The following is a 51537-nucleotide window of genomic DNA, read 5'->3' on the forward strand; positions in this document are numbered from 1 at the left end:
ACAGCGTGACTAGTCAAGCAACTTCAAGTGGCATGTTATGTGCAGTCACACAAATGCTGGTCGGTGGCTAGGCAGTAGGAATGAATGATTGGGGTGGGCCAGAGGTAGTCTAGACTGCCGTTTTCTGAGTGCTGGACTGTATGGGAATATAGCGGAAGAATGGTGAGGAGGATCATTGTAAATAAGCTCAAGTGACTGCAGCGGAGGTATAGAAAAAACAGAGACATCACACTAATTATTTTACTGACCTTGTGTGCTTGACAAGTAGAACCTCTGTGTTAGATAACACAGGCCTGTGAGGAACTCCAAGGTACCTTATCATTATGCCTGAGATTCCTGCTTTGTTGTGAGAAAGAGCAGAGCACAGCCAAAGGCTGTGTCTGCTTGAAGCCTTGAAATACAGGTGAACACAGTAGGCCCAGTGATCTTCTACCAGGGTTGAATTCTGCAGCACCTGCATCTCTGCTTGTGTCACCTCTGCCCAGGAGCTTAGGTGCTGTTTCAGAGATCCCCTGGTAGCAACATAACTAAAATAAATTTGCTCTTTGCAATTGCATTAGTGGCCTCTGGTTGTTTCTTGCGATCTGCCTGCATTGGATCACACACGGACACTACAAATCCAACAGAAACCATGGCCTTAAAAAGGACAGAGTGACTATGCAATCCTTGCTTGAGTTCAGAGAGTTTTGACTCTTCGTTTGCCTGTGGTTATATATGTCCACCAGCAAAGAATATGTGTAATAAAAATAGGAAAGGGATATACTAACATGAAATATGAAATGAGAATGATTTGAGCTAATAGCAGTGCTCCTTAAATACAGCTCATTGGCTGAAGAGTTCATAAAATCAAAATGCAACATTCTTAAAAAAAAAAGGGTAAACAGAACCAGACTGTCTAGCAAATGGGTGGCTGTCAGTAGTAGGATATTCAGCTATCCATCTCAGACCTTGTATGCATATTTCCCTGGATGGTCTCTGTTACAGTGTTTTGCATGTGTGGGCGCAAGTACATGTGGAAATTTCAATTTGTATGCATTCAGCACAAGAAAGATAGAACAACAAAACAGTTGAAAGAATTAAAGTAATATTGACTCTTTTTCCACTTTGTCTCTGTTCCCAGAATTAAATCACATTTTGTCAGCACTGCTATCCCATGTAGAAGCAAAGATTGCTCAATATTATACAAATCTATCTTCAACAGGTTAATTAAACTAATTTGTTTAAGAGTTTTTGGATATTTTTCTCAAGTTGGACATATTTTGAGCTGAGACTCCTCATGCCTGGGCTCCCCTGGCTTTCACACTAGCAGGTTAACATCATTTCCTGCTTCTGAAGAGGTTTGACTTTGACTCAAAAATTTCAGTCCATATGGATTTGACCTTTTCTGGAATCTTTATGGTTATTTCTGCTGCACTGGACATTTCAATGACTACACTGGACAACAGGTTCCTGCCTAAGGCTGTGCTTTTCTAAACAGACCAAGAGATACGGGTGCATTTACAGGTGCATTTCTGCAGCCAATGGAGTGGATTCTTAGTGTGGTTCAAAGGACTGCCTTTTGGACTCCTCTGAAGTAGAGGCTGCTGCAAGATAGGAAAGAACAATGGTTATGGATTTCTCTGTCCATACAGTGGATCCGGAATGGTGGGGAATGAGCACCTTGTGAGATGAGATGATGACATTGAAACAATTGGACAAACCAGAGTCATAGCACTAATTTCTCTTTCTAGGGTATTTCAATCAAGATTTCATGTTTTCCCCTCCTAACTAATTCTACAACGTGATCCAGTGTGAGGTGCAAAGAAAATCAAACTATCCAAGCCAATACAGCACATTGGTTACTGCTCTTAGATTGGGCTGGGGGAGGGGGATAAGACAAACTAGTTAATACATGCTTTCTCCTTCACCAGGTTGAAAGAGCTGGTGCATAAAATCTAGCATAGCAGCTCTCCGGTCCAGTGAAGCACAGGACAATTGGCAACACAGCAGGAAGGTTATCACTGTCTGCATCAGATGACTCTCCTGTGTGAGGTCAAATTGGATTTGTAATGAGGAGGTGAAGGAGGCTGTAAAGTCATTCCCAAGATGGAGCAGTGAGGGCCTCAAGGCAAAAAGGAGCCACTGGAGGGAAGAAAGGAAATGGACCAAAAGATCATAATCAGTGAATTTCTGCATCCTACCCCAAGGCTGTGTTCCTTTGAGAACAAGACAGTGCCAGGCAACTAAAGGCACACCTACTGGTTGTTTTTGATGCTATTACCAGAAAAATGATACAGATGGAGAACTTGGGGATATTTCTAGTCCGTAATGGAGGACTCCAGAACACGACTGACAGCAGATCCCCTTGGGAGCACCCAGAACTACAAAAGCCAGGGAATAGCATAATGGGGAATGGCACAATCAGAACTGCATGACGATCTCAGAACAGAAAGAAGTGATGAGATGCAGTGCAGGACAGAGGGAACTGGCAAAGGATTTTGAGGACCATAGAGTGGGAATGATGGGGCATCTGCAAGACAGGAATGATGAGTGTTGGAAATCCTGGATTTGAGATGAATAATCTGCTGCAGCTCAGGCCACGGACAGTTGAGAGTGGAGGTCTGTGATGAAGTGACTGCAGACAGTTCTTGATTATGGCTCCTTGTTGCAGGGACTCAAAAAGTGCACTGCAAATTCTGAGAAACTAGTTGCCCTCTGACAGACAGGGTTTTTTATTTTTCTGTCATGCTTGTTTCCAGAATGGCAGCTAGTTTGGTGGAATCTGTTTTTCATGACTGTGATATACATGATGCAGTAAGGCATGCACTCTCCCTCTTTGCTTGCTCATGTAGAATTTACAGCTTCTAAGGTCACCAGTACATAGAAAACTTAGAAAGAGGGGTGGAAAAGAGCAGAAACCTGTCTGGGGTTTCAAAATGTGATCATTTTTACGACTAATATTGGATCCTGAAAATGAAAATGTCTTGCTACTTCTAACAACAGATACCAGCAGTCAGGTTGTATCATACCATGCAAGAGATGAAGACGACATCCTTACCCTAGAGGTTTAATCACCTCACCATGATACAGTAATAAGAAATGCAAAGCTCCTGAGCCGGGAGTGATGGTGACAATGGCTGATTAAAAAAAAACATTGCAAATTGGATTTCTACTGAAGCATGGGCTGTATTGCCACTTTCTCTTCTTATTCTCTCCTTGTACCATTTCTGTTTTCATCTACTCTTTTCTTGATTGCTAATAATTATTTAAAATAATAACAGTGTAAGCATATGCAAGATACAAAATGTGAATCAAACCTGTATTAAACCTGGTTTTTAACAGCAAGAGAAAGAGTCACCTCCAGGAGGCAATCCTTCCCAACCAGCTCAAACAGCCATAATAGAACGAATAAATTACTTCTTATACTAACTCAGACTTAATTAATTTTTAAATATCTAGATTAAGTGAAATAAACATCTCTGCTTGTAATTTTGAGAGAAAGCGAATTCAGATAAAAGAGGAAATTCACAGCTATGAACTTCTAAATCAGACTACTCCACTGCAGGCTGGGCCTCATCTTAGACACACATGAAGAACCTGATGCCTTCAATAGCAGCAGAGGAGTCAGCATAGCCTAGGGAGAAGAATCACAGAGTCACAGATTGTTAGGGATTGGAAGGGACCTCGAAAGATCATCTAGTCCAATCCCCCTGCCGGAGTAGGAACATCTAGATGAGGTTACACAGGAAGGCATCCAAGTGGGTTTTGCATGTTGCCAGACTAGGAGACTTTACAACCTCCCTGAGCAGCCTGTTCCAGTGTTCTGCCACCCTCACTGAGAAGTTTCATCTCATATTTAAGTGGAACCTCCTGTGTTCCAGTTTGAATCTGTTGCCCCTTGTCCTATCCTTGGTTGTCACCAAGAAGAACCTGTCTTCAAACCTCGTGACACCCACCCTTTACATATTTATAAACATTAGTGTGGTCACCCCTCAGTCTCCTCTTCTCCAAGCTAAAGAGACCCAGTTCCCTCAGATGTTCCTCTCCCTTAATCATTTTCATGGCTCTGCACTGGACTCAGCAGTTCCCTGTCCTTCTTGAACTGAGGGGCTCAGAACTGGACAAAATATTCCAGATGCGGTCTCACCAGGGCGGAGTAGAGGGGGAGGAAAACCTCTCTCAACCTACTAATCACTCCCCTTCTAATACACCCAAGGATACCATTGGCCTTCCTGATCACAAGGGCACAGTGCTGGTTTATGGTCATCCTGCTGTCCACCAGGACCCCCAGGTCCCTTTCCCCTACACTACTCTCTAATAGGTCATTCCCTAACTTATACGAAAGCCTGGGGTTGTCCCTACCCAGATGCAAGACTCTATCTACACTTGCTCTTGTTATATATCATTAAATTTTTCCCCACCCAACTCTCCAGTCTGTGTAGGTCTCGCTGGATGGCAGCACAGCCTTCTGGTGTGTCAGCCACTCCTCCCAGTTTGGTGTCATCAGCAAACTTGTTGATAGTGCACTCTATTCCCTCATCCAAGTCATTGATGAATATGTTGAATAATAGTGGGCCCAGTACTGACCCTTGAGTGACTCCACTAGATACAGGCCTCCAACTAGACTCTGCCCCATTGACCATGACTCTCTGGCTTCTTTCCTTCAGCCAGTTTCACAGTGCACCTCACTGCCACACTTCCCCACTTTAGCAGGCAGGATGCTGTGGGAGCATCCTTTACTGAAATCAAGGCAGACCACATCCACTGCTTTGCCATCATCTATCCACCTGGTTATGCCCTCATAAAAGCCTATGAGGTTGGTCAAGCAAGGGGAAGTCGTGTTGACTGCCTCTAATGGCATTCTTATCCTTGATATGACTTGAGATGGCACCAAGGATAAGCTGTTCCATCAGTTTCCCAGGGATGGAAGTGAGGCTGACCGGTCCATAGTTGCCCTTTTTAAAGACTGAATTGCAATTTGCTTTCCTCCAGTCCTCAGGCACCTCTTCCATTTCCCAAGACTTAGTAAAGATAATCGATAGTGGCCTAGCAATAAATTCAGCCAGCTCCCTCAGCACCCAAAGGTGCACCCCATCTGGAACCAGGGATCTATGGATGTCCAGAATGTTTAACTGGTCCTCAACCCAGTCCTCATCAACCAAGGCAGACTCCTCCATTGTCCTGCCTTCCTCTGGGGCCTCAGGGGTATGGGGTTCCTCAGGACAGCCTCTGACAGAGTAGACAAGAGACAAAGAAGGTATTCAGTAACTCTGCCTTCTCTGTATCTTCTGTCACCAGGGCACCCACTCCATTCATCAGTGGGCCTAGATTGCTTCTAGTGTTGATTTTATCTGCCATGTATTGGAAGAAGCTCTTTTTGTTGCCCTTGACCCCCTAGCAAGGTTTAATTCTAAGGAGGCCTTAGCTTTCCTAGTTGCCTCCCTATCACCTCTGACAACAGCCTTATCTTCTTCCCAAGAGGCCAGCCCCTCCTTCCATGATCTGTAAACTCTCCTCTTCCACTTGTGCTTGCCCAGCAGCTCCCTGTTTAACCAAGCAGGTCTCCTGGCTCCCTTCCTTGACTTCCTACGTGTTGGGATGCTCTGATCTTGAGCTTGGAAGAAGCAGTCCCTGAATGCTAACCAACTATCTTGGGCCCCTTTAACTTCAAGCAACCTTGCCCATGGGATTTCCCCTAGCAGTTGCTTGGTAAGGCCAAAGTTTGCTGAAGTTCAGCATCGCAATTCTGCTTGGTATTCTGTTCCTGCCACATGAGAACCTGAACTCCACCATTTCATGAACACTGCAACCAAGGCAGCCCTCAGCCTTTATCGTTTAAACCAGACCCTCCTTGTTAGTGAGGATGAGATCCAGAAGTGCATCTCTTCTAGTTGGGTCCTCCACCATTTGCATCAGAAAGTTATTGTCAATGCACTGGAGGAACCTCCTGGACTGTGGCTGGCTGCTAAGTAGTCCTTCCAGTGAACATCAGGGTAGCTAAAATCCTCCACAACAATCAGGGCTGTGAGGTTGCTCTCAGCTGTCTGTAGAAGGCGTCATCAATTTTCTCATTGTGATCTGGTGGTCTGTAATAGACACTTAGAGAAGCTTTATAGAAGCTTTAACTCTTGAAGTGTCTTTCTGTCTGGCTTCTCAAGCCTCACATCATTCATCCAAACATATTTATGGCATCATAACCACCTCTATATTAATTCAATAAATGTTGAAATGTCCATTATAATGGTATTATTCAGTTTGTTTTAAAGCATCCTTATATTTTTTATCTGATATACTTCAGGCTACCCTGGCCAAATATAGACACAACATATAACATAAATTACTCCAAAAGAGTTTCAGCATCTTATTATTTCAGAAAAACACAGTTCTTAAGAAAGTTCTTAAGAAAAACAATAAACTATCTCTGAGATTGTAGGAAACACAGTATGAGAAATTTTCTTTGCCTTCTGCTCTCTGAATATACTTGTTAAATATTTTCAGGGTTCCCTTTTTTAATAATGAAATCTGGAAAGTCACTTTTTAAAAAGCTGGCAAAATTCAGTGACTCAGTCCAACATGCACTATAGGCTTTGTGCAGAAGGCATTGTAGAATTTGTAAAATGCAAGTTATGTTCATTACCTATGGAATCTCTAGATATCCATCCTTCTGGTTTTTTATGCAGCTTTTATGATGTAGATATTAATGTTTTTCTTCATTTGTGAAGTGATCTGAAGTCTATGCAGGAAAATATGCAGTTTCATTATTATTTAATTAAACTAATAAATAAATATAATTAGTCATTATTGTTTAGTAAATGAATATATATCATTATGGCAACAAAATGAGACCTCCAAATGGGTAGAGGCTACATATGCCCAGGGTTCCTGAAAATTACAATGTGAGGAAACTCTCCATGCACCTGTCAAAAGTACAGAGAAATGCAATGGTATAGTTACCATGGGAATGCAAAAGTCATTAGGTGCATTGTAAGGGTCTTGAATACCTTTCTCCCCAAGCAAAACATCAGTGACATTGTTCTGACATGTTTTCTTTATGAATGGGCTATCATACAAGGTTTTGTCTTAATTTCTCTTGAACATTTCCCAGAGTTGACCACATGGTGCAACTATGCGTTAGATAAGGTACACAAATCACCACCACAGACTCCTTCCAGGCTGTAATTTTGTTTGGGGTAAATGAGGGCAGTACAATGACAAGATGGAGATCCAAGATAAACAGGTAGTTTGTAAGAAAGACTGTAATAGTTCACTGTTGCCAGCTGTTACTATGAACTGTTCCTGAAGCTGCACAATCTGTGTCATGCAATATATTTCAGTCACTCTGACTAGCAAGGAAGAATCCTTAATATTAAATAAACTAAATAAATAATTCTGTGTTTAAACAAATATGATTATTAAGAAAATGAGACTTATTTCAGTCTTTTTATTTTGTGTTTTCTAAATAGCCATGTAACACTGTATGTTAACCTCAGTCACTTTCACTTCTGAATTTCCAGTCTTACTGTTTCTTTCTCCAGTATTTTAAGCCTGGGTTTGTAATACTGACTTGCTGTAACAGAGTAGGTAGATGTAACAGCTTGCACTGTCCCTTTAAACATGACTGTATTCTGATTTAGAAAAGAAGTTAGTTGCAAAATAGCTCATTTGGAGCCAAGATTTTGCTTAAGTAGTCTCTGCATGTGTACTAGCTAATTGGGAGTGTTACAAGCAGTACAAGCAGTGCAGGTAATTCCACAATACTGTACTCTAGAAGTCTGAGAGTGCCCCTTTTTTTTTTTTTTTTTTACTTCCAGTTTGCTGAAACAAAACCAGTGAACCCAAAATTGACTGTTTTGATGCTATTTCTTGGTAAATTATTTAAACCATGTACACAGAGTTGTCTGGAGAGGCAGAAAGAAGGACTTGTGTCCCACCATGAAGCATTTAAACTAAGAGGGCTGTGTTGCAGGACAGACTGGAAAAATAATGGCTGCAGCTTCAAAGATATGATCTTAGATGCGGTGCATTATCTACATCTTCTATAATGTGCTTGACCTTTAACTATCGGCTAAAGCTGTTTTAAAGCTGAGGCTTTCTCTTTACATTTTTCCAAAATCAGAATACATTGATAGTGCCAACAAATGATGTGTCCTGTTTATAAGGCAAATTAAAAAGCTCTGAAAACATAGTTGTGGCAGTACTCTCTAATACCATAATAGTGTCATGCTTTCCCAGAACTGCAACAGAGGGCAGAAGTTGCTAGAATGTGCATTCTTCCCATAATAGTCTCACTAATGTGATGTCCAGCTTGTAATCTGATCTGTATGTTCTGCAATTAGAACCATGCCCACCAATGCAGTACCTGAGCTCAGCTATATATGTGTCTCTGGTAGTCTAGCCCTGGGAAACAAATAGCAGAAGTTCTTTTCACGATTTTTTTTGTTGTTGTTCCTCATTTTTTCCAGAGATAGCAGATTCACAACACTTTTTTTGTGAAGATGAACCACAAAGGTGGGGTGAAATAGCATAGTTAAAGTTATATTCGTTGGGTTTTCTCCCTATGACTTTCTAGTCATGACTTTGAATGTTTGCTTTTTCTACATAACATAATCAGCATGTTTTTAATATAAAAATATTTTATATAGTTTCATAGGAAAATATAATAGTACACAGAGCACAGACAATATTAAAGAACTAACACAGAAGTTAAAACGGTAGAAATGGTAGAAATTTCTTTACTTTCTGATAGTGAGAAGTTTTCTGAAAATTGCAAAATGATATTTTATTAGCCTTATAGTAACTTACTCCTGTTTTTTCAAGTAATTTGTTCATTTGGGTAAGGTTTCAACGTATACTGACATCTCCTAGGGTAGACAGCTGTGGAAAACCTCTGACAATTTAACTTATTTAGTGTTAAATTATCTTATAATTTATTGCCAGGTTATAATTTCTCTATTCATTATTTAAAATATATCTCCCACAGGTAATAAAAAAAAAAAGTAGCTGAATGATTGCCCTAATTCATAGAGTCATCACTAATATATCTTTATGAAATACACACTGTATGTCAGCATGTGAACTAAAAATGCAGGTAAGAGCTTGTGTTCATATCATGGCAAAGAAATCAGTATAGGTAGTTTCAGACATAGCTGCAATAGTTGAAGGAACTATCAGTTCATATAAGTTTAGTAAAACAGTTTAAATTTATATTGTTAGTATAGTCACTTCCATTTCTTTTTTAACTAATCAGTAACAATCAGTCCTCAACTTCTCCTTGACAATAATGTACCCTTTTCAAATGCACTTTTAACTAAAAAACGTTAGGGAGCTAAAAGCATCCATGAAATAGCTGCAGAGCACTGCAAATCAGCAGTATTTTGTGAACTGTTGAAATGAGTTGGTGAAATAATTTCTATAGGTTTTATAGGCATTAACGTATTGATTATATCTAAAAGTTTCCCATACTCCAAGTTCTGATTAACATTATTTCTGAAAAAGAAACAGGTGTGAGAGATTTGTTACTGGATAGTGGAAATGAAAATGTGTCAAATTGTTTGGAAAAGCAAGTTTCCAAACGATGGAAGATTAAAAACACTATGTAGCCTAAAGAAGAAAAGCAGAAGAGGTGACATTATACTTTTTAAAGACTGGAACCAAAACACTAATCTAATGATCTGGTCTGTAACAGAAGTAATCAGTTTTCAAATAAAGTTTGTATACGGCATCACGTGAGAATAGAGTGTGAGTTTGCAGTTGACTTCAGAAGGAATTTAGGAGGCAGAGAAGGCTTTAATACATAACAATTTTCCTTGGCAGTCCCACATACAGTAGGAGCCAAATGGAAGAGATGTATTTTGTTAACATTTCTTGCAAACTTGGTGACTCTAAAGGGCAAATTATGGAAAAATGCCGTGGGTGCACAGGGGATGTTCAGGTGGAAAAATACTTTGTGGTCTTTTCCCCAGGGTTTGTATGAAGGTCATGCAGATACAATGTTCTTACAATAGTTCTAGCAAAGTGACCTCTGATCTTACAGGCTTAAAATCAGAAATTGGGCAAATACTTGGGCCCTAATGCTAGTTACTCTGCCATGCTAAGGGGAAATCATGTACTTGGGAGCTTCAGCTGATCTGATATAGTGTTTGTGAAGGTCCCTCTCTAAGTGGGAGTTTACACTGGATGTCTCAAGAGGTCTTTTCCCCAAAAAATGATGCTGCCATTTTATTTTTTTGGAGACCAGTGACTTTGAACCTCCAGTAACTTGACTCTGAAATCACAAGGAACAGAGGAGAAGTTGTTTCTTCCTAAGTGCAATGATTATGCATTTTTCAAGAGATACCAGATTAAGAAGCAGAACAGTTCATAGGGGAATCTTGTGTGCAAAGAAAGCTAAAAGGGTCCTTGTTGAAGCAGATTTACCCAACAGTCTGTAATTGTGAGATTACCTGAGCTAGCTCTCAATTAGCTAGCTTGGCTGGTGGTAGCACTATTAGTTTACACTGAATTCTAAGCTGCTGTGGCTGCTAGGTGGCAGATTCTCATTCAACATCCTTTACCTAATACACAGAGATCCAACGGTGACTACAATGTTGTTGTGCCCTTGATATTCCAAACAGGTCAAGGTGAAAATTATTTGGTAGAGGGTACATCTTGGGAAGACAATTGTTTTCCAGGTGTTATAAATGGTGAATTATTCTTTTTTCCTTGCAAATTTGGATCTTGTAAATTTATTTAAGCAAAATAAAAACCCTCCAAACCTCATACATTGAAGTTCAGAAAATAATTTAAAAAATACTACAACAAAGTGAATTTTTTCTTGTTTCCTAAGGTCAACCTTTAAAAATTATTTTTCAGCAGAAATGAGAGATGCAGCTTTAGCTCTTTGCTACTTGTAAGTACAATTCGTTGATTTAGTTATAACAACTCATGACTGTATCACAAATTGAAGTGTGTTTCTAAGCAGTATTCAGGTCTCAGCGAGTGCTGAAAATACAAATAGAGCTGGTTCACACAGAAAACCCTGAAGGACAACAGAGTCACATTTACTGGACAGTTGTTCACCTCCAGTATCTTCTTTGGCTAATGCTTGAATAAGATGACAGTGATGTTAATTGTAGTGGCTGTACAGCTTTAGCATGTGCTGATATCAGTGAACAGGTAATGATCAGATACAGGAAGTTCATATGTTATTTAAAAAATGTAAATTTTAAAGAGTTGTCAACTTTTTAGTTTTTAAAAGCACTTCTACAGATTCATAGCCTTTAAAAAGGCTGTACTCTGTCCTTGCTCAAAGCAGTGCCAACATCAAAACTAGATCAGCTTGCTCAGAGTCTTGTTCAACCGAATTTTAAAAAGCTCAAAGGATGAAGATTTCACAGTCCTCTTGACAATCTATTCCAGTGCTGAACCATTCTCACTGCAGTGTTTGAAAGTCATTGCTTTTTGTCCCTGGTGCCTCTGAGAAGAGTCTGGTTCTATCTACTCTCTGACCTTGTTTAAGGTAGTTACTAGACACTGCAATTAGACCTGTACCTTCACCTGCCCACACCACCCCCAAGCCCCTGCCCTCTTTAGCTACCTCCATGATAAACAAAACCTACTCCCTCATTTTCTCCTCAAACAGTGTTGTCTGTCTTAGTGACCCTCTGTTTGACATGCTCCAGTTTGCCAATATCTCTCCTGCACTAGAGGGCCCAGCTGTGGATGCAGTCTCATATATGCAACGTAACCTCTCTGAAATGGAATAATAATTTTTCTTGACATACTGCTTATGGTAGTGCTAATGCAATCCAACATGTGGTTGACCTTCGTTGCTGCAAGGACACACTGCTGGCTTACATTCAACTTGCAGATTCTTTTCTTTAGAGATGCTCACCAACCAGTCTTTCCCTTGCCTCTACTGACATGTAGAGGTTTTTCTATCCAAGACCCAGGACTGGGCATTTGTCTTTGTTGAACTCCATGAGCTTCCTGTTGGCCTCTTGCTTCATTTTGTTGAGGAGTCGCTGAATGGCAGTCCTGCTCTCCTGCATAGCAACCACTCCTCACACTTTAGTGTCATCTGCAAACTTATCAAAGGCAGCCTTGGTACTTTGAATGTATTTGTGGTACCATTAATAATGTGAACAAACATTCTTCAAACCAGTAGAGGGCAGTCAGTCTCTGCTAATTAACACATAGGGCAAAGAGAAATGTGAAAAGATGCATACTGCCCCTACACTAGCTCTTTTTGTGTTTCTTAGATAAGGAGGTTAAAAACCAGGACACCTACTGAGATTGCTGGGAATAGCCAAAATAAAATATGCATTTATGCTTGTTATTCAATTGTTGGTCATTACACTGAGCCTTGAGTTTGTGTTTAGTGATTGTGGATGTACAGTGGCCCCACCTCCATATTGGGACATAAGGACTGAATGAGGGAGAAGTGAGATTACTACAGAGTCATCTCCTAATACCATTTTATTATATCAAATATATACTGCTTTGTTGGTTGCTTTGTTAAGTTGTGACAAATCACCAATGCAAATACAGCTCTTGTAGCTCCTTCAGGTGTCCTGGTATATCATGCCCAAAATTCATTAGCTGATGAAGTCTAATTGGATAACATGAATGTGAAGAAAAACCTCAACATACTACAAAACGGGGGCAGAAATTCACTCAATGCTTGACAAGCTTTGGGGGTGGGGTAGGGCAGAGCAGGGCAGAGGAAAGGGTCCAAGCTACCCCTAGGGAACCTGGGAGGCTGGACAGGTTTTGACGTTAGGAATGTGTGGGTGGAGACCCTAGGGGAGGCTGTTCAGGGCCATTAAAGCCTTTTAGTACACTCAGGAACCTAAACAAGGTGGAAGGGGGGAATAAAAAGATGCAAAATATTTTGACTCTGCTCTGGAATTTCACAGGTTACAGACATTTGTAGCATGTCCCGTAATCTGTGATGTATAGTCAAATGGCTCTACCAAGCCATCAGCAATGTTCTCAAAGACAAACATTTAACAGGGCCCAGAGTTCCCATGTCATCCAGAACAAATGTTGAACCCTTGTTATCAGCAGTTACCTTCAAAATTCTCCCTCTTCCACTAAAACATATATTCAGGAGCTCCCTAACGATGCTTTGGACTACTCAGAGCTGTGTGTTCCAAGTGCTAAGGGGTGTCACCTGTTGTCATACAAATAAACCAGTCACAATCCACATTTCCTGTCTACTATCCTGACATAGTAGCACAATTACTACAAGCTAAGAGTCAAGAAACCCCAGGTTAAATCAGGATGGATTATTTTCAGACATCTCTGAGAATCTTTAAAACCTAATACCAGCCATAACATTGGGAGTCAGTGTTTTATGAAGTCCAGTGATCTTTGTGTTGCTGCACCAGTGTTTTTTGTAACAGCCAATGGAACTATTGCTGATCCCTCATACAACTCACAAGGACCTTGTGAATGCATCTTTCAAATGAGTCTTTGCCTCTGCTGCCATCCTCCACCACAAGTAGTTGGCCTTGATTTTGCTGCTCCAAGCCAAGAGGCGTAAACCCACTCCACTTTAGGTCTCTTCTTAACCAGCCTTATTAGCTAATTAGTCAGATAAATATCGATGTCCTTCAAAAATGCACAGGTGTCACTCTGATTTTCATCCCTAAATAAAAGTAAAGTATACTCCTTACATGAGTTACTACTTAAAGTGTTCTGTTGGCTGCTGTTCTCTTGATCCACTTCTAAGCAGTTCACAGAATGGTTGGGGTTGGAAGGGACCTCTGGAGATCATCTAATCCAACCTGTCTGCTAAAGTGGGTTCACCTAGAGCAGATTGCACAGGAATGTGTCCAGGCAGGTTTTGAATGTCTCCAGAGAAGGAAACTCCACAGCCTCTCTGGGCAGCCTGTTCCAGTGCTCTGTCACCCTCAATGGAAAGAAGTTTTTCCTTATATTCAGATGGAACCTCCTATGCTTCAGTCTGTGCCCGTTGCCCCTCATACTATCACTGGGCACCATTGAAAGGAATCTGGTTCCATCATCTTGACATCCAGTCTTGAGATATCTATAAATATTGATGAGATCCCCTCTCAGCCTTCTCTTCTCCAGGCTGAACAGACCCAGCTCCCTCAGTCTGCCTTCATAAGAAAGGTGCTCTAGGACCTGAATCATCTTTGTAGCCCACCGCTGGCCTCCCTCCAGTAAATCCTTGTCCTTCTTAAACTGGGGAGCCCAGAACTGGATGCAGTACTCCAGCTGCAGCCTCACCAAGGCATAGTAGAGTGGGAGGATAAACTCTCTCAACGTGCTAGTCACACTCTTCTTAATGCACCTCAGGATACCATTCGCTTTCTTGCCCACAAGGGCACATTGCTGGCTCATGGTTGACCTGTTGTCCACCCAAACTCTCAAGTCCTTCTTTGTAGTGCTGCTTTCCAGCAGGTCCACCCCTAACCTGTACTGGTGCCTGTGGTTATTCCTCCCTGGGTGCAGGACTCTAAACTTGGCATTGTTGAACTTCATTAGGTTATTCTCTGCCCAGTCCTCCAACCTGTTGTGATCTTGTTGAATGGCAGCACAGCCTTCTGGTATGTCAGCCCTTTTTCCCAGTATCATCAGCAAACTTGCTCAGGGTGCACTCAGTCTCATCATCTAGGTCATTGATGAACGGTTTGAACAGGACTGGACCTAATACTGACTCCTGGGGAATCCCACTAACTACAGGCCTTCAATCAGACCTTGCACCGTTGATCACAACCCCCTGTGCTCTGCCCTCCAACCAGTTCATGATCCGTCTCACTAAACCTGCACTTCCTGAGCTTGCCTGTGAGGAGGCTGTGAGAGATGGTGTCTGTTGTTCAAGTAACAATGTTATCCCAGTCAAACACTGAGTATCAGCTCTTCAAAGTAAAACAAAATCTTACTACACACAAATTCACACACCACTAATGCACACTATTAAGATAATTCAGGATAAAGTTTTATTTTAAACAAACTTGCCTCCAGCCTTTTGCAGTCCTTCAGGCCAGGAGATGGTATGCACATAATTACACGTCAGGATTAGTTGCATAATGTATCCTGATGGCTTAATAGATCCTTAAAGGACACGTATGCCCTGATATAGTTTTTTAATACATTATAAAGTTACTTCTATTTATGAATTAACTGTGATTTCCTGGTGGTTAAGTAATTCCTACTTACATAGTAGATGAGATCTTGGGAATACAAGAGTTTCCAAGGCTGGTGGAGATAACATTGGTGGTATGCTTCTTCTGGAATATCTAGTTATTTTCCTTTGTTACTTAGTTTTGGTTTTTGATATATATCACCACTCAGTTCTGTGAAATGAAACTGCACATAATACTGTGCATTTGCATACCATCATCCATAACTTTGCTTTCTTGTGCTACACAAGTAAGATCCTACAACTTGAATGGCTGGAAATATCACAGTCCTACAGGATTCCCTAATGTATCTCTAATACATTAAGCTGTTGTTGACTAATCATTATTACAGCCTTCTCAGATGGCAGGTTACCTATTACACACACAGAGATACTACATCACTGCTTACTGCTGATTTGGTGAGTTCTTGACTTTCTGTTCTGTGTAATGTCTGTACTCAGAAACAATGAGAAATGTGCATGGAAGGAAAGAAACCAGAAATGTGATGTGATGTTGAAAGACTGAAGATTGGTTGTAGGCTGCACTCCATTTTCACTCTTAAGATGGTAGACTAAACTTGGGTATGGAATCCATGTACTTTGTTTTTTTGTTTTTGCTGAAGCAACAGAATTTATCTTGTAATTTCTGAAGTGAGAATTTCTTAACAGCAAATTTTTCCAAGAGGTAAGGTGAAATTTTTTTGTGAATTGGAGAAAAAAATATAAAACGTAATTTTATTTTTAAGGTTTTAGAATATATGAGATTCGGAAAGAATATATGGAACAAGACAGGGAGAAATACGCAGTGGAAGAATAAGAGCTTCTGAAATGACCTGGGAGCCTGTGGCTCTAATGCTGTCCCTAAGACAGCAAAATGGGCAAATCTTTGTGCTACTGGCAGAAGGGTTGGAGCAATACTTATCTCTGACATAGACAACTTGAGGTGACTATAGGCTACCTAATGCAACTTGGCTACTCAGTGGCTGTATGATGCTCTGAAGATGTGTTGAACATCTAGTTATAACTAGTGATCTAATTATGCTAATTTATTTGTCTACTGAATGCTCAACATGGATTTAGGGGGCAAAGGTGGAAGGCAAATGTAAAAGAGAATTTCAAATCATCATAATAAATAATTCCTGCTTTTTCCTCTCTCTTCAAAAGCCACTTTGGGTAAGTTTTGCTGACAGCATTCATTACATAATTTTTTGTGCTTAACAGAAAACTTCAAAACATTTACAGAAGATAAAAATCAGAGACTTCTACCATGTACGGCCAATATTGTTTCTCCTTTAGGTTCAACAGGCTTTCTTACATTTACATCGCCCTTTCTCTTCCCTGTTGCCTGCTAATCACAGCCCACATTCTCATGAATTTTGTGAAAGACTTGGATTACACTTATATCTTTGTAGTAAGTTTAAAATGTCATCCAGCTTTTGCAATTCCCCCCATCTAAAGAAACTGTAAGAGAAAAACAGAGAAAGAGAAAAAAAGAACACACATACCCATCCTCATTTATTACCAGATAAGCACATTGGATTCAATCCTACATACCTTCAGCACTCAGAATTTCCAGGAAGGTTAACAGTTTTGTGAGAACATGGAATGTAAGGGTCAGAGCCATTCAGAGGGAAAGGAATCCATGCCATGTACTGTGTAAATTATATCTGTCTCTACATTAGCACTGAAATTGCTTTTACAGTAGGCAAAGTATTAGCCATTTTGATATAATTTTGAAAGAAAGAAAGAACTGGATAAGTGACTGAGACGAAGTGAAAACTGGAGACTGCAGAAAATTTTCCTTTTTCTATAATTTCTGTGTAATAATTTTTTCCTTTTCAGCCCTGTTACTGGAAAAGGCTAACTTGAGTTCCAGGGTCAAGAAAAGTCAATTCATCCATACTCAGCTGTTCAGATTTATGCTATTAAAAACAACAACAACAACCAAAACAAACAAAGAAAACCCAAACAAACAAAAAACAAAACAAAACAACCTGGGCTGATTTAAAATAATTGCAATGCACTATAAAAAAAAAGTGTAGAGTAGTGTATCTGACAAGATTACAATTGCCAGCAGCAAACGTGAAAATAGGAATTCCTTCCTGAATTATTTCCACATATTGTCTTACTTACATGGTTTCTGTAACTCTACAAAGGGCAGCACATCCTAACTGTGGCATATACAATATTGATAGATCCCCTAGAACCAAGAGGTGACTGAACTGCACAGAACCAACATCAGCCTATCCTAATTTTTTGGTGGTAGGCACTGTTCTGTGAGGAATACATTTGGCGAAGTTGTACTTCATGTTTCTTCATGCTTACATTGCTACTCATAGCCTATGGACATAGGAGAGAAATTGTGTGTAAGAAGTTTTTGTCATCAGATGTCATATCTGTTAGGTAGGGCCAATGTGGAATCAAAAGATTCCAGAAATCAGGTCAGTCAGAATCAGCCCAAGTCAGAAATAACAGAAGCCAAGACACACAGCAGGAAAGGGCATCACTGGTAGCTTGGATGAAAACCCTATTTGCAGTAGCAGCCTCGAACAAGGGTTGGGTAGAGCTAGAATAATGTCAGGAGCTAAAGGTAGGCCTTGAGAAAGAGGTCTGGGAGCCAGAGTCACAGTATGACTTGGGAGCCATGGGAAGGGATACAAAGGACTAAAAACAGACCTCAGGTATGTGGGAAACCATATACACCAAAACTGCACAGACTTATAACCCACCCCTTCACTACTAGGCCTTCTCAGGTCTTCAGTTTTTGAAAAACTGTTTACAGAATCCTGCTAGGCTGAAAGTCCTATAGTGATTTGGAGGTACAGCCGTGATCTATTAAAGAGACTTTGGCCCATGCAATATTCCTACATATTTCATCTGTTTTTTGTCTCTGTATTCTACTACCTTAGAAAATGACCTCTATCATGAATTACAAGAAAACACTATTTTGAAGTTCTAAGACTTCATGTCCATACAAGTGGATAAAGGATAACTATTGAGTCAGATTTACTGTAATCTGAAGCTACAATGAGAACTGTAATGAGCCCTCCATGGCAATGTGGGGAGTCCATCTGAGATGCTGGTTTGCAGTTGTTCAAGCTGCCCTGACTGCTGCAGCAGTTGCCTTCATTGTTAGCTGAAAACTCTCTCCTCAACCTGCTGTCTGACTGTTATTCGCTTCTTCAACCTTAGAGCTGCTGTACTGCTGCCCAAAAAAAGAATGTCACTGTTTGCTTCCACTGATACCAGTCTTGTAGGGCTTTTTCTCCTTGGAGAGACAGCAGAAAGTATTCTCTGCTTGGGAGAACAGCCCAGGAAAATAGCAATTGTATTTGTCTGTCATAGGCACTTAACATTTCAGTGTCTAAATATCTTTCTCACCTTTGACTGGAATTGCTTCCCACTCTCAATAATGTTAGAAGTGATAAATTATTGACATTGTTAAAAATCACTCATATTTTGCTCACAATATCTGGTTGGTATTACATTCTAACCTCTCAATTCGGCAAGTAATAATTTTTTCCCATTATGACACTTCTTCCTAGAATGGGACAATTCAGTGATTCTTATGTTTCAGGATACAACTCAAGTTTGCCATAAAGGATTGTTTTTTTCTGTGCGGTGATTTATATTTTGATAGGATAGAATATATCACAAGTTTGCAGGAGTTTGGATGTGAAGCCTGGTTTGGTAAGTCTAAGCTACCTCTGAATAAATGAGGAGTTTGAAAGAGATGACTCAGCCCAATTGGTTTACACACTTTTCTCCCTTACCTACTGATTCTGCCTAGGTGTGGGCACTCTGAACAGAATAAATAAGCTTTTCTGGAAGAAACATAAAGAAACACTGTAGAACACTAAAGGAAAATTAAATATGCTAAGTTTACACATTAACCTACATAAACTCTTCTTCCAAATTGTTAAATGATTTTGTTTGACACAGAGAAGGTGGAGTCTATAATTATGATTTCTTTAATGCTATTTGCAGGTGACTGAGGTGGGAGGTGTGTCCTCCCCTATACTACCTTCCCAGAGCACAGTGTCTTTTAGGACACGTTCTCACAAGCTCACTCACCAAAAAGGTGTTTTGCCTGACTTGTTCAGGAATTCAGAGATATGTAAGGAGGATGATTGCTTTTAAACTGTAGACTTTGGAAACAAAATACTAGAAGCCTAGTACATTGATGCTGTATGAATTCTTCAGTGCTGTATAGGGTCCTTGTGAGGGGTAAGACTGCTAGTGAACTACTTCTAAATCAGACATGACTTTGAGCTGGGCTATTTTGGAAACTAAGTAACTGATGAGGCTCAAGGTGTGGTCTGCCAAGGATAAGTGTTTTATTTTGTGTTTTTACATGTACTTGGGTCACCTGATGCAGCTGCCAGACAGTGCCCTCTGTAAGTAACAGACTCGGTGCGGAGGAGTGGTGACCTGTAGTGATCCTTCCCTGACTTTTCTGAAGTGGAGATTGCTAGCTTTTGGACATCTAGGCAGGAGAGAAAAAAAGGGACGTGCTATGGGGGTACCTTTATTTGGAGACAGTAAGCCCTTCTATTTCCAAATCTGGAACAGACTAAGCCAGAAGCTGCAAGGCAAAAAGTCCTGGGATAAACATCTGGATGAAATCTACTTACTCCAGCAGAAAAGGTACAGTGCATTTCAGCCTTCTTGTCTTGCCTTTCTTCTGCTGCCCTTTCTCTGCAGCTGCTTCTCTCTTTTTCCCTAGGCTTTTCTTCCAGTAGATAAAATTTAAACAACCCTGGAGCACTTTGTCAGATTTCTTCTTTCAAGGTGGAATGCTTCTGGAGTTCTAATCTTACCTGCTTTCACAAATGGGTTTACTAGGTTTCAGTTGAATTACCCTTCAGTCACAAATAAATAACGTACACTCCTGTCTTTCCTGCTTCATTGGTGAAGCTCATAAGAAAATGCATGAAAGTTGGTTTTTGTTTTCTAAATTAGTAAGCATCTGTGTGACATATATGTTGCAGTCAACTGAAATGGTGGGGTTTTTTTGCAAGGATTCTGCTTTCTGTCTCTCTAAAGGTTTCCCTTGCTGTCAGATAGAGTGTGCTTAATGTTGTTCCACATTCTGGTGGTCAGTGACTTGCTGGGTAGAGGTGCTGTTTCTCACCCCCACTGCCTGGGGGTCAACATGTACAGTGACTCCTCTTAGACCTTACATTATCAAGATTGCCCATGTCTTCACGTGTAAATACTGAATCTAGACTGTTTGATGCTGCTGTGCAGGGTTGCTCCTTCCTCACGCAGGAATACAGGAGAGTTTATGGAAATACAGCCGAAACATTTTTGTTGCTGTTGTTGTCCTTGTCATTTCTGCATGCACAAGTGCTGTAGTACTCAAATAATAAATTGCTTCCAGTCCCTTCTAAAAAAATGTTTCTTCTTTCCTCACAAAACTCTGAACATCTCTGGGGACAAAAAGATGGCTGTGTGGGGCAAAGTCTGTCTATCTGTACCTATGTATGTATGTATACACACATATATGTATGGAATTAAGTAGGATAGTACCTTTAAGAGGGACAAATCTACATAACTGTCTTTAGGGAAAGAACTTACATATATCACCATGTATCTTTTGATCAAATAACAAAAGCCTGTTCCATTTTACTTAAGAGCAGTGGCACTTAAATACACTTAAAATGGGAGGAACAGTGGAACAATAGTGTATCCATAGAATAATGTTTACATTTTGGTATGTTCATAAAAAGCACCACAGGCAACTGAAAAATAAGTTCTCGGCAGATTCTGTAATATCAAAATGAATGTGTAAAAAAGAAATATCTACATATGTGAGGGCCTCTATCTAACCTCTCATTTGATGCTGAACTATTGCTGGCCAGCAACAGATCACATTTGTTTGGCTTTGTCTAGCTCAGTATTGAAAGCCTACCAGGACAGAGATTCCATCATATCTTTAGGTAGCTGTCACAGTCTTGCAGTAACCTTCCAGAGATTTTTTTTTCCTAATGTTCAGCCTGAACCTCCAAAATCATAATTTGATGCTATAGGCCCTATTTTTACCACCCACTGTTACCAAGGAGGGTCTGGCCTCTTCCTTTTTGTTGCTCCCTTTCACATAGGATGCTACTAGGTTGTCATGCAACCTTCTCTTAGCTTGACAGTCCTCGTCAGCCTTATGCTGCAGGCCCATGGATATCTTGTGTGTTGTTATTGCTAGAGAAGAACAGAAAAGGTGTTGGGTATATAAACCATTCTTCATAAACTTCACTCAGATCACTACAGTACAATGCCAGTGGTCCCCAAACTTGACATTTCTGTGTTTCCTTATACAATTCTGCATAGCAACACATATAGTGCATATGATATCATTGTCTGTGGAATCAGAGTTGCATGGGGACACAGTTGTTACCTTCCATTTTAGGTCTATGTGTTTCCGATGGCTTTCATCTAGCATAAATTAGGCTTCTGCTATTTGGTCAGAAATTACAGGGTGCTACTATGTGGACACTCTTTTCCTAAAGAGGGACAGGACCATTTCTCCCTCTTTTTATACTACTCTTATCTTCTCTTTCTTGTCCCCCCAGATGCTCTGAGTTTGATAAGAAATAAAATGAACATTTTGCAGAGTACTGGAATCAGTTTTATTGCTTTAATATTCTTAATTATGTACAGATAGAAAAACACAACAGGAGAAACTTCTGTGGTGACTTGTCTATGGGAACTACTCTTATAAAACCTTTGCTTTTGTGGAAAAAATGTTGTAAGCCAAGAGGACATTTACTTCACCTTCTAATTTTACTGTGCGGAAGCGCAGTGTTTTGTTTACCTTTGTCATTTCTAGATGCAGTGTTGTGGCTTCAGCTAGAGTTCTTAGTGTTAATGGTGCTAGAATACATACAGTAATAAGCAACAATTAAATTCTATTGTTATCTTATTGAAAACCAGTGGTAAGTACTTTACTATTTAACTAGTATGCTCTGACTGCACACAAGAAAGTCTGCAAGAGAACAACAACGCTTTTTCCTGTTCTACAACTGGTGATGGCAATACCTGAAAGCTAACTGTTTCGGTAGTTCTCACCTTCACTGGAACTGTTGTTCATTCTCTTTCTTCATGTGTAATAGTTCCTTGAATCTTATTGGCAGTTGACCTCAGCATTATTCACAGTGAGGCATTTCTTTGCACTGCGTAACACTTCCCAAATGGATATCCAAATTCAGGAAATTTGATACAATCCCCTAATATTAAAGAGGACTTTCATTTTATTTTACCTTGCTCTGCTGGTTTCTGTCCAAGACTCCTTTTTATATAGCCCATAGCTCAGTGCGGAGTCTCAGGGGGAGTGGTCACATTCACCCTTTCTAGAATTATCTTTGGAAGTAAATTCTTGGATCTACATAGCTTGGAGCATATGAATATAAAAATCCAACATAGTTCATAATTATGGGGAACAAAGAGATAAACATTTATGAAAATTCAGGCCTGATAGAGGTGAAAAGAAATCACATGTTTTTCATAGCCTAATAGGTGTTCTGGAAATTATGAGAGCCATTGCTTGATTTATTTTTTTAGTCTGGCTTTCAGTTTTCTAAGGAAATGTGAACGAAATCTCCCTAGCATGTAATATTAGAAATCTCACCACATGACAATTGCACTCTTGATAAAAAATAACTAATAAATTAGAGCTTGTATCCAGGACAATTATGTTATATTTTTCTTTCTGCTGTTGCCTGCCTCTATAATCTTGATGGATACAAAATCTATCTTCTTTGTGTTTCTTCTCTCTCACACTGCTGTGTAAGGATTAGTGGTATCACCTGACCTTCATGGGGTGCTCTGGGGCTTAATTATTCTAATGACAATAAAACATTTAACTAGTGTGGTACATTTAAAAAATATATAGAAATCTGTGCTATGAGGAATAATGCATTACAGGTGCTTGGGAAAATTTGCTTTTTAGTCTCACAGACATATTAGTGAAGTGTTTTGCTTACCCTGAAAACATACACAGCACAAATAAAAAGTAGCTCAGCCTGTATAAAGTGAGTTGCTTAAGAGCTGTACAAGGACACCAAGAGCCATCAGCTTCTAGACAGCTTCTAGCTTTTCAAATTTGTAGGGGATGAGAGATGTAATCATAGTTTTGCTGTTCATTTGTCTAAACAGCATTACTGAGTTTTTGGTGCACAAATTAGCATAGGACTGTCCTGTCTAAAATCCACAATGCCTGTCAGTATTAACTGGTTCCTTTGCTGTCAAAGGTGACCATGAATTAAAGATGCCAACTCCAAGTTCTACTACTTCATTTGTAATATGTTTCAATAATGGGTGCTTCTGAGCAGTCAAGATGCAAACAACAACCTCTTGGAAACTCTGCTGCTGCATGTAAAATCAAGTCAAAGGCATCACTGGCAGAATTTCTGGCCTTTTCTTACACCATTACACCTTCAGCCTAATGGAAGCTTTGAGTCTAACAATGGAAAACAAGCCTCCTTAATTTCACAAGCCTAAAGGTCCTCCAGAACTCGCATTTCCACACTTCCCCAACAGTGCACAGACAAACACAAAGCTGATCTCAGTGTCAAACGTGTGAGTTAGACTTATAGATTTAGGAAACTTAAAGCTTAAGCTTAGTCTTCTTAAACCTGGCTATAGTCTTCCTTGTGAAGAATTAAACATGAAAATTGTGCTCTGAAAAAAAGCCCACCCCAAATGAAAAAGTTGTTAAAGAAAACTAATTAGACACAGGGTGAGAAACACAATGTTGACCAAAACTGAAAAAAAATCCCTATTGAAGAGGGTTGGAAGTTTTTATGCAGGATGAAGTTATACTTCAGAGAACAAATTTCTTTTATGAATAACTCAGTGATAATAAATCATAACTAACATCTGTTGAACTGTTAATCCAGTTTTTGCATAAGATTATTCTTAGGATGGTCTCAGATGCAGAATTAAAAAAGGAGATTAATGCATTGAGATTACGTTCCTGGAAGAGACTAAGCAAGATTTCTATTGCTTAGTCTGGTAGATACGTAAATATCTGAAGGGATATGACTTCCCTGTCTGTTTCTTGTCTAGTAGTATCAGCATTTAGTAACCTGTTTAATTTATTTCCAGAGAAGCCTGTTTACTGTCAGCTGAAGGGGCTTTGACATACATACACAAGAGGTTCCAGTTAACTTTCTGAGTCTTGCTGTCAGTGCTGAAGAAACTGACTGAGCTTGTCCCTGTGTTGACTGTCATAGCCCCTGTTATCTGTCTCCCTTTCACTTCGTGCTTTTACTTTTGAACTCATTCTTTAGCATCTTGTTAGATGATTGCACTGATCCTCTTTCTAGCTGGTTAGCTTCCTCTGAGTGTTCCTCTGCTCTCCTGAAGTCTTACATGCACTTACAAAAACATGCAGAAGGAAGGCAGAAGATTAATTTCCTTTGGCAATTTCGTGATGGAGTGTTGAGAATGGATATCCTGAAGAGCACAACAGGGAAAGAAAAGAAAGATTAAATAATATCCTGCTGATGAATTTATAGCTCAGTTAAAAATAATTGCTTTAGACCCTCAATAACTGACATAGCTATGGGGATAAAGAATAAAGCTAGCAGATTCCAAATTTAAACTAAGGCAAACAATAGGAAAATTCCATACAGTGAATGACTCAAGTAGTAAACTCTGAGAAGGGAAGGAAAAGAGGAAAAAGAAATTCACCCTTGGACCTCTGGTGAGCTCAGCCTTGAAAAAAAATCTGCAGATTGGTTGTTGTCCAGACAGTTAACATATTTAGCATATTTCATTGTTTTAAAAGAATAACGCTGTAAATCCAAATTGTTCTTTTTATAACAGGGTTAAGACTTAGAGACTTGTCTTTGCACTCTTTATCTCTTTGTAAGTGTAATGAGCAGGATACACTCCAAAAGAACTGCTGAAGAAACTGTAAATTTGCTGTATTACCAGCAAAAAGTGCTTGTGAAATCCTTAACCTTGTTTAAGACTATTTTATATGACTCTCTCGGTCAGAATCTGACCTACATTCTATCTTCTCTTTGTTTCACAATGCATTTTTGGGTGTTCCTGATTTTGTCCTCACCTATATTGAAAAACAACTCGCAGTTCCTGAGTGTATGATTGAATCATCTCTTAAGACAACTGGCTGATATAGTAACATATGATCAAGGCTTACTAGGTGCCTCAACACAGCTACATTCCTTAGCTCAACAAGAAGAAACCAGGAGCACGTCCATGCAGATACTGTTGTGGTTTTCATTGCCCATCAGAACTACTGATTAGCTACGTAGCCGTGCTTATCCTAAACTGACCCTATAAAGCAACATCAGTGGTGCCTGGTGTTACAGACCTAACTTAGCTGGCTAAATTAGGAGCTTAGTGTCCCTTGACTTCAGAGCTGATGAAGAGAATTATTTAGAGTATCTAAACAGGTCTCTGCTGAATCATTCTCTGAAAGCTACCTTCTCCATCCAGTGACATAATTGTATGTTATAGAAAGCAAGCGCCTACTGTAGGCAGCTCTGTTAAGAGACTAGGTTACAGATTTTAGCTGCTGCTGCTTTGACACACAGGAACTAGAGCTGTAAAATGTAAAATTCATTTTGTGCTTGATGTGTCAGGAAGAAAATTGTTTAGATATACAGAATTTTAAAAAATTAAATGTTTTGAAGGTTCTAGATTCAGGTGACTTTGTTTTATTTTTTATATTAGTGAATGTGGCTCACCTAGTACTTCACACACATATGCTCAGCACATTGCCGTAATGCATTACAAATGAGTTGATAATGATAATGGTATATTTTCAATGAGAGCCTCAGATGGGGACAGAAAATTAAATAAGAGTAAATGCATATGTTATAAACACGTAAGTCATGGACATTTGAGATGTCAGAGGCAGTGTGCCATAACATTTACCAACACTTCTGGGTTCTTCACCAGCTTGCTATTTGGCCTGAGATATCTGGTTCTTTAAGTCTGGTTGGAGGTTCCTACAACAAGTAGAAAGGTTTGACAATTCTGCCCTAAATTTCTGAAAGCTGAGTATAGTAGTTATTAGGTGTGTCCTTATTAGCAGGCTTGTAATTTAATTGGTTGTTTACAAGGGCTTTGGAGAATTTTGTGAGAAAGGTATTGTTTGTGTCCTCCCACATTGTCTCTTGCACAATCCTGCCTCCTCTTGTGAGGTCATTTGAGGGATAAAGGTCTACCCAGTAAAGCATCAACATATTAATTGAAGCACTGTAGCACTGTATCATTGAAACCTCACCTCCTTCCCACTTCCTGCCACCGAAACTTACATTCTCCAGGAACATAGTCTTTCTCAGCTAAAACAATAGCAGAGATGGCAAGCTTGCTTCACTGATATTGAATCTTACAACTTTTGCTCAGAGTGCTTCTTTATTTTGTTCCTATTTGTCTGATCCTAGATGCAATGTTTACATCAAATCATCTTGTAATTAGCAACCAATGCAACCGACACATCAGAAGGCTAAATAAAGAATGTTTCACAAAGCAGCAAGGCTAGGAGTTTAAAGGACACATAAAAATATCTCAGAATGGCTCCCTGGTTTGGTCAGGATGATTCTTTATATTTTGAAGACTTTTATTTCTCCTCTGTTCTTCAGAGTTTTTCTACTAGTTTCCAGTGACTTAGATAATGGGGTGCTGTTGGTGATAGGAAATGTGCCTGTTATGGAATGATAATTATAATGTTCAATTATACTTTTATTACTTGTAGACCATGCCCATTAATTAATTTACATTTATTTAAATTATTCCTATTTATCTGTGTAATGTGGCGCTTCTTTTTGTTTTGCTTTGTCTCCCAAATTCTCTTAAGTGTCAGTATCTTTCTGCTATAAAGGTGTGGAATACTCACACATTTCAGATTAAATCCAGAGATAATGACATATCAATTTTTTGCTTTGTTTCAAGATTCTGTTGTTCATAAAAAATAATTTAAAGTAATCAGTATATATTTCTGTAAGACAGAATTTATGTTGCCTGTTTTCCCCTGGTTTTATTTTTAAATCAACATATACATAATAAGTACAAGTTCTGAGAAAATATTTTGTGCACTGGGTCATTTATATTTATATACAATGCAAGAGAGCTAATTGGTGACGTCAAGACTGGAGGCAGTCTGAGCTGCAGTGATCACGCGTTCATGGATTTTGCAGTACCGAGGGATGTGGGACAGGTGAGGAGTAAAGTCTGGACCCTGAATTTTAGGAAAGCCAACTTCCAGCTCTTCAAGGAGCTAATTAACAGGTTCCCCTGGGAAACTGCCCTCCAGGACAAAGGAGCAGAACAGAATTGGCAGATCTTTAGGGACGTTTTTCATAGAGCACAAGAGCTGGTGATCCCCAGGTGTTAGAAATTGGGAAAGGAGGGCAAGAGGCTGGCGTGGCTGAGTTGAGACCTGCTGGTCAAACTAGAAAGAAATGCACAGGCAGTGGAAGCAGGGACAGGGATTGTGGGAAGAGTATATGGACACTGCCCAGTTGTGCAGATATGGGGTCAGGAAGGCCAAGGCACAGCTGGAGCTGAACTTGGCAAGGGACACAAAGAACAAGAAAGTCTTCTACAGGTATGTCACCCAGAAAAGGAAGGTCAGAGAAACCATGTCCACCCAGATAAGCAAGACTGGTAAACTGGTGACAACAAACAAGGAGAGGGCTAAAGTACTCGAGAACATTTTTGCCTCAGTCTTGATGAGCAACCTCTCTTCCCTTGCTTCTAGAGTGGAAAATTATCTGCAAGACAGAGACTGGGGGAGCAAAGTCCCTCCCACTGTGAGGATCTGGTTCATGACCACTTAAGGAATCTGAATATACCTAAGTCCATGGGACCTGGTGAGATGTATCCCAGAGTTCTGAGGGAACTGGCTGATGTAGCTGCCAAACCACTCTCCATGATATTTGAGAAGTCATGGCAGTCAGGTAGAGTCTCTGATGACTGGAAAAAGGGAAACACTGCACCCATTTATAAAAAGAGTAGAAAGGAGGACCCTGGGAACTACCAACCTGTCAGCATCACATCTATGCCCGGGTAGATCATGGAACATATCCTCCTAGAGGCTATGCTAAGGCACATGGAAGACAGGTAGGTGATTAAAGACAGCCAACATGGCTTTACAAAGCACAAGTCTTGCATGGCCAACGTAGTGGCCTTCTACAATGGAGTAATTACCTCAGTGGACAAAGGAAGGGCTATGGATGTCATCTATCTGGACTTCTGTAAAACCTTTGTCATGATCCCTTACAACATCCTTCTCTCTAAATTGGAGATATACGGATTTGATGGGTGAACTGTTTGGTGGATGAGGAACTGGCTGGATGGTTGCACCCAGACAGTAGTGGTCAATGGTACAATGTCTGGATGGACATCAGTAACAAGTGGTGTCACTCAGGGGTCCGTACTGGGACCAGTGCTGTTTAATATCTTCATTAGTGACATAGATATTGGGATCAAGTGCACCCTCAGCAAGTTCACAGATGACACCAAGCTGAGTGGTGCAGTTCACAGATCTGGGGGACGGGATGCCATCCAGAGGGACCTGGACAAGCTCGAGAAGTGGGTCCATGTGATACTCATGAGGTTCAGCAAGGCCAAGTGCAAGGTCCTGCATCTGGGTTCGGGCAAACCCAGGTATCAATACAGGCTGGGGGCTGAAAGAATTGAGAGCAGCCCTGTGGAGAAGGACTGGAGGACACTGGTGGATGAAAGACTGCACGTGAGCCAGCAGTGTGCACTTACAGCCCAGAAGACCCATTTGCAGACCAGAAGGCCAATTGTATCTTGGACTTCACCAAAAGGAACATGGCCAGTAGGTCAGGGGTGGTGATACTGCCCCTCCACCTGGAGTCCTGTGTCCAGCTCTGGAGCCCTCAGCACAGGAAAGACGTGGACCTGTGGGAGAGGGGCCAGAGGAGAGTCACAAAAATGATCAGATGGATGGAACATCTCTGATATGAAGACAGGTCGAGAGAGTTAGGGTTGTTCAGCCTGGAGAAGAGAAGGCTCCAGGGAGACCTTGCTGCGGCCTTTGAGTACTTAAAAGGGGTCCAAAAGAAAGAAGGGGACAAACTTTTTAGCAGGGCCTGTTATGATAGGACAAGAGGTTATGGTTTTAAATTTAAGGCGGGAAGATGCAGGCTAGGCATGAGGAGGAAATTTTTTACAATAAGGGTGGTAAAATACTGGAACAGGTTGTCCAGAGAGGTAGTATATGCCCCATCCCTGGAAACATTCAAGACCAGGCTGGACAGGGCTTTAAGTAATGTTGATCTAGTTGACGATGTCCCTGCTCATTGCAGGGGGGTTGGACTAAATGAGCTTTGAAGGTCCCTTCCAACCCAAACTATTTTATGATTCTATCACATTCTCTCTTTTTTTCTGATGTGGGTTTTCTTGTGGCTTATAATAGAGCTATATTCATAGATGATATATTCTAACATTAGTGTTATCACTTAATGCAAAATGCCTGTTGTTTATATATAAATAGTATTTACCTTATAAAGAAGTGTAACCTCCAAATCTTGTAACTAAATGTTAATAATACCAGAATACAAGGAAGAAATCTGGGACATCACAAGAATGAAACATTGAATATATGTCCAGGTATATGTTTGGACTAATATATTTGTCCCACAGGCTTGCTTTTTATTTGTTTTCCTGTGTGTATTTGAGACTAATATTCAGTCTCTTGGCAGCTGTTAGTTTGTAGTAAAAGGACAGTCTGGGGCTGGCAGGAAAATGAGGGCTCACATTATCCTTGTTTATATCAACTTGAATTTGTCACCGTTGTACTGTGTTCCTTAGACCTATTCCATGTCACACATTACAGCTTCACCTGAGCCATGCTAGATAATTAACAACAAATTAAACATCTGTATTATAAGAAAGCAGAGATGAGATAAAACACAAAATTTGCATCTGAACAGAGACTTAAAACTGAATTTATTCTATTTGGAAAGAGGAATCTATTTCTATTTCATGCTGAAAATTCATGAGATGTAGGCTGTTTCTTTTGTTTTGAGGGTCTTTCTTCCCCTTAAGTCTTGGACTACTTAGAATTCTTTATTTGTATAAAAAGAAAAATAAAAAAAACTCTACCGCAAGACACGTTTTATGAATTAAAAGACAACTTTGAATATATTTAAGGATAATAGAAATATTTACCCCAAATTAGTAGATTTTCTTCTATTTTTTCTTTGTGATTTTTGGGTGGCCAACTCATTATTTTGAACATTGACAAGCTTGGTTGGATGCTGAGCAAGCAGGCATTGCAGGTAACTCTGCACCCTCCTGTCATGTAGTTATACACATTGATAAGAACACCACCCAAGCCTTCTCTTCCCAAGGCCAAAGAGTTCCAACTCTCTCAGCCTTTTGTCATATGAAAGGTACTCCAGATCCATAATCATCTTTTGAGTCCTTCACCAAACTCTCTCCAGTAGCTCCCTATGTCTTTTGTACTGCGGATCCTAGAAACGGACAAAGGACTCTAGGTATGACCTTACCAGAAATGAGCAGAGGGCGAGGATCACCTCCCTTAGCCTGCTGTTACATCAAAGGACCTTGTTGTGAAGTCGAAATTTGGTGACTGTACTTGTCAATTCTTCATTAGCCCCAAAGGATCTACTGAAGTAAACCAGAGCCTCATGGAATACCCAAGGGCATTCTTCAACTGTAAGTGAACTTTTCAGTCTAGAACTTGTTTGATGGCATGCTCGTTCCCAGGACAGGCATACATATCAGTTCTCGACAAATTCCTCCATTTTCTCAGCATCAGAGAAAAAAATAGAACAGCTAAACTTTCAAATTTTTCCTCATAACTTTGTGTGATGAGGAACTACATTTCAGAGCACACTCTTTTAACTGTACCATAGGAAGCATTGTTATGACACGGGAAATTCTTCTTTGTACTTTTTATTTTCCAGCCATTATGGGAGTAATTCAGATATTGATCCTTTTTTAATTTATTGTGCTGTGTAGAAAAACTACTGGCTTTTTCTGGCACCTGAGGTAACTAGTCTACTGGCAGGAGGGGTATCAGAGTGACCCATCCATCGTTTGCTATCTTCTGTGGCTCAAAAGTGAGGGCTGTATAAACCAGAAACATTTTGGTTATTCCTTTCTCCTATCTTTCCCTCTGCCGCCACCATGTGGTTAAGTAAATCCTAGGTTTTTAGTACTGCACTTGTGTGCTTTTCTTATTTTTTTTTTCTTTCAAAAAAATACCTCCGATGGTAAGTATGCATTCCTGATCTTTCAGTAAAAATGTTGAAGATGTCTTGAGCTCTGCAGAGAGGCACCGTGTGTTTGACAGTGTTTCTTATCAGATACTTTTTCTTGACTACAGGATCTGGGAAACTCCACTCCTCCAGGCTGCCAAAGAGAACAATCTCCCAGCTATTAGGAAACTTCTCACTGACAGAACATGTGATATTTATCAGAGAGGTAACTCAACAAATTGTTTTCTGTGGAAGACAAGAGCCTGCTACAACGATTTTTATGTTTGTTAGTTTGATGAAACATCTCTGTTAGCAGACTCAAACTACTATATGCCATCAGCTTTGCAACTAAGTGTGTTTTCTAACTTGGAGAGCTCATCAAACCCTGAAGGAATGGTGAAAATCAGCGGTTTACATCTCAAACAGGCCTTTTTTCTAAGAGGGCCTGAGGAAAGTGGTTTGCTGTGGGAGGGCTGTGCGTCCATTCACTTCACACCTAAGTCTGCTGTTACTTTACAGGCACCCGAAAACTCTGTTCAGCTTTCAGATTTTGATGGGGTGAAGGACAGAGACTATGTAGTTATGTGGCTGTTACCATGACATACGATGCGGCGACACCTGGAAGTACTCAAAGGAGGATCTAACACTTCCATAACTCTCAACACCAATAAATCCATATGGTGAATGTCTAGATGACTCATATGATTCTCTTACTGTTTTCAGGTGCAGTGGGGGAGACTGCACTTCATGTAGCTGCCTGGTATGATAATGTGGAGGCTGCAGTGACACTGATGGAAGCAGCTCCTGAGCTTGTCAATGAGAGGATGACATCAGAGCTCTATGAAGGTAACATCTCAGGGAATTAGGAAGGGCAGGATCTGTAGGGGGAGAGAGGAAGTACTACCCACACATTTAGGGAAGTGGCTTATACTGCTCCTGGTTCAATATATTGCTCGACTGCTATATAAGCAAAACCAACATACAAATGGCTCCTGACCATTTGTGGAAGGTGGAATTATATTAAACCCAAGTACACACATTTGCAAACGTGTAATTGATAAACCCTTAACCCCAGGTGGGCCTGTTGGCTGTACTGGGATTGCAAGGTTATATACAGCTTGCTGTTTGTCATAGACGTGTAACAAATGGGACAACTACCTGATCTTCTCTGAAATGAGAATAAATGGTTCTTTTGTTGGCAAAGAATAGGGACTAAAAGCAAATGTGGCCACTGCTTTTGAATCTAGACTCTGAGCCAAGTTTTTAAAAAATGGTTCTGATTGATTACACAGAAATGCAACACAGGGTCTTGAAACCACTAAAATAATAAAAGTGGAGTTTAAAAAATTCTAACACCTAGTTTTATGGATTAGGTCAAGTCTTCTTTGGGAGCTCTGTCTTGACATGGCCTTCATGTACCTTGAAGGAAAGCGTAGTCCTTTCTGCCAGACATGAGCTTTCAGTGTGCTTCCTGGAAGAGTGTGGCACATCTAGTTCCTCCCTTCCCCCATCCTATCCCCGCCCCTGAAAAAACCTGGAAAGTGCATCCTGTTGGGGTTTTTTGGTCATGTTGTAAAGTCACTATTCATTAATTCGTAAAATATTCAAATAGCATGGGACCTGTGGAAAATGTGTAGTCCAACCTTCTGCACACAACAGGGAGAACTTCAAAGCTAAATCATGTAACCACTATGGATGCAGTTCCAAAAAACTTAGATTTACCATGAGTGAAATGTGAAACAAGAGGCTACTGATCAACCTGAAACTGCTTTCTTGGAAGGCAAGGGTTTATTTCTGTCTTACAGGGCAGACAGCTCTCCACATTGCAGCAGTGAACCAGAATGTCACTTTGGTGAAGGCTTTACTCAAGAGAGGGGCCAATGCCTGCACAGCACGAGCCACTGGGAACTTCTTCAGGCACAGATCCCAGAGTCTTCTCTATTTCGGTACAGCCTTATCTCCTCCTCTTTCTTGCTATGGAAGGGAATCAGCAGAGTGATGAGGGAAGCTTTCTTTGTTTCCCATCTAAACCAGATAAACAGAGGCTCCTGTCTCCAAGTGTCATCAGTCACACACCTTTTAGCAGGCTGTAAGACTCCATTTGAGTGTGTGCATGCTACATACATATAAATATATAAATTATACAAATTTTACATATTTTCACGTATACAAAAAATAAAAAATGCACAAGAATTATAACTTATTTCTTCCTAGCAGCATATAGTGCAACCTACGTGTCAATCTTCATATGAAAATAATCTAAAAAAAATACTTCTTCCTTTTAGTGTTGTGTGGGGCAGGTCTTCTTTTCCTTTCTGAGTAAGATGAGGAATAGGTCAGGAAATTTACAGGTTGACTGAAGTAACTCTTCCTTTCATAACCTCTGGCTTCATAACATGGATAGATTCACTTGCATGCTTCAACCTGTCCTGTCTCCTGTGGTCTTAATCTCTCTCCCCATTCCTTTCTTTGCAGGAGAACATGTTTTATCATTTGCTGCCTGTGTTGGAAATGAGGAAATTGTACAGTTGCTCATTGAAAATGGAGCTGACATTAGAGCTCAAGATTATCTGGGTATGTGCTGTGGGGTCCAGTGAGTTGTATGCAGTGGATCTGGATACTTTAAATAAGACTCTGTCATCTGTGCATGCACATATTTTTCTCTCATTACAAACAGCTGTGGAATGAGACATGTGAGGAAAACGAAAGCCACTGTTAATGGCATCATTCAATTGCCAGTCTTTGCACATGGCTGGGCTATTCTTTATCTGGTCTGCTTCCTTCTTAGGTAACACTGTTCTTCACATTCTGGTCCTCCAACCTAATAAGACATTTGCCTGCCACATGTACAGCCTGATGCTTTCCTATGACAGAAACAAAGATGGACCAGGATCACTTGAATTAATTCCTAATAATGAGGGGCTTACTCCATTCAAACTGGCTGGAGTTGAGGGCAACACCGTGGTAAGTTTAAATGACACAGTTACCTACATACAAAAGAGGTTATTCAGAAATAGAGAACTTGAAACAACATAATCCAGACTGAGGTTCTGCATATTCTCAGTGGGTAGAATATACATAACAAGCTGGGAGTTTGGGGGGTATTGGTGTGGGGTTTTGTTTGTTTGTTTTTTTCCAGAAATCTCATATAGGACCAGAAAACCTGCATAAGAAATTTCTTGACCCTAATTAAAGAAATGAGTGCTGAAAGAATAATCTTTTGACCCATCTTTGAAAAGCTGAATTAAATGGGTGTTAACAGAAAGATCCACTCCAAGTAATTTTTTAGAATTCTGACTGAAATTATTGTCTTTGTTGTTTAAATTTCATTACCCTAAATGTGACACATAGAAAACCTATTCAGGCATCAACATTTATTCATAGTCAAGATCTCCTTATTTAATGTAAACTCTCATCCTTCCCCTTAACAAAAAGAAAAAGATGGTTATTGTTTCCTCTGTAGATGCACAAAGGACAGGATCATTTCCCTTGCCACACCTCTCTCTTGATAATTTGTAGAAGAGTATAAAATAATTTTTTCTAATCAACACATAATTCCATATGAAATCTATTGTCATGATGTGAAACAGTGTCTAATATCTTCAGCAGTTTGATTAAAGTTTAGAATAAAAATCACTCATCCTTTACCTCAAGCATGAGCTAGCTATCAAATGGGAGTCAGAAAAAGTCCTCTTACTTCTTAGCCTGCTATAATTGTTCCTGAGAGATATGGGAAACACAACAACTGCCAAGTTAAAGGAAAAGACATTGTAACTAATGTTTTTTGGCAACTTTATTTGTTTTCATTGCAAATACACTGTATACTGGAAACTTCTGATATCCTCCACCCCATTCTTTTCTTCTCAGATGTTTCAATACCTTATGCAGAAGCGGAAGCACATTCTCTGGTCTTTCGGCCCCTTGACCTCTGTGCTTTATGATCTCACAGAGATTGACTCCTGGGCTGAAGATCAGTCCTTCCTTGAGCTCATTGTTTCAACCAAGAAGAGAGAGGTACTGTGTGCAGATCATGGTGATTATAAAAGGAGATGAATTATGAGTTTGAAGGTTCAAGCTGTTTTATACTATCCAAAGAGCAAGGACTTTGTACCATGTGCTGCAGGTAACACATGAAATCTAGTAGCTTTTTAATGGTCTGGCTACATCTTCTGAAGTGTGAAACTTGCAGATGATTGAAAGAACTTAGTATGAGCACTCTATAGGAATGACATCATATGATTCAGAAAAGGATTCTCTCTCTTTCACCAGGCTCAAAGATATCAGTAAAAAGCAGCTCTTGAGTAGCTCTAGCAAGTAGCTTTCTATAACGGTGATACTGACTGACTGTCACAATGTCCTTGTGAGACACAACTATGTTCAGAAATCCGAATCTGTAATGCACTTTAAAACCGCTTATTGTTATTTTTCCCTTCATTTAGTGATGTTGCTTGTCCAGGTCACGACTTCAAACAACGTAGGTGAATTATCTCTGCTGTAGGCTCAAAATCTTGTAAAAGGACCACTAAGATAATAACAGGAAAGTATAATGGCAAGCTTAGACAGATGTGTTTAAGATTTTCAAGGTACACTACCCTATCAGTTGTAATCATCTTAAATAACCCTAATAGGGCAGGAAATTAATCAGAAAACACTTTAATTTGTGCAATTCTATACATCCTGTAGTATTTTCAACTATCAAATTGTAGCCAAACTTGTCTAATAAAAGTTTCAGCTCCTGGAGAACTTTGCATAATGTGGAGGAAGCTTATGAAACTCTCACTTGCTTTAATTTAAAATCCTCTAAATTTCTCTGTGTGGCAATACATACAGAAGTTCAATGGAAAGAAGTCTGTGTCAAAAAACCAGAACAAACTAAGAAGTCATCCAGAAGACTAAACCATAGTCCTAAACTGAATAAAAAATAACTTTTTGTTTTGAAAATACATCAAGGTGATCCATTTGATTTCAAGGTAGAAATCTAGCTCTTCAGCTACTGCAGATCTTGGAGCCCACAATAATACTTCTTATTTTCTGTAGCATATCCTTATATATTTGTATTCATGGACCTAGATCGTAGGTTTGTCTCAAGTGTTAATATGAGTTCAGGCCTACTCAGACAACAAACTTACTTCACTATCTATCATACTTCTCTTGCACTTCCCACTGGTACTCAAAAGATGTTCTCTGCAGGATATGGTTTTTTACTTTTGTTTTTTTCAAAGCTCTATAGTGGCAAACTGAGCAAATCCAAACTCACTTGAGCACTGCATTTTTCAAAATGCTGAATGCAGTAGGTGAGAATATTTTGTTAACATTCTCCCAGGAAACTGTGAATGATGCTTATAAACAAATGCCCCTATGGCAATTAATTCTTTCTGTCACTCTTAGGCACGCCAGATCTTGGACCTAACACCTGTGAAGGAACTGGTGAGCCTGAAGTGGAATATGTATGGTCGTCCCTATTTCTGTTTCCTGACTTTATTCTATATACTCTACATGGTCTGCTTCACTATGTGCTGTGTCTACCGACCACTGAAACCCCGAACAGGCAACAAAACAAGCAGCAGAGACAATACAATTTATGTCCAGAAAATGCTGCAGGTACTGTGTCTGTAGGAGTTGCCAGCTATTGCAGCTGTCCTTTTCTCTGTCTGCCAGCTGACCTTTGTCAGTGAGGAGCAATGGGTATGCTCTCTTCTCCATAGCTGGGACTAGGCTGGTTCCTCTGACCTTGTCACGCTTAGTCATGTTTATTACACTAACACTGGGCCTTATTTTCCCCCATCTTCTTTTTAAATTTTCTTTCCTTTTTTTTTTTTTTCTTTCCAGGAATCATATGTGACATATGAGGATGAGCTGAGGCTGGTGGGGGAGCTGATCACAGTTGTTGGAGCTATAGTTATTTTGATTCTTGAGGTAAAAGAAACAGTGAGCTATATAGTCTCAAGTTTAATCAAGACAGGTTTTACCTTCTAGACAAACATGATATCTGCTCACAACTTGGTAGGGGCTATTTACTCAGTTTAAGTGCTTTGGTATACACCATATCAATAGACTCTGTCAACAGCATCTATTGGATGAAACAGAGAGTGTGACAACCTACTAGTAAGACTCCATGTGTGGAAGACACAATTAAAAGGGCTGGCAATGCTGTTAAATACTATCTGTCAGGTAAAGCCACGGTTCCCGTTAGCACCATCTATGGGTCCAGCTGAATCCCAGCTGTTGCATGAGATTATTACAGATTCTCCACCCAGCACCCCTAAATACTCATGCATTTAAGGGCGCTGGCTAAAGCAATTTCTGTGCTTACACAGAAAAGTTTATATTTAATTGGAGATCAGTGATGGTATTGACCTATAACAGGACCCTTACTCAACCAGAATTCTGAGGTGGACTTGTTTAGCTGTTCTTACCATGAACTCTCCAAAGAAAATAAAAGAAAACAAAACAAAACAAAACAAAACCAAAACCAAACCAAAACAAAACAAAACCAAAATGAAACGAAACAGAAGTTCTTTAATTATAACAAATACATCCCCCACTTGATTTTATTATAGTATGAAATAGATGACTGAAACATTTATATGAGAAAACTCAAATGATGATGCCAGGGTGAACCGAAGTAAAATGGGGCTTGTAAACAGCTTTCTCTCTGCCCATATGTGTTCTGGAAGTATATGTCCTTCTTCCTGTGTTTGGTCAGGACTCTGGGGCTACACTACAACTAACGGAGTGAGTCTGAATTATAACAAACTCATTTGATTCCCAAGAAGATCTCTTTTGTCTTCACTTCTGAGGCTCAGCTGTTTGTCTGGCTTCTACTCATCCACATGAACTTCAAGCTCACAGCTCTGTGCTGTAGCATCTCTCTACCTCATACCAAAGTCTCTCAACCTGCCCAAGCATTCTTAGATTTTCCAGCAATCTCTGTCACATTTTGAGAGGGGCCAACCTGGGTCAACATTCAGTTTTTAAAGTAATATAGAAATCATCTATGACCCAGCAAACAAAGCAGATGCAGCCGGCCCCAAGATCATGTGAATATTGGCACTTAGCATGATATTTAATAGTATAGTGGAATCCGTCCAAGTCTTAAGGTCAATAGGATGTCTCTCTTAGATCCCAGATATCCTTAGAGTTGGAGCAGCAAAATACTTTGGACAAACCATCCTAGGAGGGCCTTTTCACATAATTGTGTAAGTACACCACTTTTTAAGTCTAATAAATATATTGTCTCTTATTTTCCCTACTGTTGTCTTCTGTGAGATTATTCACTTTCTCCATTATTTTAGAGTATTCCTTCTCTTGATTTACTTCTCTTACTGGCTCAACTGGTGTGTAGGAAGCTAGGCAAGTGGACAGGTAGAGTTGATAGTGCTGAGAGGACTCTGCCTATGAGGCTGGTGGCTAAATGTGCCCATCTTGGAATTTTTGAAAAGAAAATAGAGGGTGAGGTTTCTTTACCAAATATTTTTCACTGTTTCTTCTTCCTTTGCAGCATCACATATGCTTGCATGATTCTAGTAACCATGGTGATGCGTCTCACCAGCATAACCGGTGAGGTGGTCCCCATGTCCTTTGCCCTGGTGCTAGGATGGTGCAATGTCATGTACTTCGCACGAGGCTTCCAGATGCTCGGACCTTTTACCATCATGATCCAGAAGGTATAAGACACAAACAAATATGGGCTTGTTATGCACATTCCAACATCTCTTTGCAGACAGAGAGAACTGAAAGAATACTTTTTCTCCATCAGGACTAGTATAAATGGCAAATTGACAAGTTCTTGTCTGTGTGGAGGGCTTGGGACCTTTACATTCTCTCTTTACTGCAGAAGTTTCCTTTACACTGGACACTCATGGTCTTATAATCTGGAAAATTATTTACATAGGATTGCACTGTGACTTGGTGCGGGCCTTATGATGGCTCTGTCTTTGCTCTACAGATGATATTTGGAGATCTAATGCGCTTTTGTTGGCTCATGGCTGTGGTGATACTAGGCTTTGCATCAGGTGAGTCTACAAAAGGAAAACAGCGTTATGTTACCCCTGACAACTTCTTTAGCATGAATTAAGTGTGTGGGTTTTGATTTATTCTCAGGTTGCCCTTTGAGTTATCTGGCAAAGGTGGATGTGATGTATAGCTTCTCTTTCTTTGAGTATGGTCATTTTCCCAGTACTGATTTCTGTTCTCTGATTTTCAATTCTTGCTCTTTCCGGGGCAATAGAAATTAGGATAATCCAAATATTTATTTATATGTAAGTCAAGGTTTAAAAACACATTGCATTTATGATATTTGTATTTGGAAAATGAGATTAACACAAATACATTTATTATATACTGGAAGAAGATCACAAATAAATAGTCAAAGTAATACTGAGTCATTTTATGTTGGAGACCAGTGATTCTAGTCAGAGATTTGTCTTTGTTATGTTGGGTACTTCACTAGCATAGAAACACATGCAGCTTCTTCCCAGACCACTTTGTGTTGTCAGTGTCTCTTATTCCCTGTTGTTGCCCTTGGAATGTGATTCCCATTGTTAAATTCTCTAATTTTTATTCCTGTTCCTCTCCTCCAGCTTTTTACATCATCTTCCAGACAGAGAATCCAAAAAACCTTGGGCAGTTCTACAACTATCCCATGTCCTTGTTCACCACCTTTGAGCTGTTCCTCACTATCATTGATGGCCCTGCCAACTATGATGTGGACCTGCCTTTTATGTACAGTGTGGTATACTTTGCCTTCGCCATCATTGCCACCCTTCTTATGCTCAACCTGTTAATTGCCATGATGGGTGACACCCACTGGAGAGTGGCCCATGAGCGGGATGAGCTCTGGAGAGCCCAGGTAACCTAATCTAGGTGGTAGGGGATTCATTTTGAATAAAGAAGGGGAAATATTGTCCAGGGAAAATGTGCTAGATAGTGCGATTACTCTGCCATCTGTTCTCTAAAGGAGGTACTTTAAAACCTTTCCCTGGCATTCAGTTTTCTCAAGGGTTAAAACAGCAACCATGTCCTTTTAATTCTGTTTTACAGTTTCTGTACATCAGCCACCAAATTTCTTTCATCCTTTCTGTAAGTCTGAAGTGTCTCAGTGCAAGAATACTCTTCTGCATAACTTCCCATGTGAAATTGTCTTCCAGTATATCTTCACTATACTGGTATTCCTACCTTATTTCAAATAGCAGCTGGAAGCCCATCCAGCCTTTCTTGTCCATCCTGTGTCTCTCTAGCTGTTTGTTCCTTACTCATGGAATCTCTTGTTAAATAGAATTAAAGGTGCATCTTTTTCTACAAGTAACATTTCCGTTTAACTGAAAGTTAAATTATAATTTTAGTAATTGACTGAGGTGAAATACAATGCAAGGTAGTGATTACAAGTAGGCCAGTAACATCTTTAGATCCATTAAGAGAAGTTGGCTGGACTTCCTTGCTCAAAAGGCAAAAATATTCAACCAGATCAGTTGTATAGCTGCTCAACAGGAAATCAATTTCCTAGTATTTTTCTGTGAGAAAACAATAAGTCAAATGGTTAAATGTAGTTTTCTGGCCACATTTGTAAGTTCTGATGATAGCTAATGAAGATACAATACTGTTGTCTAGCTTGCAAATTAATGACCCTACTCATTGCTATCAGGTATAAAAGGAAAGAAATTTAACAGTGTTTTAAGAGGACCATTGCTTCCTCAAAACACAGCACAGTTAGGACAAAAACAGGGAATTTTCCTATAATAAACTTTATTGACTTTCTGATTTTTCTTTAGCACATGAGCTATAATGAGGTACAGTAATGAATCAGTACTCATGAAACTGATAGTTTGTTTTTTGGGTTTTTTTTATTCTAAAGGTTGTTGCTACTACTGTCATGCTGGAGCGGAAACTGCCACGGTGTCTCTGGCCTCGCTTTGGAATCTGTGGGCGGGATTATGGGCTAGGGGACCGATGGTATCTCAGGTGAGTTCTCTTCTAGTGTGTGCATGTAAAGATCCCAGAAGAAGAATCCAATGTATGGATGTTAATAAAGTGCCTTTCCAGTGGCCTGGTGAGGAGTATTTGGAGTCCTTCCTTTCCATAATACGGATCCCAATCTGTTTTCTTTCCATGACTGATAGACAAGCACAGAAAGCTCTCAGAAAGCTCTGCTGTGCAGTTCCTTGAGAAATAAGCTGATGTTTTCTTATGCAGTAGTCATAGGAGGCAGACCCCAGAAGTTGCATGGGTTATGAGGCCTGATTTTTTCTTTTTGAACTTCTTACAATGACTATCACAAAGCTTCACTGCTGTGCTTGTTTGGCTGTCCCTATCTATTAGATGTGTGAAATGGCACCGACAGAATAAATCAATTAGGCATTCAGCAGCAATGAACTGCACTACAGATTCTTCAAAAACAGGACAGGAATAATTAAAGACAAGATTTCTTTCTGGTGTGAACCTAGTAAATATACTATACTTTGCAAAAACTGCAACAGGTGGCCAAGTCTTAGGTCCAGGATTTCAGTTTAGGCACTGAAATAGCAAACTATCGGCTGTCTAGATAACACTAGATTCCCCATTATTTCTGATTTTAATCAATATTTATATCAGGGTGAGAAAAGAAAAAGAAAATTAAAAAAAGAAAAAGAAAAAGAAAAAAAGAAAAGAAAAGAAAAGAAAAGAAAAGAAAAGAAAAGAAAAGAAAAGAAAAGAAAAGAAAAGAAAAGAAAAGAAAAGAAAAGAAAAGAAAAGGAAAGAAAAGAAAAGAAAAGAAAAGAGAAAAGAGAAAAGAAAAGAGAAAAGAAACAGTATCTGAACATGTATCTTTTCTTACTGCATTATCTTTAACTGGTGTTTGGTGACTGTATGTAATATGACATTCTGCAAGTTTTAGCAGTGAATGGGTGGCAATTACAGAGATATGGTGGGACAGCTCACATGACTGTAATGTGGTCATGGATGGCTGTGTCCTTCTCAGGAAAGACAGGTCGGCAAGGTGAGGTGGTGGAGTTGCTCTTTATGTGAGACAGCAACTACAATGTATTAAGTACTGTCCAGGGGTGGATGAGGAGCAAATTGAGAGTCTGTGGGTGAGAATTAAGGGGCAATCTGGCAGGGGAGATGCTGTTGTGGGTGTCTATTACAGGCTACCAGATCAGGGTAAGGAAGTTGACGAGGCATTCTATAGGCAGCTGAAAGCAGCCTCGCAATTACAGGCCCTCGTTGTTGCAGGGAATTTTAACTACCCTGATGTTTGCTGGAAGAATACTCAGCCAACCAGCCACAGTCCAGGAGGTTCCTCCAGTGCATTGATGATAACTTTCTGATGCAAATGGTGGATGAGTCAACTAGAAGAGGAGCACTGCTGGATGTCATCCTTGCTAACAAGGAGAGTCTGGTTGAAGCAGTAAAGGTTGAGGACTGCCTTGGCTGCAGTGATCAAGAGATGGTGGAGTTCACGATCTCATGTGGCAGGAACAGACTACCAAGTGGAATTGCAACCCAGACTTCAGTAGGGCAAACTTTGCTTTTCCAAGCAATTGCTAGGGAAAATCCCATGGGAAAGAGTACTTGAAGGTAAAGTGGCCCAAAATAGTTGGTTAGCATTCAGGGACTGCTTTTTCTAAGCTCAAGATCAGAGCATCCTGACACGTAGGAAGTCAAGGAAGGGAGCCAGGAGACCTGCTTGGTTAAACAGGGAACTGCTGGGCAAGCTCAAGTAGAAGAGGAGAGTTTACAGATCATGGAAGGAGGAGCTGGCCTCTTGGGAAGAGTATAAGGCTGTTGTCAGAGGTGATAGGGAGGCAACTAGGAAAGCTAAGGCCTCCTTAGAATTAAACCTTGCTAGAGGGGTGAAGCACAACAGAAAGAGCTTCTTCAAATACACGGCAGATAAAATCAACACCAGAGGTAATGTAGGCCCACTGATGAATGGAGTGGGTGCCCTGGTGACAGAAGATACAGAGAAGGCAGAGTTACTGAATGCCTTCTTTGTCTCTTGTCTACTCTGTCAGAGGCTGTCCTGAGGAGCCCCATACCCCTGAGGCCCCAGAGGAAGGCAGGGCAATGGAGAAGTTTGCCTTGGTTGATGAGGACTGAGTTAGGGACCAATTAAGCAAGCTGGAAATCCATAAATCCATGGGTTCAGATGGGATGCACCCTCAGGTGCTGAGGGAGCTGGCTGAAATGATGGCCACTCTCCATCATCTTTGCAAAGTATTGGGAAATGGGAGAGGTGCCTGAGGACTGGAGAAAAGCAAATGTCACTCCAGTCTTTAAAAAGGGCAAGAAGGAGGACCCGGGTAACTATGGACCAGTCAGCCTCACTTCCATCCCCTGGAAAGCTGATGGAACAACTTATCCTTGGTGCCATCTCAAGGCATATCAAGGATAAGAATGTCATTAGAGACAGTCAACATGGCTTCACCAAGGGGAAGTAATGTTTAACCTCATAGACTTTCATGAGGACATAACCAGGTGGATAGATGATGGCAAAGCAGTGGATGTGGTCTACCTTAATTTCAGTAAAGCATTTGATACAGTTTCCCACAGCATCCACACTGGTAAACTGAGGAAGTATGGACTAGATGATCAGGTAGTGAGGTGGACTGTGAACTGGCTGAAGGAAAGAAGCCAGAGAGTCATGGTCAATGGCGCAGAGCCAAATGGAGTGCCTCAAGGGTCAGTACTGGATGGGGGAATGGAGTGCATGATCAGCAAGTTTGCTGATGACACCAAGCTGGTAGGAGTGGCTGACACACCAGAAGGCTGTGCTGCCATTCAGGGAGACCTGGACAGGCTGGAGAGTTGAGCAGGGAAAAATTTAATGAAATATAACAAGGACAAGTGTAGATAGAGTCTTGCACCTGGGTAGGAACAACCCTACCTTCCAGTATAAGTTGGGGAATGACCTATTAGAGAGTAGTGTAGGGGAAAGGGACCTGCGGGTCCTGGTGGACAGCAGGATGATCATGAACCAGCACTGTGCCCTCGTGGCCAGGAAGGCAAATGGCATCCTGGGGTGTATTAGAAGGGGGGTGGTCAGTAGGTTGAGAGAGGTTTTCCTCCCCCTCTACTCTGCCCTGGTGAGGCTGCATCTGGAATATTTTGTCCAGTTCTGGGCCCCTCAGTTCAGGAAGGACAGGGAACTGCTTGAGAGAGTCCAGTGCAGATCCACGAAGATGATTAAGGGAGTGGAGCATCTCCCATGTGAGGAAAGGCTTGGGGAGTTGGGGCTCTTGAGCTTGGAGAAGAGGAGACTGGGGGCGACCTCATTAGTGTTTGTAAATATGTAAAGGGTGAGTGTCACAAGGATGGAGCCAGGCTTTTCTCGGTGACAACCAATGATAGGACAAGGAGCAATGAGTACAAACTGAAGCACAGGAGGTTCCACTTAAATATCAGAAGAAACTTCTTCACAGTGAAGGTGACAGAACACTGGAACAGACTGCCCAGGGAGGTTGTGGAGTCTCCTTCTCTGGAGAGATTGAAAACCCACCCGGATGCCTTCCTGTGTAGAGTCATCTAGGTGTTCCTGCTCCGGCAGGGGGATTGGGCTAGATGATCTTTCAAGGTCCCTTCCAATCCCCAACAGTCTGTGATTCTGTGATTCCGTGAAATGAACATTGTGGATTTTCAGGTTTGCTGGGCAGAACAAGCAGACGTAAAGTGGTACCAATATGCAGATGAGATGTAGAGAAGCAGCTAAATAAAAGTTCGGGATAAGAGAAGTGACATCCAGAGACATCCTGGAGTATTAGAGGAAAAAAGACAAGAACAAAGGAAATGGATTAATATAGACGTATGTACAAAGGATCTGGAGCTAGAGTCAGGTGGGGTAGGTCTGCCAATAGCTTACAGCTGGCAAAATGGTAAGGACAAATAATGGCTGAGAAATCAGTTAAAGGACAGGAAGCCACAGACAGATAAGGGTACTACTAAAGTCAGTGATGGGGATGGTGCTCTAGGAGATAATTGTGTGCCAGCAGCTGCTAGCACTATGCCTATAATCAGTTTCCTGTTTCTATGTAGATTTTCTGGAATGTCTGGGTCAGAAAGTATATTTTTGGGAGGGCTTGCTTCTTGTGACTGGTTTTGTTGATAAACTGGCATGTTTCTGCTTCATTCAGTTTATATATTTTATCCTCTTACAGAGTTGAAGACAGAGTAGATCCCAACAAACACAAGATGATGTGGTACACAGAAGCATTTAAGGCTCAGGATAGGGACAACTATGACAAAGGTTCAGAAAAGCTGGAAATCAATAGGAATATCATGTACAAGAAGGAACTGTCTGCTCTGTCATTGTCACGGAGCACATCCAGAACTAGTTCTCACCGTGGCTGGGAGATCCTGAGACGCAACACCTTTAATCATCTTAATGGAGAGGTCAGTCATGCCATGGAAGAGGAGGTCTATGATGTGTAAGAAGCCTCTTTTTTATTCCACAACACAGATCACTTTTGCCACCACAGTTGTCTTCAGCAAATGTTTGTACACCCTCCAGCATGCTACACACATTTTGTGAGCCTTGAAGAATGCTGCTGGTGAACAGTTCATGAATAATTCATGGTATCTATGCTATGATATATGAATGCAGTCTTTTCTCTCCTACTTTTAAGTGTCCCTGCTGTTGCACTGACACTTGCACCAAGCTGGTGGACTTGTTGAGCTAAGGTCTTTGGTTGTTTGTTATGCTTTGTAATGCCATACAGAAATAGGCAAAATGAGCCAGAAATGGGATTTCATCCATTTAACAAATAAATGATTAGTGAGTCCTCTCCCGGACTCTCTCCCTCCAGTTTCACAAAATTCTAATGCTCTCATAGCAAAGAGAGCTGACTTAAGTTCTGTTTTATGATTTGGTAAATAATTGGAAAAAAACCTGTAACTAAGCTCAGGAATGAAGGTAGTTGCTGACACTGTGATGATTAAAAGGATCATAATTTCTTAACTGGCATTTAGAGACTGACAGATTTGCCCTCTGAATAAAGGCAGTCTCTATTAGTTGCATTTTCAACATTGCTGTATTGGCAAGACTGTTTTGGTGGTATGGTTTTGTTGTTGGGTTTTGCTTTTTTTTTACTTTTGGTTTGGTTTGAGTGTTTAGGGGGTTATTGATGTTGTGGATTTTGGTTTGTTTACTTGTTTGATTTATTTTGTTGTCACATTAATGGACTTTAAGCCTTTGAAAAGAAGTGATTGCTATTCCTGGGAGGATTCTGAAGGATCTGAAGTGAGAACTTCTTTTCCTAAGAAGAGCATGTATGACCTGGTTAGGTGACTTTCAGCAGTGTGAAATTTCAGCAGAGCTATTAATTTCCCAAGTGAGCTGAAGCTGGCTTTTTGTTTTCTTTGGAAGAGTAGGATTCTGAACCATAGTTCTCTGACTTATTACTGAGCCATCAAGGCTGAGTGATGAGCTACAATATAGCACTGAAAGAAATGAAGAGGAAAGGTTGGATAGATGAAGAAGAGCTGGTGCATGTGCTCTTTGTTTCTTTGAAAGTCTTCAACTCTCTAATAAACAGGTGAGTCATCCACAGAGTTGCCTTCCAGGCATGGTACTGTGCCAGTCTTTCAGTTTGTCATCTGCTTAGGGCTACTTCAAGAAAAATGGAGAAATGTTTAGAGAAATTGACTGTCATTTCAGGGGTTTTGTGTTCTCAGGAGTGCCGAGTTCCATTCCAATAGCAGAAGTGGAATGCAATCCATGGTCTATACATTTCCTTCCAACAGGACTAGTAAAAGAAACTTTGGTTTTTAAGAAACAAAGGGTTATTATCTGGCACTAGACTTAGACAAATCATATGATAATGAAAGCAGATAATGAAAAAGCTGAATCCAGTGGATTTCTGATTATATTGAAATATTGCAGCATACATCTCCTACATCTTCTCTTTTGCAGATGCTGTAATAAGCATCCTGATCTTTGCAGTTATATGTGTTTATTTAAACGTCCTCTTTCTCTTACTTGGATGTGTATTTATGCTCCAATGGAAGTCTGACAGAAGACTGTGTCTCTGGAATTCAGCTGCATACTTTTGAGTTGACTCATTTTGTTGAATCGAAAGTGTTGCCTGGTCCCAACTCAAGTATTGTCAGTCCTTCCTGAAACATTTGGGATTTGTACTGGTAGTCTATGAACATGGGAACAATGTGGCACATTGACAAGAACTTTGAATTGCTGCTCTAATTTTAGATTGATTTTCTTTCATATTGAATAGGAAATAGCAGGAAGGGGAGAACTGATGGCTTAACTGTCCTCTACCTGCCTCCAATCACAGTAGCATTTTCACAAGTTTGGAAACCTGCAGAAATACAATGAAGATGAAACCACATACAGCCATTTCTACAAAAGGACTCCTCTTTGTGACATAATAATAATAATAATAATAATAATAATAATAATAATAATAATATTTTAAAAGCTACTTTGAAGCATAAGTTGTGTAAGTCCTTGTTCTGATTTTATGTTCTTCTTCATTGCTATAAACAATAATGATAATTTTGATCTTTTAACTCAAAACAGAATATTGACATTACAGGAGGCAGAACAGAACTTAATTAACAGTGTTAGACCTTTATAGATTTCTGTATCTGTTTTCCATAAAAAGAAAAAATCCAGTAGCAGATATTTTTAAGGAAGTGCCTTCTCTTATAAAATTACATTTTGTAATGGTTAGCTCTCAAACTCCTTGCACAGAACCCATGGACTGAGTAGCATCAGAACTGTGTGATTTATTTCCTGTCTTCGGAGTTGCCTAATGTAAACAGAATATTATGGAATCATATAATTTTTTGGGTTGGAAGGGACCTTTAAACTTCATCTAGTGCAACCTCCCTGCAATGAGTAAGGAGATCTTCAACTAGATCAGGTTGTTCAGAGCCCCATCCAACCTGACCTTGAACGTTTTCCTGGGGTGGGGCATCCACCACCTCTCTGGGCAACCTGCTCCAGTGTTACACCACCCTGATTGTAAAAAAACTTCTTCCTGACTGCTATTGGAATTTGGCTATGGGTTTCCTGAGATGACTTGCACTTAAAAACAAAACAAAACAAACAAACAAACAGAAAAACAAACAAACAAAACAAAAAACCAACAACAACAAAAAAACACAAAATAAAACAAAAAACAAACAAACCACAACAGGTAAAAGGCCTTGTATGATATAGAAGAAAATTTCAGGTGGGAAAAGTCAGCAGATATATTGGGCACACCGGAAACTGGAAAGATTACATTTAATATGTAAAGGTGAAATACCTATCCTCTTCCATTAGGACCTATACACATGAGCTGTACCCATGCAAACCTCAGAGGATGAAATAATAGGAGGCACTAGACTAACAGTTGAGTTATTTCCATATAGAAACAGTAATGACTACAGTCAGACAAAGGCAAAGCACTTCTCCTGTAATATTCTTCATGAATGTGCTTCTTCAGGATTTGCTTCAATTTTTTGCATTTTGAGTTATGCTCTAAAATACCAAAATACTATCACTCCTCCTTGCTGTTGCAAGGTGTCTTTCCTCTCCCTCCTAACAATTTTGCAATAATTTCAAAGCAGACATTCCTCCCTTCCTTGAATCTGCTAACTTCAAACTTTCTTCTGCATTACTGAAGCACACCTTCTGCATTAATAATGTGATAAGAAGGAATGTTTTGATCTGGTTTCTTGTAGTAAAAGGATAAGTATTTTGCTGAAAATAAAAATATTAAATATGTGGAGTATCCTGTCTGGTTCCTTCCATCTAAAATAAGTGTCATGGGCCAATCTCTGTGTTTGTTTCTCTGGTAGCAATCATGGACATTAGTTGTCAAATTATGTGGATTGTCATGTTTGGATCTATGTCTGTTGTTGTTGTTGTTTTTGTTAAAGCTGCTTTTCCACGGTAATCAACTTCAGAAATATCTTTATATAGTATTTTTCAAATACTGATTCCCAGTTCTAAATAAAAACTACCAAGTCTTCTATTTTTTAAAGTCGTTGAGTGTTTAGTGAAAACTGCTGTACAAGCTCTATGGAGAAAAAGCCATCTTTTCATGTTGGTGAAATGGCATATTTTGGACAGTGAGGTGACAGTCCTTGCTATAGCTGCTTGCAATAAAATATGCATAACTACTAAGGGTTTTCTCAGTAATACACATACAAAACAGACACAAACAGCCCAGTTTTGCATGTATAATTATGGTTCACTGAATTTAATGTTTAGACCATTTCTTTAAATGATTATTATGATTGCCTTTCTAGCCTGGTTAAAGGCTTCATCTTATATTAGGCATTGAAGTAAACAAGGCAAAGAAACTCCAAGTCAGACTAATTAGATGAATCCTGATTAATGAATTTCCATAAAATCCTATTGAAATGCCTTCTGTACTCTTGAGAAACTCAGCTGTAAACAAAGGGTCTCATTTATTGTATTTCAATAAAATTGATAATACACTGAAACAATAGTTTAATTGGGTTTTGTATTTGCGCTTGGTTTTATTCTGGTTTGCAATATCTAGCTTTAGTCCCAGTAATACGTGCTATTTTTTTTCAGATTTTTGTAATAAATACAAAGCCATCCTTATCTATGTCTTGTATAGAGGTAAACAAGTTAAAACAATGCTTTAAGTCAATTTTTTGAAAGCTTTCTAAATGGGAATAAACCAACCTGACAAATACTTGGTTCACTATTGATTTTAAGAATAAGGTTATTTTTATTTCTGAAATGATAGTGTTTTAATCAAGCTCTCAACTGTGCAGAGAGAACTCTGGCAAAATTTCTGGTGTTGCCTTGACAAATCCGCAATCCAATACAAGAAATTAGTGAAGATATAAGCAAGCATCTCTGAGACAGGCTATATGATAAGCCTCTGGTATTGCTACTGTTTCATGCTGGGTTGATAACTGCAAAATATGTAAGACCTGTTATTTTATCCTCTCTGCTGCTCCAACAGGAGCACACTTAACCATCATCCTTCTGCACACATGAAAACCTTGTCCTTAGAACACCTTCCTGTTCATTAATCTAATGCATTGGTTGGCAGAACTTCTCTTATTGTCATAATTAATTAATTGAGACTATATCTCAGAAAGAAGCGGAATTGGGAAATAAAATACTATAGTGTCCCATAAGCTCAACCAGGCTATAGTATCAGAATGAATGATTTTTAAAAACCTCTGAGAAGTTCTAAGTCGATCTAGGAATTTTAATATTAAATTTTAATTTAATTTAATATTAAATCTTACAGATGAATATCCAAAACTCCTCTGTGTACCTCTTTCTATGCTGCATCTCCCTTGTAGTGAGAATATTTTTCCTCATATCCAACCTGAACATGTCAAGTCACAATTGATCATTGTACTTCATTATTCAGACATTCATGTCCTTTTTCATTTGAATCCTCATCCTTCCAGAAAATGAAGAACTAAAATAAAATGAAATCACAAGTCCATCTTTACTGTCTCCTGTAATTTCCCCTCTCCCATCTGGTCTTGTGCCTATATTTTGTCCTCCAACAGCACTTTAGAGCTCAGTATGAATTTATATAGGCTTAGATATAAATGTAGAGAAACCATGCTAGTTACTGCAGTACTCAAGAGATAAGTTTTATATTTACAGGTGAAAAATTTGAGCTCAAAAAAATGCCACTTAGCAAATAATATAACGCTGGACGTTTGTCTTGGTGTTTTTCTCATCTTCAGTATGAACAATAACCTTGTATCCCTTGGGGTTTAGGATCTACTTGACAGTGCAATTCAGATAGCCTTATGGGCCACCTTACAAACTAGTAAGTTGTGAAGCCCTTACCTGCTGAAGGACACCAGCTGAGGCATATCGAAAGGCCTCTGGGAGTAGTTTGAAGGATGTGAGTCTTCATAAGGTTCCTAGTAAGCTTCATGCAGAACATCATATACTGATAATTAGGACAAGAACAAGAATTTTGAAAACTCTGATCCCTGAGAGTCTTGCTTAAGACACATTAATAAAACAATGGAATACTGTCTTTTTTGCTCTGTAGCCTCAAAGAAGACTTTCTGAAGTGCTAAGCTCACCATATTTTGCAAAGGTCACAGTTTATGTGCTACAAAAGATAAGGCTTAAATAGTTTGGCCTGTCGTTAAAGAAAGCATGAGTGTTCTCTCATCGAATTTGCACCCCACTTTAGCCTGACACATTTTTTCTTGAACTGTAGTTCATGTCCAATTTTTCATGATTCAGCCTTGCCCTGGTTT

The 51537-nt window shown here is 39.9% G+C and overlaps 1 protein-coding gene across 6 annotated transcripts; it reads left to right on the top strand.

Annotated features, from left to right (window-relative positions):
• Positions 1-19144: 19144 nt before the first annotated feature.
• On the top strand, positions 19145-50672 carry LOC136105143 (transient receptor potential cation channel subfamily V member 6-like). 6 transcript variants are annotated; one of them, XM_071814882.1, is made up of 17 exons: positions 19145-19336; positions 19488-19756; positions 31464-31561; positions 32059-32181; positions 33141-33281; positions 33811-33909; positions 34124-34299; positions 35203-35349; positions 36724-36936; positions 37165-37251; positions 38458-38534; positions 38837-39002; positions 39284-39350; positions 39918-40186; positions 41189-41295; positions 45468-45737; positions 47541-49982. In XM_071814882.1, exons 2-17 carry the CDS (start codon positions 19626-19628, stop codon positions 47545-47547), a joined length of 2178 nt encoding a protein of 725 aa, XP_071670983.1. In that variant the 5' UTR covers positions 19145-19336; positions 19488-19625; the 3' UTR covers positions 47548-49982. The 6 variants fall into 6 exon arrangements, 5 of the variants coding, with proteins under 5 accessions (XP_071670983.1, XP_071670999.1, XP_065700799.2 ...); XM_071814898.1 differs by lacking the exon at positions 47541-49982 and adding an exon at positions 50553-50672 and having other exon boundaries at positions 19145-19756; positions 45468-45702; XM_065844727.2 differs by having other exon boundaries at positions 19145-19756.
• The last annotated feature ends 865 nt before the right edge of the window (positions 50673-51537 follow it).

Source organism: Patagioenas fasciata, chromosome 1 (genome assembly GCF_037038585.1).
Source record: "Patagioenas fasciata isolate bPatFas1 chromosome 1, bPatFas1.hap1, whole genome shotgun sequence".
Lineage (NCBI taxonomy): Eukaryota > Metazoa > Chordata > Aves > Columbiformes > Columbidae > Patagioenas > Patagioenas fasciata.

Coding starts and splice junctions, on each gene's coding strand:
- LOC136105143 (XM_071814898.1), top strand. CDS start 19,626: ATGGGGGTACCTTTATTTGGAGACAGTAAGCCCTTCTATTTCCAAATC. Junction 33,282..33,810: donor CCAGAGTCTTCTCTATTTCG/GTACAGCCTTAT, acceptor CTTTCTTTGCAG/GAGAACATGTTTTATCATTT. Junction 40,187..41,188: donor ATGAGCTCTGGAGAGCCCAG/GTAACCTAATCT, acceptor TTTATTCTAAAG/GTTGTTGCTACTACTGTCAT.